Source organism: Tenrec ecaudatus, chromosome 1 (genome assembly GCF_050624435.1).
Source record: "Tenrec ecaudatus isolate mTenEca1 chromosome 1, mTenEca1.hap1, whole genome shotgun sequence".
Taxonomy (NCBI): domain Eukaryota; kingdom Metazoa; phylum Chordata; class Mammalia; order Afrosoricida; family Tenrecidae; genus Tenrec; species Tenrec ecaudatus.
This window is the reverse complement of record NC_134530.1, coordinates 399,240-460,187: the sequence shown is the minus strand read 5'-3', so window position 1 is coordinate 460,187 and position 60,948 is coordinate 399,240. Positions and strand designations below refer to the sequence as shown.

Below are 60,948 nucleotides of genomic sequence, written 5' to 3'. Positions count from 1 at the left end.
CACGGCCACCGAGTCCATGCCGACTCACGGCAACCCTATAGGACAGGTAAAACTGCCCCGTGGGTTTCCTGAGACCACCGTGACTCTTTTAAAAAAAATCATTCTATTAGGGGCTCATACAACTCTTAACACAATCCATACATACATCAATTGCATAAGACATATTTGTACATTCCTTGCCCTCATCCTCAAAGTATTTGCTCTCCACTTAAGCCCCTGGCATCAGCTCCTCATTTTCTCCCTCCCTCCCTGCTACCTCCTCCCTCATGAACCCTTGATAATGTATAAATTATTATTTTGTCATATCTTACACTGTCTGATGTCTCCCTTCACCCACTTTTCTGTTGTCCACCCCCCAGGGAGGAGGCTATATGTAGATCCTTGTAATCAGTTCCCCCTTTCCACCACCCCCTTCCCTCCACCCTCCCCATATCACCACTCTCAGCACTGGTCCTGAAGGGATCATCCTCCCTGGATTCCCCGTGTTTCCAATTCCTACCTGTACCAGTGTCCATCCTCTGGTCTAGCCAGATTTGTAAGGTAGAAATGGGATCATGATAGTGGGGTGGGGAGGAAGCATTTAGGAACTAGAGGAAAGTTGTATGTTTCATCCTTGCTACATCGCACCCTGACTGACTCATCTCCTCCCCGCAACCCTTCCATAAGGGGATGTCCAGTTGCCTACAGATGGGCTTTGGGTCCCCACTCCGCACTCCCCCTCATTCACAATGATAAGATTTTTTGTTCTGATGATGCCTGATACCTGGTCGCTTCGACACCTCGTGATCGCACAGGCTGGTGTGCTTCTTACCATCATGACTCTTATAGGAATGGAAAGCCTGCAGAACCACTTGTGGTTTTGAACTACCGACCTTGTGGATCACAGCCCAACACCAGGGCTCCTAGGGCAAAGGTTAGAAGGAAGAAATCAATCCCTAAATATCCTGCAGAAAGATAGGCGAGGCGCTGCCAGAGGCTAGGGATGAGCGTGGGGAGGTCCTGACTGTTTGGGGGCTGCCCAGCTCTCTAAAGAAATAGACTCCCTGCTTTGAGCTGGCCTCTGATAGTGGTGGCGTCCTTGCGCTTTGGACATGGATTGCAAGGACTTTCTTGGGAATCATCTTGGAGGGTAGGTGGGTGGGGCTTGAAAATTATAAAGAAAAAAGCCACTCTCGTGAAAAAAAACCAAGCAAACCAAAGGCAAGGGACTGTGGTAAAGCTGGCCCAGACCCGGTGAGCTCGGCCAGGCCAGCGGAGGGGCTGGAGGAAGAAGTTGGTGGGGAGCTTGTTAAGAGAGGGGGCTGAGCTTTGCTTCCTTGTGACCTACTGGGGTGAGCCGGGGAGGGCAGTGCGCTGGCGTGTGAGCAGAGACGCGCCCACCCCGAGTGACCAGGCCTGCCCCGAGTGACCAGGCCTGCCCCGAGTGACCAGGCCTGCCCCAAGTGACCAGGCCTGCCCCGAGTGACCAGGCCTGCCCGGAGTGACCAGGCCTGCCCCGAGTGACCAGGCCTGCCCCGAGTGACCAGGCCTGCCCCGAGTGACCAGGCCTGCCCCGAGTGACCAGGCCTGCTCCGAGTGACCAGGCCTGCCCCGAGTGACCAGGCCTGCCCCGAGTGACCAGGCCTGCTCCGAGTGACCAGGCCTGCTCCGGCTGAGGGTGCTCTTACAGTCACTGTCATGTTGCTTTCTCACCCTGCTGAGGCTGAGTGGACACCCTGGTATCCCCTGGAGGTGTCCAGAGGCCGAGAGCCCCACTCCGTGCAAGGTCCCACGGAGACATGGGGGCATCAGCCTAAGACCTCCACCCCCGGGGCCGACGGCTCCCACCTGTAAGCCCAGCTCCAAGCTCCCCCAGGCCCTGTTCACGTTCAGAAGGATGACTGAGCTGTGATCCTCCCCTGCACCTCAGCCTCCCAGGGGCAGGCATGCTGAGCTCAAAGCGGGAGGTGACCTTGGGGTCCAGGCCTTTGGAGGGGAAGCCCAGGTCTCCTTAGGTTCCTGCTGGTGAGGCCAAAATTATTCTTTTTTGAAAAAAATTTTTATTAAAAGATCATTGTGTTGGTGGCTCTGACAGCTCTTACGACCCACATGTCGATGGCATCAATGCTGCCGTCTTCTTTCCTAACGTTTACTTCCAATTTGAGCCCTTGGCGCCAGCTCCGCTTTTTTCCCTCCCACCCCCTCCCGCCATCGTGACCCCTTGATAAATTATAAGTATTTTCATATCTTACACGGACCGCTATCTCCCTTCCTCCACGTTTCTTGTTGCTTGTCCCCCAGGGCGTGTGTGTGTGTGTGTGTGTGTGTGTTTACGTGTCCATCCTTGTGATAGGTTCCCCCTTCCTCGAGGTCAAAATTCTTAAGCTTGTGACCCCAGGCGCCCTTATCTGAGCGCGCCTGGGCCAGCCGGCCACCACTGCATGCCTGACATTCCCTGTGGGCAACCGCCCTGCTTGATGTTAGGAGCCACGTCACACTTTACAGACCAGGAGACTGAGGCCCGGAGAGGTGGGCCCATGACACAGGCCACACAGCCAAGCGGGGAGCAGGATGTGAACCCATGGGGTGGCCGTGGACTTACAGAGAACCGTGCACCTACCTCAGCCCCTAACTCAGCTCTTGAGAGTATAATGGGCTACACGCCGGTCAGCTAGCCACAGGTCAGCAGTTCAAACCCACCAGGGGCCTCAGGGGAGAAGGAGGAGGCTGTGGGCTCCTGTAAAGATTTACAGCCTGGAAGACTCACAGGGCAGGTCTACCCTCAGCACAGGACCAACAGGACCACGTTGACATGAGTCAACAGGGGCCCCTGGCTGTGCATTTGTCTGTTTGGGGTGGGGGGAAGGCTTTCTCAAGGCGTGGTGGTGCAGTGGTGTGTGTATTGGCCTGCTGACCTCAGCCTTAGCAAACTATCAGCGGCTCCGTGGGAGAACGAGGAGGCTTTCTGCTCCTGGAAAGACGGAGACTCAGAAACTCAGGGAGCCGCACTGTGACCTGAGTTAGTTTTCTAATGCCCCCCTCCTTCCAGCACAGACCGAGCTCCGGAGGCCCAGTGCTGGGCTGCTAACCTCATGTTCCGACGTGCCAGCCCGCTGCTTGGGGGAAAGACAGGGCTTTCTACTCCTGTAAAGACCAGGGAGCACTTCTGACCCTGTCCTGTGGGGTCGCTGTGAGTCAGCATCCACCCCAGAGCAGTGAGTGTGGTCCTTTGGTTTTCAACCACTGGCAGGGGCTCTCCAGCCTTAGAACCGCCCTTCTGTGCCCCCAGAAACGCTATTCCCTCTTGGTCTGGCAAACTCCTATCCACCCGTCAAAACCCTAGCCCCAATGGCCCTGTAGTCCGAGAGGAGGTATCGGTGATTCTCGTGCCCCAGCTCCGCTATGTGAATTCCTGGGGAGGGACAGAGAGGTCCCAGCCCTCCACCGTCCCATTGGGCGGACGGGTAAACCGAGGCCCAGGAAGCAGGCGTGGGCCCGCAGTCCGTCGCGCGCGGTCTGCAGCCCTCGCCCCCGCGGCCAGGAGACTGACGGGCGCTGCGCCCCGCGGAGGTCGCGGCGCCCAGGGGCCCGGAAGCCGCAGGAATGGGCGCTGCGCGGCCTTATAAGGGCATTTGGACCGCGGGCCAATCCGCGGCGGGGGCGGGGGCGGGGGCGGGGCGCGGGGTCCCCGGCGCCGCCCGCCCGCCCGCCCGCCGGACCGTCCCGCCGTCCGCGCCCGCTCCCCGCAGCCTGCGCCCGGCCCTCCAGCATGAGCTCCTCGCAGTTCAACAAGGGGCCCTCCTACGGGCTGTCGGCCGAGGTCAAGAACAGGGTGAGTGGGGCGCGGGGGGGGGCAGTAGGTCCGAGAGGCGCGGGGAGCCGCCCCCTGTGCGCCCCGGGTGGTCAGGGGGTCCCCGGGAGGCTGCTCCAAGCCGCGGGGTGCCTGTGGTCTGGGATTTGGGGAGAGGACTCGCGCCTGAGCGGACTTGGTCAAGGACCCTCTCCCGCTGAAGCCCCCTGCCCGCTCCACACCCTGCCCTGGGTCCTTGGAAGGCAGCCCGCCTGAGGGTCTGGGGGCACCCCCAACAGGCCCCCTCAGCTACCTCGGGGCACACTTCTGCTTTTGAGGATGGGAGGGGCGGGGCCGGGTCTTTTGCGAAGGGTGTGTCCCCCCACCCACCACCCCAACCGGAATTTCCCGGTTTCACACCTGGGAGGCGGGGCGGTGGGAAGATGCCCACTGGAAAAGTTTGGGCCTGGGCAGCCTCTCCTTCATTCTCTTTGTGCCCAAAGAGGGGGTGTCTATAAATGTGCCCCTAAACATGGTGATTTTCCACCTGGACACACACGAAGGGGTAGGAGGTGGGACAGCGGCAGAAGCCATCATGGGCTGGCCCAGAGAGGGGCAGATAAGTAACTCCAGGTCCTGGGGCCCGCCCAGGACAGACTCTCTCAATCCCTCTACCCTTGCACAGCTTCCACCAGGCACCTGGGAATGTAGGCTGGCAGACAGAGCCTGCCTGGGCACGTGGAGTGTGCCAACCTGCCAGCCTGTGCCTGGCACCTGCACTGCCCCCACCCACCCTCCCCTACTAGGGCATGGGGCTGCAGCAGGCCAAGGAAAGGTCTGTGGGCTTCCCTAAGGTCCCTCCCCCACCCCAGAGTAACAGGGGGCTCATGCCCAAGTCTGTGCTTCTGTGTGTGTGTGTGCGTTGATAGGGCAGGGGAGATAGGGTGCACACCCCCACCCAGAATCGTCTTAGGGCCTCCATAAGCAGACAAAAAGGCTATTCTGGGGCCCAGAACCACACAGTGCCGGCATTGGCATCCATACCTGCCAGGGTCCAGCACCTAATGGGCACTGGTTCTCAGGCACTACTGTCCTGCACTGCCAGTCCCTATGTCCCCTGGGGAAGAGCAGGAAGTAGATGACGACATGACAGTTCCAGGGGCAGGGCAGCTTCCGAAAGCCACCGAGGCAAGTGGTAACCTGTTTGCCTGGGCTGAGGTCAGCCTCCTGGTCTGGAGAAGGGCCTTCCAACAGTGGGAAACCAGCTTCCTACGACTTTGAGCCATGCTCTGTCCACAGGGCCAGCTTCTCTGCCCACCCCAGGCCACAGTTTATCCCCTGCTGGGCAACATGGACAGGCCAGTATCCAGCATGCCTCCTGAGGTCGGCTGAGACATCCATGCTCTGTGTGTGTGTGTGTGAGAGAGAGAGTGTGTGTGTGTGTGTGTGTGTGTGTGTGAGTGTGTGTGTGTGTGTGTGTGTGTAGGGTGGACTAAACAGCCGGGCACAGCTGGTCCTGATTTAGCTGGGACCGCGGCTGCATTCCTGCCTGTTTGCGGTAAGCAGGAATGTGCTGAGGGCAGTCGCCCCGGCCAGGCAAAGGGAGGAAGTTGGCTGCAGTGGGTGGGACCAGGCCACGTGCCTCCACCAGGACCCCTGGCCCCTTGGCCTCCATGAGCCAGTGGGGACAGGGCCCAGCTGGACAAGCGGACAAAGCAAGCTACAGGCCCCCCAGGGCGTGGGAACCTGCAGGCTCAGGCCTAAGGGGATGGGCCAGAGGATCAGGTTTTGGGCTGGCCTCCACCCCTAGCCCTCCTGCCCTGGTTTCCCAGAGCTCCAGCCCCAGCTCTGGCCTGGATTCCAGGAGGACCTGCAGGAAGCAGAAGCAGACCTGCTTTGGGGGGGGGGTCTTATGCTAATGATTCCAAATGTAGGGAAACTGAGGTGGGGACGTGCCCCATCCCCATCCAGAGACTGGAGAGGAGCTGAGAGTGGGAATTGGCAGAGAGCCCTTACCCCGAGGGATCTGTGAGGAGCAGAGGACCCACCACCTTGTACCGCCCGCCCGGAGGACACCTACTTTTCCCCTTTCTGCCCCCCACATACCCACCTGTGTCTCCCAGACCCCGGGGCTTCCCCTCTGCCTTCATCGCCCTGGAAGGCCCTATCACAGGGAAAGGGGTGCCCAGGGAAAGTGGATCAGGCTCTGTGATGACAGAGCTTACAGAGGGACACTCGGGTAAGAAGGGGTGTCCATAATGAGCTCCCGCCCACATCGAGTCCATCTGGACTCGCAGTGACCCCACAGACCAGAGGACCATCACCCCTGTGGGTATCCGAGGCTGTGACTCTCATGGGACCCTGTGGCCGCCAGCACCCCTTTCAGGAACATGACACTCCTGGCCACCGAGTCGGTTCTGACTTGCCCACAGAATTGGCGGCAGGCATTCACAGCCGCCTGGAGAGGGAAGAAGCCCGTGTCTACCGCGGGTGGGTGATGGTCACAGTGTGTCTCACACACATGGGAGAGCAGCCTGCACTGCAGAGAGGACTGCCCTCGGGCTCGGAACCAGGGAAGCCAGCCTTGCCCGGCCCCAGGCAGGTGCTGGGCCAGGGTTGTCTTTGGGGCGATGAAAGTGTCCTGGCCTGAGAGGGACGGGGTGCAACATAGCGACATGCTGTGTCGGACCCTATCAGGGCTCAGTGCCCACAGGATCCCAAACCACAAGCAGGGGTCGGTATGCCCAGTGCAGGGGAGGCACGACCCTGCAAACTGGCACCCTTGGGAGAGGGTCTGAGCAACAGACAGAGAGCAGCATCTTGGTGCCCAGGAGCTGACTTCTCAGTCCCAGTGAGCAAGGGCTGGGGAGTCCCTGCTGGTAGGGACCTCCAGGACCCTCTGCCTGTTCTCTAGCCCTCGTCAGGAGCTCCAGGGGGCTCCTACTGGGTCTGACCTCTGCCCCCATGTCTGTGCCCCGTGTCTCAGCTCCTGTCCAAATACGACCCTCAGAAGGAGCTGGAACTACGCAGCTGGATCGAGGAGCTCACAGGCCTCTCGATAGGCCCCGACTTCCAGAAGGGCCTGAAGGACGGGGTCATCTTATGCACGTGAGTACCCGGTCCCTGACACATCTCCACCCCCGACCGTCCCATCAAGCCTCTCCGAAGTACGCTTGCTTTTCCCTCCGTGAGACTCACGCCGTTCTTGCTCAGCTTCATTTTTTCTTGCCCACCGCGTGGTCTGGCAGAGCTCACAAGAAGCATCCTTACCTGACCCCTTCCTTTCACGGGACAGTTTCCATCGTAGCAGGAGACCTTCCGCGTCACCTCACATTCAGCCGTTGTCCAAACATTACACTTTGGAAGCCCCTGCTGCCTTCGGTGTGCTTCTGCACATTTAGACTGCTGATGGAAACCCCCCGGTCACCTCCAGCTATCTGGGTTGCCACACATCCCACTTTTGCTTATGTGGTGGAGGAGAGAGGACGATACAGGAGGGGAGAGTGAGGCCTACCTGGGAAGGCATAGTTTGCCTGAGACCAGGATTTCTGGCTGTATTAATGGACGATCTCATTGTTCCCTACCCCGCTGTCTCTTCTCCCTCGCCCCGCTCCCCCAGACTCATGAATAAGCTGCAGCCAGGCTCGGTCTCTAAGATCAACCGCTCCATGCAGAACTGGCACCAGGTGAGGCCTAGTAGGTGGAGGGGGTGGGGTTGGAGCCCTACCTCCAGGTGAGAATCATGAGGTCCCCTAATGACCCTTCTCTTTCCGCCTCCCAGCTGGAAAACCTCTCCAACTTCATCAAGGCCATGGTCAGCTATGGCATGAATCCTGTGGACCTGTTTGAGGCAAACGACCTATTTGAGAGTGGGAACATGACCCAAGTGCAGGTGTCTCTTCTCGCCCTGGCAGGGAAGGTAAGGCCCACGGAGGGGCAGCAACCCACCCCAGGGCCATGCAGTAAGGCTGCTCTCGATTCACCATTGACGCTCATACATCATGTGTCTGAGCAGTGAAATGTGATGGGCACTTTGGACTCGGGGGTGGACTGGGTAGACACAGGCCACCCCTTCACCGGCTCACAGTCAGACAGAGGTAGCAGGCATCAAACAAAGCTTCTTGCTGTTGAAAGTAAATGCAGGACAAGACGGTCAAGTTCGACGACGCATTCAGGCACGCTTCAGGGACACTGACAAGATTCTGGGAATTGTGCCACCATTCCCCCCCTCCTTTCGCCAAGCCTCTTCGTCCCGTTAGCATGCATGCACTATGCTCCCGACCAGATCCCTCCCAGAGCTGGTCTTAGCCTGACCCCAGGTAGAGCCTCCCTCGAGGTGTACCGGGCTCAGGGCGAGCATCCTACACTCGCCAAACCAGCCCGAGTCTGGTCCCCAGAGGACTGCGCAGGTACTTTTAGGTCTAAGGTTGAAAGATAATGTCTAGGGAATAGTGGTGCGGTTTCACCGGCTCTGGGGTTCCCGAGTGAACCTGGCTCCCATGGAAATCTGGAAGTCCTGTGGCCCCAATTGTTAGGTGTAGAAGTAGGGAGACGTGCCTTAGAGAAGCGAGGAGGAGGACAGTGTGCTCAGAGCAGGATTGTTGAACAGCGACCGTCACGCTGAGCCCAAGTGGAAAAAGGAACAATGTGGGAGCAAGAGGGGAAAGCAAGTGTCAGCCTGGCAACCGGTTTGCCTGTTAGGGGAGTGGGGAAGAGGGCTGTGGAGGGGACCATGCTCCGAGCAGTGTTTGCAGATGCCCCTGCAGTTGCCACGTGGGACAGAGAAACCAGAGCAGAGTCTGGGCCCCAGATGACAAGACAGAGGTGGTGGTGGCTGCCCGAGGCAGGATGGCTGGGGGGTGGGGGGGGCGGGTGTCGTGGAGGGGAGATGGGATTCGGCAATAGAGAGACAGGGAAGTTGAGAGGGATTCAGGCTGTAAGGGCCCAGGGCTGGTCCTGCCTGCGGTGGGACAGGCTGGACACCACCTGGACATCAGCTCTCTGACCTGGAGAAAGCCCTCTAGAGGCGGGTGCTGGGTGGCGGTGCAGGGCCTGAGATCCTGGGGTTGCGTGCCGTGACGTGCATCAAGGGCCCCGTGATCCCCGGACATGCCCAGCTCCCATTGTCCACCCAGGCCAAGACCAAGGGGCTGCAGAGCGGCGTGGACATCGGCGTCAAGTACTCTGAGAAGCAGGAGCGGAACTTTGATGATGCCACCATGAAGGCGGGGCAGTGTGTCATCGGACTCCAGGTGGGTCTGCCCCTCCCATGCCCCAGGGCGGGGCTTCGGGCACAGCCAAGCCCTGGGCCCCCCAGGCCTGGCAGGGATGACCTAACTCCCCCGCTCCTCACAGATGGGTACCAACAAATGCGCCAGCCAGTCAGGTATGACAGCGTACGGCATGAGACGCCACCTGTATGACCCCAAGAACCACATCCTGCCGCCCATGGACCATTCCACCATCAGCCTGCAGATGGGGACCAACAAGTGCGCCAGCCAGGTGGGATATGCCCCGCCCATCATGCTGTGCCAGACCCGCCCGCCCATAGTCCCTGTCCCCTTACTGTGCCAGGCTCCTCCCCACACCCCTCCCCAGCCCACCAGACCACACTGGGCCACACTTATGCCCTGTGCCCCTATACCCCTCTGGGCCCCCATCCAACACGCCTTGCCAAACCCCTCAGTACCTTTCTCCACCATGCTCCCCCCACCCAGTATTGTCAGGCGGCCCAGGGACCCCAGCATCCTGTAGCTTTCCTCTGGAGTTGTCTGAGGTCCACTGTGCTATGTGCCCCCAGGGTTCTTGCTGCCCCTCTCTGTCCCCAGCCTCCCCCCTAATGAAATCGCAAAGCTCACCCAGCTCGGACACTTCTCAAGCCCCCAGTTCCCACTCTTTTTATGACCCTGCATGCGTCCACATTGTATCTCTGGACAGTCAGGTGCTGGGCAGCCCCGTGGGCACCTCTTGGCCCGGCAGGAAAGGGAGCTGAGCACAGATGCTGGCATGAGGGAGTGCATCCTGAGAATGCAGATGGAATCAGGAAAGAGGGGATCCAGGTGCGCTTGGGGTGCAGCGGGTTATGCGTTGGCCTGCCAGCCACGTGGTCAGCAGTTTGAACCCAGCAACCGCTCCATGAGAGAAAGATGAGGCTCTGTACTCCTGTGAACCCACACGACAGCTCTCTGTCCTGTAAGGTCTCAGTGAGTCAGCAGTGGTTCCCTTCCCTTTGGAGCAAGGCGGCACAGATGGTGAGCACTCCACTCCCACCTTTCCGTCTGCGGCTGAAGCCCAGCCTCAGGCTCAGTGGGCAAGGCCTTGTCACCTGAGTCCGTCTGTGCAAACCTGTCGCTGCCCTTTGCTTGGAGTTGGTTCTGACCGGCCCGCCCGCCATCCCAGAAGTGGCTTTAGGGATACGATACGATACGGGGTAGGGGTAAAACTCACCAAGTCTTCCAGTGTGTCTTCCCCACCCTCTGCTGGTGCTCAAACCCCCCTTCCCATTCCCAGCCACCAGGGCCCTTTCCTCAGGGACTGCAGCCCCCATCCTCAGGGTTGCAGGTGTCAGCGTCAACTCAGGGTTGACCAGCCAGGCTAGGCCAGGTGGTGGAGCTAGGAGATAGTATGGGGACTTGGGAGCCCCAGCTCCCTGCCCCACTGACGCCCTTTCTCCTCCCTCCTCCCTCTCCAGGTGGGCATGACAGCTCCAGGCACCCGGCGCCATATCTATGACACCAAGCTGGGAACCGACAAGTGTGACAACTCCTCCATGTCCCTGCAGATGGGTTATACGCAGGGGGCCACCCAGAGCGGCCAGGTCTTTGGTCTGGGCCGGCAGATCTATGACCCCAAGTACTGCCCACAAGGCCCTGTTGCCGATGGGGTCCCGGGCAAAGCAGGCGAATGCCCAGACCCGGGGGAAGCCTCCCACTTCCCCTCCTACTACCAGGAGGAGGCCGGCTATTGAGAAGGGCTGACGTCCATGTGGGTTTTGGGGGAGTTTGTGTGTTTTTGTCCTGTTTTCTGGGTGTTGGAGTGTTGCCACAGTCGAGGATCTGGGGGCAGTTGGGCTGGGGAGTGGGCATGTGTGTGGTTCCCCTCCCACCCGCGCCCCCTGCTCTGTGGCAAAAGAGTGGGCCACCAGGCAAAGGTCACAGGGGCTCTAGTGAGCCGCTGCTTCTGCCAGTCACAGGCTGCAGGTTTGACCCAAGAACCAGCTGCTTGTATGGGGGAAGGAGTGAGGAGAGGAACCCCCCTTTCCGGTTTCACCTCTTCCCCTCCCACTTCTCTGCCAACTGGCTTCCTGTGGTTTCTGTGACCACGGAAGCTTCAGGCAGGGTTTAAAGAAAGAAAAACATATTTTTCCCCCTTTCTCTTTCTCTCCCCAAGGGCTGGCAGAGGGAGAATGGGTGCTGGGTAATGGGATCCCTAGGGGAGGGCCAGGCCTTGGACCTGCAGTATTTTTGGCAGCCTCTAGAGCAGCTAAGATTCCCAGGAAGTCAGAAAGCTCCATTCCCTTGGCCCCACCCTCCCTTAGCCCTCCCATTTCAGTTCATCCCCCTTCCCCTAGCTGCACAGGGTCCCCCACAAGGAGATCCCCCTGGGACCAGCCCCCACCAGGAGCTCTGGAACCATGAAATAATGTGAAATTGCTGATTGTGGACCAAGTGACAATAAAAAACCTCTGTTTTTAAGACAAATCAGGTGGCTGGAGAGTTTGGGTGTGCTGGGGTTGGCTGGCAGGGGAAACGGGCCGGGTGGGGGGGGAGGGGGGCCGGAGCGGGTGTGTGTGTGTTTGGTCTGGGGTCCTCAGGGAGGACACTGGGACACAGGTGAGTGCATTCTGGAAGAGGAGGAAGCTGGGGCCTGAGGCCACTGGGTGAGAGGCCTATAAGCCCTCCCCCTCCAGGGTTAGAACCAGGAGGGAAGGGCAGCTCTGTCCCCACCACCCCATTACTGGGGATCTGCTGGGCCTGCCCACACCCATCCAGCCCCTTCCTGCTTCCCAGTACCCTCAGGGAACTTGGGGGGGGGGTCATGTTCCAGAGGGTGGGGTCTCAAGGTGACTCAGCACCCAATCTTAGTGATGGGGGGCAGGCCATTAGCTTCTGCAGGTGCCTGCCTCAGAGACCTTCGAATGAATATGAATGCAGAGGGACTGATTCCGGTGGGAAGAGCGAGTGGGGAGCTGCAATTTCACAGGTAGCTGTGCGCTGTGAGAAAGCAGCCCAGCTCTCAAGCTTGGTCCCTGTCTCTTGGGTCCCAAGGCTGGCTGGCAGCCATCCACTATGATGAAGCAGGCGAGCAGGGCTCCTTTAAGAAACCCGGCTCCGCGCAGCCCCCCAGTGGCCCCGCCTCTCCACTTAGCGCGCGCGACTCCGGTAGGGCTGGTAACTGAGTGGTAGGTGGGCTGGCCAATAGCCCTTGGGCGGGGCGGGGCCAGACGCAGCTAAGGGCGCCAGGTTGCGGAGGGCGCTCAGCTTCGGGGGCTCTGCGCCCGCTGGGGGCTCTTCTTAAAAGGGCCGCGGTCGCGGTCGCGGAAGGAAGGCGGCTAGAGCTAGGGGGCTGGTACGGTGAGAGGGACCCGGAGAGGGAGGAGCCCCGAGACTCGAGGGCGTGGAGGGTGGGGAGCAGGTTCCTGGGAATTAGAGCCTGTGGCCCAGAGCCCAGGCCCTCCCTCGCCCTTCCCCCTGCCCCCGGTTTGTGATGGGGGCCTGGAGAGCTGACCACCTGCCCTCTAGGGGAGGCAGGGCTATAGGCTCACAGGGGACGGCCTTTGCCCACGACCCCCTCCTGGCTGCCCGCAGCTTACAAAATGAGGCCGCTTTCCAGCTGCGAAGCCCCGTACGACGCGATGTGAAGAGGAGAACTGAGAAGTGGGGTCAGTCAGGGTCCTGGTCCCCGTCTCTATGGTCTGGGCCAGGCTCCCTTCGGCAACCCCGTGCCCTTCCGCAGCCTCCGTTTCCCCATCTGCACAAGGGAGGCTGGAGCGGGACCTCCGAGCTCCCGGTTCAGCGGCCTCCATAGCCGCCTTTCCCCTGAGCTGCTGAGCGCTGAACAAGAAGTACCTGGGGGCGGGAGTGGCCTCAGCTGTCACTTCTGGAAGATGGGTGACAGCCCAGCGCCTGCACCCGCGGGCTTAGCACAGCACCCCAGCGTTCCCGCCACAGGAGAGAAGGGGGAGGCGGAGAAGGGGAGGAGGGACCGAGAGGGCGGGGGAGACCTGGGAGTGGCCCCCACGGGGCGCTTGGGTGGAGCCCCCGGGAAGAAAGAGTTAAACCGAGACTCCGCCCCCCCGGGATTGGAGGGAGGGTCTTCCAGACCCCAGCCGGACAGTCTAGGAGTGACAGCGCTGTCAGCCAATCAAATGCGAGGATGGCGTCGGGCAGATCTCCCATTGGCCTATTCCATTGTAGGAGTTCTGTTAGCAGAGCCCCGCGAAGAACTCCCCGCAGTGGGCTGGAGGTGTGAGGCCCTCCTACCCCGTCCGCCTGCTCCCTGCCCAGCCCACCATGGCCTTCGGGACGCAGCTGATGCTGCTGCTTTGGAAGAATTTCACGTATCGCCGGAGACAGCCGGTACTGAGGCTGTGGGCAGGCAGGCGGGGCGCCCCAGTATCTACACCACCCGTCCTGTCCTCACACGCCCTCGACTCCACTGCCCTCTCAGATACACCTCCTCGTTGAGTTGCTGTGGCCCCTCTTCCTCTTCTTCATCCTCGTGGCCGTCCGCCGCTCCCACCCCCCGGTGGAACGTCATGAGTGTGAGACTCCCAGGGACAGTGTTGGGGCAGGGGGAGGCAAGGGACTCCCAGCTAGTGGCCCAGAGCTCACCCAAGGCACCCCAGACATGGTCTGGGAGTGAGCTCTTTGTCGCTGGAGGCCTGCCATCTGTGGGGAGCAGAGATCTCGCATTGGGGACTCAGAAACAGGGAGTGAGCAAGTGTCACATACCAGGCATCCCTGCAGGCCACTTCCCCAACAAGCCGCTGCCCTCCGCTGGCACTCTGCCCTGGCTCCAGGGCCTCATCTGCAGCATGAACAACACCTGCTCTGCGCAGCCCATGCCCGGGGAGGCGCCTGGGATCCTGAACAACTTCAACGATTCCCTGTGAGCAAGGCAGGAGAGAGAGGTGCCGGCCTGGGAGGGGGAGAGGGGTGGTGGTGCAGCTGTGCCCACCCAAGCCTGCGTTCGGCGGGCTCTCTGTCCCCAGGGTCTCCCGCCTCCTGGCTGAAGCCCGGGCTGTCCTGGGAGGGCCCAATGCCCACAGGGTGCTGGCCATCCTGAACAAACTGATTCCCACCCTTCGGGCTGCATGGACAGGTGAGAGGGCCCTGGGACCTCCACTTGCCTGGCTGTTAGATGGGTGGGAGGTGGAAGGAGGGTATCTGAGACCGAGGCTTGCTTCACACGGTGGTCTGGTGGGTTCTGCCCTCAGCTGGGCCCCAAAGAAGTGATCAGCCACCACAGGGACCCCTAACGACGCCAGCCAAGTTGGCCACCGAGCTGCTGGGGACCATATTCCCAGGGGTGAGACTGGCCTGGCCTGGGCAGCTGCTCCCATCCTGTGCCTCTGCTTCCAGCTTCCTTGTCCACCCTGCAGCGAGCACTGCTCCTCCTCCACCTGTCTGCCCCCGCCCCCCTTCCCCCATCGTGTCCAGGACCTTGGACTTCGTGCTGAGCCTCAGTCCACCCCCACACCCCCGCCCACACCCCGGACACACTGACCACTTAACTGAGCAGGGTGCATGGCCCTGAGCAAGCAGTCACCTTGATACTGTCACTTGTCTCTCTCTGAAGGGCCCCCTGGGGTCTTCACTGGGCCAAGCCCAGGAGGCCATGGATGGCTTTGGGGAGGCGGTCCAAGACCTGGCTCAGGAGGTAAGGAGCCTGCAGGGAGCACCCCGTGGACTCCCTGGAGGAGGTGTGATTCCCTTTGGGAGTTGGGTGGGGCGGCTGCCCTCACTACAATGTGGGACTGGACAGTCAGAGCAAGTATTGCTGGCCACTGTCTGGTGACCTCCCTGCAGCTCCTGGCACAACCCAGCCTGACCGAGCTGCAGGCACTGCTTCAGAGACCCCAAGAACCTGGGGGCCCCCTGATGCTGGTATCAGAAGCCCTGTGTGGTACACAAGGGCCCAGTGGCCCAGGGGTGCCATCCCTCAACTGGTACGAAGACAGCGACCTGAGAGACCTTGTGGGTCAGGAGCAGGAACCAGCCATGGTGGACAGTGGTCTGAGTGAGTGACCAGCCTGGGCTCCCCTTCTGGGCAGGGGGCCGCTGCGCTTGGGACCGAGCCTCACAACAAGATACCCCTGCTCCAGGCCCCGCCTGTACTGAGCTCATGGGGGTCCTGGACACCCACCCATTGTCCCGCCTACTGTGGAGACGCCTGAAGCCACTGGTTCTAGGGAAACTGCTGTTTACACCTGATACACCCTTCACAAGGCAGCTCATGGCTCAGGTGAGGGTGGCCCTGAGGCTGTGAGGGGCCCAGGTTGGGGTGTCCAGAGGATGGCCAGGGAATAGGGTTTCTAAGGAGGATTTTGCTGGACTTCAGGGAAAGCGGTCAGCAGGTGCAAAGACTCAGGCTGAGGTTGTGTCCCTCTCTGTGCAGGTGAATCGGACCTTTGAGGAGCTAGCTCTGCTGAGGGATATCCAAGAGGCATGGGGGGTGCTGGGACCCCAGATTGTCAGCTTCATGAATGACACTGCCAACATGGCCGTGCTGCAGGTAGGCCCGGGACAGAGGTTTCTCCCACGCCCAGCCCTGCTCCCAGGAAGATTTGGTCAAAGGGCAGGGGTCTTCTGGGCCAGGGGCAGTGGGGCCGGGACTAAGGTCCATAGTGGGTGTGAAGACCAGTGTCCACCCCCACTGTTCCCGCCCCCAGCGGCTCCTGCAGAACAGCGGGATGAGTCGGCTGGTACCCCAGAACCAGGAGCAGGCTGAGGCCCTGCAAGCCTTCCTGGACCCCAGCCAGGGCGGCTACAGCTGGCAGGAGGCCCACAACGATGTAGGGCATCTGGTGGGCATGCTGGGCCGTGTGATGGAGGTGAGGGGCTGCCCTGTCAGGATCCCGGTCAGCAGAGGGTGGAGGTGAACACGTCATGGGGACCTAGAGGGGGTGATGGGCCTATCCTGTAAGAGCCTGAGGCTTGGGGCAATGTTAAGGGATAGGGGTGGTCTGAGGGGGGAGGTTTTCAAGTCTGAGTGATTTGAAGTGCAGAGGTCCGTGAGGCTGAATGGTGAGGTGGGGAGGGGGCCCTCTGGGTCTGGGTGGTCTGAGGGGGAGAGCAGGGGGTAGGGAGCACAACTGGACAAATGAGGCCCACCCCTCGTTCCCCACCCCCCAGTGCGTTTCTCTGGACAAGCTGGAGTCAGTGCCCACGGAGGCCGCCCTGGTGGAGCGAGCCCTGCAGTTGTTGGCCGAGCGCCGCTTCTGGGCAGGTGTCGTCTTTCAGGGACACGAGGACCCCCTGGACCCCAGCCAGTACCCAGCCCCCGCTTCAGGGCCCGGTCACCTGCGCATCAAGATTCGCATGGACATCGATGATGTCATGACAACCAATAAAATCAGGGACAGGTGTGGGCTTGAGGGTGGTGGTCTGGTAGGTAGGGCCGGGGGGCTGGAAACATGGTGGGTGGAGCCGAGCTCAGACCAATTGGGGCCTGGGACTTAGGGTCTGCAGTACACTAGCCCTGAGTGAGAGGCTGTTGAGGGTGCACAGTGCGCTAACTGTAAAGTCTGCAGTTTGAAACCACCAGCCGTCCTGCGGAAGGAAGATGAGGTTCTCTACTTGCACGAAGAGAAACCCACAGGGGCAGTTCTGCCCTACCCTGTGGGGTCGCTATGCGAGGCCACTGCCAGGTTGGGGTTGGGAGCAGAGATTAGGTGAAAGGCGTTGGTGGGCGGAGCCAGCGTGTGACTGCGCCGTGGCATGGGCGGAGCTAAGGCTGTTTCTAGAGAGAGGCCCGTAACCCCTCCGTGCAGGCTCTTATCTGACATCCCATGCCCACCCCCAGGTTTTGGGACCCGGGCCCAGCCGCTGACCCAGTGACCGACCTGCGCTACGTGTGGGGCGGCTTCGTGTACCTGCAGGACCTGTTGGAGCACGCGGCCCTGCAGGCACTCAGCGGCGCTGCGCCCCGCGTGGCCTTCTACCTGCAGCAAATGCCCTATCCGTGCTTTGTGGACGACGCGTGAGCGCCCGTGTTGCCCCCCTGCCGGCAGACCCAGGGTCTGATGCCCGCTGCTGTCCCCCAGGGGTGGAGGTGGCCTCTCCGGCACTTCAATGCTTCCACACCGCGGTGCCTGCCCCGCTCCCCACCCCGCTGGTCACTTCTCACTCCCACCCCCCAGGTTCCTGCTCGTGCTGGGCCGGTCGCTGCCTCTCTTCCTGACGCTGGCCTGGATCTACTCAGTGGCGTTGACGGTGAAGGCCGTGGTGCGAGAGAAAGAGACTAGGCTGCGGGACACCATGCGGGCCATGGGGCTGAGCCGAGGCGTGCTCTGGCTTGGCTGGCTGCTCGGCTGCCTCGCGCCCTTCCTGCTCAGCGCTGCGCTGCTCGTGCTGGTGCTCAAGGTGGGTGCTTGTCTGCCGCCCGACCGTGGCTGGGCACACGAATGTGCGCGCGCGGCCAGGCCAGCCGGCCTCTGAGAGACCCCGTTCCTCCACAGCTCGGGGACATCCTCCCCTACAGCCACCCCGTCGTCCTCTTCCTGTTCCTGGCGACCTTTGCTGTGGCCACAGTGGCTCAGAGCTTCCTCCTGAGTACCTTCTTCTCCCACGCCAACCTGGCCGCTGCCTGTGGGGGCCTGGCCTACTTCACTCTCTACCTACCCTACGTGTTGTGCGTGGCCTGGCGGGACCAGCTGTCGGCAGGCGTCCGCGTGGCCGTGGTGAGGGCTGGCTGGCCAGGTGGGGGCGACCTGAAGCCCTCCACCCCCACTGACCCACCCAACCTGCCCACAGAGCCTTCTGTCACCCGTGGCCTTCGGCTTCGGTTGTGAGAACCTGGCGCTGCTGGAGGAGCAGGGCGAGGGCGCGCAGTGGTACAACCTGGCCTCCGGGCCAGCTGATGTCTTCAGCCTGGCCCAGGTCTCCAGCCTGCTTCTGCTCGACGCCATGCTCTACAGCCTGGCCACCTGGTATCTGGAGGCCGTGTGGCCAGGTGGGTGGCAGGGGATTGGCGCCTCCCAGAGCACACACATGGGATGCAGGGCGGAGCGCAGAGTCTGGGCCATTGGTGACTGAGTTAGCCCCCAGGGGGCCAGGCTTCGCGCTGGGTACATCTATGCAGGTGAGACGGTGTTTGGAGGCAGGGCATGGGATGAGGTGGGGCTTGGACCTTTTGATACCCAGAGACTAGGTGCCTAGGTAAGAGGGCGGGGCTTCCTGGTTACTCTGTTCTAGCTGTTCTCAAGGCGCCAATGGGCTTTTCTGACCACGTAGTGCCCTTCCCCAAGTGTATGGCCAGAAGTAGGCACCTCTGGGCTGAAAGATATGACTGTCCACCAACCCCACAGGCCAGTACGGGATCCCTGAACCCTGGAACTTCCCATTCCAAAAGAGCTACTGGTGTGGGTCCCCGCCAGACAGGGACACCGCCCCGACCTCCCCAGCCAAGGACCCGGATGGTGAGACCCAACAAGCCTTAGCTTCTCCTTCCCCATCTGGACACACTAGCCCTCCCCAAGAACCTCTCCTCTTACTCCTCTGGACACCCCAGGCCCTTGGGGCTCCCCAACTCCTAACCTCCCCAGCCCGTGCCGACCTGGCTGTACCATCCCCAAGTCTCTTGGGCACGCCCACCCCAGGGGCCCTGCTGCCCCCTAGCCTCCTTCCCTTCTGCCCTCAGTGCTGATGGAAGAGGTGCCACCCACCCTGCGGCCTGGAGTCTCCCTCTGTGGCTTGGAGAAGCGCTTCCCCGGCTGCCCGCAGCCTGCCCTGCGTGGTCTCAGCCTGGACTTCTACCAGGGACACATCACTGCCTTCCTGGGCCACAATGGGGCTGGCAAGACCACCACGCTGTGAGTGCCGGCTGCTCGGCCCTGGCCTCCCCACTACCCACTGCACGGTGGGCGCCCCTCCTCATAAACCCTGCCCTCCCTGCTCACTTGGGGCTGGGCAGGGGTAAACGAGGGCAGGTGCCCGCAGGTTCTTGTGACATCAGCTCCCCTCACCGGTAAAATGGGGCACTAACACCCAATTGGGCCAGGCCCACGTGGGGGCTTATCGGGGCCTAGGCTTCCCCTGATGTTCCTCTCCTACCAGGTCCATCCTGAGTGGGCTCTTCCCGCCCAGCGGCGGCTCCGCCTTCATCCTTGGCTACAATGTCCGGACCCAGATGGCAGTCATCCGGCCCCACCTAGGCATCTGCCCCCAGTACAACGTGCTCTTCGACCTGTGCGTGTGGGCGGAGGGGCATGCGCCTGTGGGGGAGGGCGTCTGCCCTGGCTGCCCACTGGCATCTGGTCCGTGTCCATGCCCGGCCACAGGCTCACGGTGGACGAGCACGTCTGGTTCTACGGGCGCCTGAAGGGTCTCAGTGCAGCCGCTGTGGGCCCAGAACAGGACCGGCTGCTGCGTGACGTGGGGCTCTTGCCCAAGCGCAGGACACAGACGCGCCACCTCTCCGGTACTTGGGGCTTTGGAGAGTGGGGCATGGCGGGGACCCCACTCCAAGGATGGAAGGGCGCCAGTGTGTGGTGGCCCAGCTGGAGGGCGGGTCTGAGGTGTCCACAGCTGGAGATGGAGTCCTGTTATACCTGCCTCTATCACGCCCAGAGCTGGAGACCTAAGACATCATTCCTCTCGGGCCTAAAGGGCTCCAACCCCACTGCCTGCTAGACCTCATCCTGTGCCCCTCCCCTCTGGGCTGATTCCTGCTGAACCCGCCCCGTCCATGCCCCTCTCCTTTGGTCGGGAGTCCCACTAAGCTCTGCCCCTGCCTGCCCCACCCACCCAGGAGGGATGCAGAGGAAGCTGTCTGTAGCCATAGCCTTCGTGGGGGGCTCCGACGTGGTTATCCTGGACGAGCCCACCGCCGGCGTGGACCCCGCTTCCCGCCGCAGCATTTGGGAATTATTGCTCCAATACCGTGAAGGTGAGGGCGCCCTGGACTCCCCCTGAGGGGGTCAGTGGGGTCTCTGGGGAGGGAGTGCCTTGCTGGAGTTTTGCAGGAGGAGAAGGGTGCTGTGTGGAGCAGGGACGCCCTGGTCCAGGGCACAACTGGTACTTGTGGTTGGTGCCCCGCCCAGGCCGCACGATCATCCTCTCCACCCACCACCTGGATGAGGCCGAGCTGCTGGGTGACCGGGTGGCCATGGTGGCCAGTGGCCGCTTGTGCTGCTGTGGCTCCCCACTCTTCCTCCGCCGCCAGCTGGGCTCTGGCTACTACCTGACGCTGGCCAAGACCCCAGCCCTGAGTGCTGGCAGGAAGGTGAGTGACTGAGTCGGCCCCCACCCTGTCCCTGCCCAGCCCGCAGACTTGTAGATGAAGTCCTTGTCCCCGCAGGGGCCCACTGATTTGGTGCACAGCGTGGACGCTGGCCAGGAGCAGGGCCAGAACAGAGTGGCCGGTGAGGACTGGGAAACCGGAAAGGTGGAGTGCTGGCATGGTGGTAACCCAGCCCACACCCCTGTCCCTGAGTTGAACCCAAATAATCTGTTCCCTTTAACCTAACCTAGCCTGCCTCTGACTTATAGGACTCCAATCCAGATCCCAGGCCCTCTTGGGCCCCCGAGCCTCTTCCCTAGGGAGGTGGAGATGGGAGGCCAAACCCCCCAATCTGCAGGGCCCTAATGTGCCCCTGCCTCTCAGATGCTGCCTATCTGCTGGCCCTGGTGCAGTGCCGGGTGCCCGGGGCCCAGCTGGTGGAGGAGTTGCCCCATGAGCTGGTGCTGTCCCTGCCCTACGAGGGTGCCCTGGACGGCAGCTTCGCTCAGCTCTTCCAGGAGTTGGATGGGCAGCTGGGGGAGCTCGGGCTCAGTGGCTACGGGATTTCGGACACCAGCCTGGAGGAGGTATGAGGGCTACACGGTCATTGCAGGAGGGAAGCTCGGAGGAGGTGTGGTGTGGTCAGAGTGGCTGCTTGGGCCATGTCGGAGGCCATGCGGGAGGTGAAGTAGAGTTTCGAGGAATGAATGGCAAAAACTGCCCAGGGAGGTGGTGGTTGGGGCAGGCTGGGGACCTCTGGGACCCAGTGTGTGTGAGGGGCTGACAGCCCCCAGCTCCCCCGATGTGAGTCCTTAGGCCCTGAGCCCCCTGCCTTCCCACCCATCCAATAGATCTTCCTGAAGGTGGTAGAAGACCAAGGCGTGGACGCTGACCCAGCAGGTGTGACTGCTGCTCCCGGGCCTGGCTCAGAACTGGACCTGAGCTGAGTTAGGCCAGCCCTGATATCTGACCCAAGACCCACAGGGCCCTACCCCGCACCCATGACCCCAGCCCTTGACCCTAGCCCCTGGCAGTAGACTCACCCTTGACTCCTGCTGCCCTGCAGACGGTACCCCTGGGCAGCACCCGGTGGGCCTGGTAGCCCCCCACAGGTCCTCGCGGGCCATGGTGCTGCCAGAAGAAACAGCCCTGGACAAACAGGAGCTGGGTGAGTCCCCACAGGGGCCCCGGGGCCTGGCCCAGACCCGGGTGTGAGCACCAACCGCCTGTCCCCCACAGCTGGACTGGCCCTGGAAACCCAGGCCCTGCAGAGTTCCAGCCTGGAGCCCACCGGCCCAGTCCAGGGCTGGCTGCTGACCTGCCAGCAGCTCCGGGCCCTACTCCTCAAGCGCTTCTTGTTGGCCCGCCGCAGCCGACGAGGCCTGTTTGCGCAGGTAAAGGGCCAGTGGCCAGTTCTCCCTGCTCGCCGGTTACCCGGTGCCCGATTCAGCTCCCTGTGTATGTTTCCCTCTGAACATGCCAACTAAGGGCACCGGGGAGCCACAGCTGGTTGAAGAGAGAGAGCAGGGGAGGCTGGGGGTATCTAGGAGCCATGGTGGCTGTAGAGACAGAGTGGGGTTTCAGTAGCTTATAGCTGATTGTAGCGTACAGGAAGGGTAGGGGTGTTGGCTGTAAAGGGGTAGAGTGGAAGAAGGGGTGCTGTGGTCAGCCTGGGGAGCAGGCAATGCTGATGGGCTGGTCCCCAGATCATCCTGCCCGCCCTCTTTGTGGGCCTGGCACTGGTGTTCAGCCTCATTGTGCCCCGCTTCCAAGACTACCCCCCGCTGCGGCTCAGTCCAGCCTTGTATGGAACCCAGGTGTCCTTCTTCAGGTGGGTGTGCAGGGCTGGGGCGGGGCTGGATCTGTGGCCACAGCTCTGACTTCTCCCCTAACCCCCACAGTGAGGACACCCCTGGAGACCCTGCACATGCCCGCCTGCTCGAATCCCTGCTGGAAGAGGCAGGGCTGGAGTGGCCCAACCCCCAGAACAGCTCCACCAGGTGAACCCCCACCTCCCCACACACACCTGAACCACCTGAACCAGGTCTGCCTGGCCCGGTTTCCCATTTGGGTTCTGGCTGGTGGGCATCAGAGAACACCTGCTGGGGAGCTGTTGTTCCAGAAGCTTGGGTGGCCACCACCCTGCCTACCTCTACGCTGCAGGACGCCCACCTGCACGCCAACCCCCACTTGCCTCTTCTCGGTACCTGCGGTGCCTGCGGACGTGGCTAGGGTCTTCACTGGCGGCAACTGGACTCCCGAGTCTCCCTCTCCTGATTGTCAGTGCAGCCAGCCCGGTGCCCGCCGGCTGCTACCCGACTGCCCGGCTGCAGCTGGGGGACTCCCCCCACCCCAGCTGGTGACAGGCTCGGGTGAGATAGTACAGAACCTGACTGGCCGCAACCTGTCGGACTTCCTGGTCAAGACCTACCCGCGCCTGGTGCGCCCAGGGTGAGCTGGGGGTGGACTGGTCATATCAGGGGCTAGCTGCTCAGTGGGCCCCACCTGGAGCTGCAGGTGGGGGCCCACCCAGGTTGCTCCTGATTCACACACCTCCCTTCAATTCTCTCTCTTCTCACATCTCTGTCCCTGCTGTCTCTCCCCATCTCCCTGTTTATGCCTCTGTGTCTCTCCCTCTCCTCATCTCTTCTTGTCCCTCCATCTCTGCCTCTGTTACCCCATCTCCATCTCTCTATGTCTGCCTCTGTTTCTATCATCTCTCCCTCTTCCCCATCTCTCTGCCTCTGTACATCTCTTCCATAGCCTGAAGAGCAAGAAATGGGTTAATGAAGTCAGGTGAGGATGGCCCTGATGAAGGAACTCCTGCCTGATTCCCATCCCAGCACCCCTTCCTGTTGTCTTGGTGTTTCTGTCCCCACCTTACCCTCCTGGGTCCTTAGATGACCCTTTGCTGCTGCCACGCAGGTATGGGGGCTTCTCACTGGGGGGCCGGGACCCAGACCTGCCCTCGGGGCAGGATGTGGGCCGCTCGCTGGAGGAATTGCGGGTGCTGCTGAACCCCCAACCTGGTGGGGCCTTGGACCGCATCCTGAACAACCTCACAGCTCGGGCATTGGGCCTCCATGTTCAGGACAGCCTCAAGGTGGGAGCTGGAGTGTGGGTGGAGCACCTCTGAGGCCCACCCTAAATCCCTGCCCTGACCCTGTGCCCTGCTGGCCCCGCCCCAGGTCTGGTTCAACAACAAAGGCTGGCATGCTATGGTGGCTTTTGTCAACCGAGCCAACAATGCAGTCCTACGTGCCAGCCTACCCTCAGGCCCCACTCAGCATGCCCACAGCATCACCACGATCAACCACCCCTTGAACCTCACCAAGGAGCAGCTGTCTGAGGCTGCCCTGTGAGTTATCTTTTCAAGGCTCACCCTACAGCCCCCAAAATCTTGTTCCATCATCTTCCATCCTCCAGCCTATCTCTCCTCGCTGTTGGCCCCACCACCCTCCTCCTTGAACAGCCTTGCCATCGCGCCCCCCGTCCCACTCCAAGGACTAGCCCACAGCTTTTTGTCCCACTAGGGACCCGCCCCCCCCTCTCCTTTGATCAGCTTATATGCACCCCTCAACTTCCCTTGCACCCTCACCTCCAGAATGGCTTCCTCAGTGGACGTCCTGGTCTCCATCTGCGTGGTGTTCGCCATGTCATTTGTCCCAGCCAGCTTCACCTTGGTCCTCATCGAGGAGCGTGTCACCCGAGCCAAACACCTGCAGCTCATGGGGGGCCTTCCTCCCACCTTTTACTGGCTTGGCAACTTTCTCTGGGACATGGTGCGGGGGCCGCGGGGGAGGGCAGGGGGTACAGCGCTATCCCTTTCAACCCCTCCTGCTCAGAATAGCCTGCGGGTGGGTCTTAGGGTTCTTGGAGACTTCATGCCTCCTTGTCCCCAAAGCAGGGAGGTCAGGGTGCGGCACCAAGCTGAAGGGGACAGTCGCCCATCTCCCCCCAACACACACCTGCCATCCCCCTGCAGTGTAACTACTTGGTGTCAGCGTGCATTGTGGTGCTCATCTTCCTGGCCTTCCAGCAGAAGGCCTATGTGGCCCCTGGCAACCTGCCTGCCCTCCTGCTGCTGCTGCTTCTATATGGGTGAGACGCTCAGCTCCTGGAGACCCACTCTCCCCACCCTTCTATTCCTGCCTTCCCTCAGGCTGGGAAGGGAGAAAAGACAGTTGCAGTGTCTCGAGAGAGGTGATGGAGGTCGAAGGTGGTTGAACACGGTTTATGAGCCGGTGATGGGCTGAAGTGACCTTAAAAGCTCAGCATGCCTCAATCCCAGTGGCTGGGAGAGGGAAACCCTGCAATCCTCTTGGGGCTGCTCAGCTGTGTCTGAGCAGTTGCCCTGTTGACTTCTGTTCCCCCACAGCTGGTCAATCACTCCTCTCATGTACCCAGCCTCCTTCTTCTTCTCCGTGCCCAGCACGGCCTATGTGGTGCTCACCTGCATCAACCTCTTCATTGGCATCAATGGCAGCATGGCCACCTTTGTGCTGGAGCTCTTCGCTGACCAGGTGGGGTGCCCGGATGCTGGGTCCCCGGCAGGACCTGTTCCCTGGCCCTGACCTACTTTCCCACTCCTATTTCCGAGCAGAAGCTGCAGGCGGTGAGCCGGGTCCTGAAGCGAGTCTTCCTCATCTTCCCGCACTTCTGCCTGGGTCGAGGGCTCATCGACATGGTGTGCAACCAGGCCATGGCAGACGCCTTTGAGCGCCTGGGTGAGAGCATCCCACCAGCTGAGCCAAGCCTTAGGCAGTGTCACCGAAGTAATTTGTAATGCAGTAGCCCCAGGAGTCTTATGTAGACCCCAGTTTGGATCTGACAGGGCAGCTACAAAAACTAATCTACGTTGGATCGCGTGACAAGAGGTCTAAGACCCTAAGGGAGGTCCTGATGCCATTAGTTTTGATGGCAGGCAGAACTCCATTGGGTGACCCCTCCAATCCCTAGCCCTCTCCTTTAAAAACCTAGCATGGCCTGGGTTTGGGACAGGACTGGAAGCCTCCCCAGGGCCCAGTTCCTCCTTCCTGACCCCACAGGAGACAGGCAGTTCCAGTCGCCCCTGCGCTGGGAGGTGGTCGGCAAGAACCTCCTGGCCATGGCAATGCAGGGGCCCCTCTTCCTCACCGTCACGATCCTGCTGCAGAATCGCCACCTTCTCCTTCCACAGTCAGTGGGGCCTGGCAGGGGGGAGGGGCAAGGCAGGGAGGAGGTGGTGGCAGCTGTGGGCCATTTTTTCCCTCGGTCCTTAGACCCAAACTGCGACCTCTGCCGCCTCTGGGGGAAGAAGACGAGGACGTGGCACGGGAGCGGGAGCGGGTGGAGCTCGGGGCTACGCAGGGGGACGTGCTGGTACTGAGGGACCTGACCAAGGTGGGTGCACCCAGAGGAGGGCTGTGGTGCTCTTTGGCAGCCCGCCTACACATCCCCAGGAATGTGCTCCCCTTATCCCCACCCCAGGTGTACCGTGGCCAGAAGATGCTGGCTGTCAACCGCCTGTGCCTGGGCATCCCTCCAGGGGAGGTAAGCCCAGTGAGCGGCTGCCCTACTGAATGCCTGTTAATCTTCACAAGCACCTACTGTGCACACATAGTTCTCTATCAACACCCCGGTGTGTGCTGACAGAGGCCCTGGATGCCAGTTGTGCCCTGATGTGGCTTTAGCCCTACTGTGTGCAGCAGGTGTGAGGAACCTTGCTCCCGGGTAGCAGCACATATTGGGCTCCTGAGGCGTGCACACTCCTGGGCTAGTAAGCCTTCTGAAGCACCTCCCATGTGCCAGCAGCTGCGCCTGCCCATGTGCCAGCAAACCTTTCTAAGCACACCTGAGCATGTGGACACCAACCTGTGTGGGGTGCCAGCTGGCACCGAGTGAGCCCCAGCTGCCCACAGCTGTCCCATGTGACTGCTTACAGCCCCTGACATGAACTACATTCAAATATCCAAACCCTGCCCCCTGTGTACGAATTTGCGTTTACTGACCACCTTCCAGTGTCCAGCCTCACTCTGTAAGCCTGTGACCAGTGCTCTTTGCTACATGTTTCTTTTTCTTTTTAAACATTTTATTAGGGGCTCATACAACTCTTATCACAATCCATACATATACATACATCAATTGTGTAAAGCACATCCGTACATTCTTTGCCCTAATCACTCTCAAAGCATTTGCTCTCCACTTAAGCCCTTTGCATCAGGTCCTTTTTTTTCCCCTCCCTCCCCGCTCCCCCCTCCCTCATGAGCCCTTGATAATCCACAGATTGTTATTTTGTCATATCTTGCCCTATCCGGAGTCTCCCTTCCCCCCCCCCCCTTCTCTGCCCTCCATCCCTCAGGGAGGAGGTCACATGTGGATCCTTGTAATCAGTTCCCCCTTTCCAAACCCACTTGCCCTCCACTCTCCCAGCATCGCCCCTCACACCCCTGGTCCTGAAGGTATCATCCACCCTGGATTCCCTGTGCCTCCAGCCCCCATATGCACCAGTGTACAACCTCTGCTCTATCCAGACTTGCAAGGTAGAATTCGGATCATGGTAGTTGGGTGGGTGGGTGGGGAAGCATTTAGGATCTGGGGGAAAGCTGTGTTCTTCATCGGTACTACATCGCACCCTGACTGACCCATCTCTTCTCCTAAACCCCTCAATGAGGGGATCGCTACATGTTTCTTGTATACCTGCAAAGCTGCCTGCATTGGGCTGCCTGTCCCCTGCCCTGGAGTCCTTTCAGGGACCCCCCTACCCAGCATCACAGGTGCACATGTGCCCAGGAAACACTGCCTCCCGGCCCAGTGTCTGTCAGGTAGACCAAACACATCCGACACGTGGCCACCATTGCTTGCCATCAAGTGACAGTGTTATGCCGCCCCAGGGGCCCCTGTTCAAGCAGGAAGGCAGACCCACACCGGGCAGTCAAGAGACGGTGGCTAGGCCGTGGGTCTGTCTCCACAGTGCTTTGGGCTGCTCGGGGTAAACGGAGCAGGGAAAACCACCACCTTTCGAATGGTGACTGCAGACCTGCTGCCCAGTGGTGGCGACGCCATCCTAGCGGGCCACAGGTAAGCGGGCTCAGCAGGAGGTCTTGAGACACCTACCTGCTCCAACCAGGCCCCCAAACCCATGTGCCCCCACTCAGCCGGTGTGGGCTCTAGCCGGTCCCTGAGCTCCCCTGTACCCTCCAGTGTGGTTCAGGATCCGTCCGCGGCACACCGCTGCATGGGCTACTGTCCACAGTCTGACGCTATCTTCGAGCTGCTGACTGGCCGCGAGCACCTGGAGCTGTTTGCGCGCCTGCGCGGCGTGCCCGAAGTGGAGGTTGCCCAGGTGAGATTGGCCCGGGTGGGGTGGGGGTGGGGTGGCAGCCCAGACCTGTCACCCGACCCCAAATCCAGCTCTCTACCAGCCCCTTCCCAGTCTGTCTCCACCGAGCCCACCCGGGAACCTGCCCTTCCCTCCCAGACCCCGCCTACTCACCCTTGACCGCGCCCTGTGTGCTCTCTGGCCCCACCCACAGAGCGCAAGTGCAGGCCTGGCACGCCTGGGTCTGGGGCGCTATGCGGATCGGCCTGCAGGCACCTATAGTGGCGGGAACAAGAGGAAGCTGGCAACAGCAGTGGCCTTGGTCGGGGACCCAGCTGTGGTCTTCCTGGTGGGTGGGGCCAGTGGCTGGCCTGGCCCTGGGAGGATTGGGGGGGGGGGTCCTGGTGGTGGTCCTGGGTAGGCTAGAGGCAGGTCTTGGCCCTGGCCTCCACCCCACCCCCATCTTGGGTGGGGCCGGACTTACAGTGCACCCCTCTCAGGACGAGCCCACCACGGGCATGGACCCCCGGGCCCGGCGTTTCCTGTGGGACAGCCTGCTGGCCGTGGTGCGGGCAGGCCGCTCCGTGGTGCTCACCTCGCACAGGTGCAGGTCCCACGCTGGGGCGGTGCGGTCCCGGAGGAAGGGCTCAGGCTGGACCACTGCAGGCCGTACACACAGGGAGACATGGGAGGGGAGGGGCGCGAGGAGGGGCAGCCCTGACCCAGGGTCCCGCCGGTTCCGGTCCGCCTTGTCCTGCAGCATGGAGGAGTGCGAGGCGCTCTGCACGCGCCTGGCCATCATGACCAACGGCAGGTTCCGCTGCCTGGGCAGCGCGCAGCACCTCAAGAGCAGGTGAGTGGGAGGGGCCCAGAGAGAATGCAGGAGCTGGGGTCAGCCGTGGGGGGGGGTGGGGATTAGCGACTGGCTGGGGTGCAGCGGCCTAACAGGTGGAGGGTGAGGCCAGGTGTAACGGGCGGGCGGACTCAAGGCTACCTCCCTGGCAGGTTCGGGGCCGGTCACACGCTGGTCCTGCGGGTGCCCGCAGCGCAGCCCGAGCCCGCCGCTGAGTTCGTGGCGGCGGCTTTCCCGGGGGCCCAGCTGCGGGAGGCGCATGGCGGGCTCCTGCGCTTCCAGCTGCCGCCAGATGGGCCCTGCGCCCTGGCGCGCGTCTTCAGCGAGCTGGCGGCCCACAGCGCCCAGCACGGCATAGAGGACTTCTCCGTGAGCCAGACCACGCTGGAGGAGGTGCCTGCGGGGCCTGGGGGTGTGGGGTGGTGGGCGCAGGGGCTGCAGGCCAGCAGGCTTACGGTCCCCCACTCCCCCTCCTGCCGTTGCCCACCGCTAGGTATTCCTGTACTTCTCCCAAGACCAAGGGACAGAGGAGGGCCAAGCGGACGCGAAGTGGGCATGCGTGGTCCAGGGCCAGGTGCCGGGGCCGGGCGGGCCGCGCGCGCCCGCCCCCGAAGGCATCAGCGGCTTCCTGCGCGACCCCCAGGTGGTGGAGACTGTGCTCTGAGCCCTGCCCGCTGGGTGGACTAGCTGGGGACCCCCCCCCCGTGCTGGGCGCTAGGCTGGGGGCCGTGGGCAATAAAGAAGCGAAGGTCTTACCGTGTGCGTGTCTGGTCACCGTCTGTACTGCGTGTGTGCGGTGTGTGGATGCCAAGGTGTCGGCCAGGTTGCTGGTCTGACGTCGTCGTGGGTCCCGCGGCCGCGCAGGCAACCGCCACGTCTGTGGCACTTCACCAAACCAGTGTATCTGCGCGCATGCGCCCACGTGAGCCTGAGGCTGGCCCTGCAGCACGTGGATCGCGAGCCCGTGAGTGGATGGCGCCCGAGCTTGGTCATTGGTGCCCCCCCTGCCCGCCCCGTACCTGGTGGCGCCCCTCCACCCCAGCCCTCCGCTTGGAGTGGCCAGTAGAAGCACTTCAATTGAGGGCCCTCTGGCTTAGCAGTGGGGGTCAGGCTTTGGCAGGACTGCTGGCTGCTTGCTCAGTGCTCCAAGGTCAGTTATGAAGGTTCGCGGGGAGGAGGGAGCTGAGAGAAGGGGGTACCAATTTGGTGACAAGCCCGGTGAGGATGGAGCCATTGTCACACAAGGCAGAGCGGCTAGGCAGCACTGACACTTGCGGGCACTCCAGACCTGGAGGGCTGGGCAGCCCCCGCCCTGAGCCGTCCAGGACGGTCAGCTGCTTGCCTAGATATCTGGGGGGCCATCTGCCAGCGTGGGCTCAGAAACGGATTACCTTGGGACAGTGCTAAAGCCCTCTGCAGGGCCACAGCCATCTTGGGGTTGCTGCAGGGGTCACCCCACGCGGGTGGTCTGGGTGTGTCCTGTGGTCTGTCGTGCCTAGGTCACTGGGTGGAACTCAGGGGTGCAGGAGAAAGAGGCCCCCCATTGTGACAGTCTCGGAAGCCCCCCGGGGGCAGTCGTTCCCTGTTCTAGAGGGTCGCTGTGAAGCTCAGCGGCAGGGAATCTGGTTTAGTTTTTGGGTGGGTGGGCTCTCAGGTTCGGGGAGGGGCCGAGGCTGGGGTCTGAGGCTGTGACGCTGACCACGGCCTCCTCCTGCGCTCCTGCTCGGTGTCCGTGGGGCTCTAGTCCCTGAGTCTTAGGGGAAGTCAGGGGAAGGAGGAAGTGGGGGCTGCGGTGGGGCGGGGCCGGGGCCAGGGAGGGCCCGGTGGGTGGGGCCTGACCGCACCTTCGCGCCTACTGTGTGGAGGAGCAGGCCGAGGTGGCCGAGGCGGAGGGAGTCGGAACAGGTCTGAGTCTTTCTGGGCCACTGGAGGCCTTTTCCTGGTGGGGGAGGGGGAGGCTGGGCCTGTCACGTGGGCCTGACAGCTGGGGTACCGGGTGGCCTGCAAAGATGTGGTCCCCTGGCCGCTGAGACCCCACCGCCGCCCCCAGCGGCCTCCCTCCAGCACCATGTTCTCCAGGAAGAAGCGAGACCTCATGAAGACTCCCTCCATCTCCAAGAAGACCCGGGCGGGGAGCCCCAGCCCGCAGGCCTTGGCGGTGAGTGGCCTGTATGTGTGTGTGTATGTGTGTGTGTGTGTTTGTGCGCGCGCGCGTGCGTGTGCATGTGCACGCAGAGACCCCCAGACCTGCGGGAGCAGGGCAGAACCGCTGGGGAACCCGGTGGCCATGCCATACTGGGCCTGCCTTCCATGGGGCCAGAGACAGTCTCCACAGGACTGGTCTGCAGGCGCCACCCTGGACGACAGGAAGGGACATCAGCACTGGCCAGGATAGGGCCTTTGGTGTCGCTACCAGGGTTAGGGCCTGGGCAGTGGGTGGGGCAGGTGCCAGGGAGGGGTCTTCTCAGGGAAATGGGGGGGTGGCAAACACCACTAGGACAATGGGGCTGTGAGGGGTGGCTGGGTGGCTTATAGAGCAGCTGGGTGTGCTATGGGATGGCTGGGGATGGGAGTGGGGAAGGGGTTCGAGAGGCTCAGGGTGTTGGGGGCCTGGGAGATACTTAGCATGTTGGGGCTCTCCATGGCCCTTGGAGGTCTGTAGGAATTGAGGATCCACGAGGCCTGGAAGTCATCTCTGGGACTTGGTGGGGGGGGGAAGACTGGGTCTTGGATGTGCCTAAGAGCCCTGGGCCATGTCCATGGGCCAGGGGTCTGTGTGGCCCTTAGTGTGAAAGAAACTTTAGCGGTGACATCACAGGGAAGTGGGTGCGTCTGTGGGACCTGAGAGGGCCCAGGGCCCCAGGCCTTCCCCACCCCCATCAGGAAGTGGGACAACTCCCTGCACCCTGCAGGCCCCGCCCCTTGCTGCGGCCTGGGCCGAGACCGTTGTTTGTGAAAGCGCTAAAGAAGAGGATGTTGGGTAATGAGGGAGGAGGGACGCTACATCAAATCTCAGCCCTGTGACCTCTGGCCTTTGACCCTAGCAGAGCCCCACTTTACTTATGGGGAAACTGAGGCAGTGTGGGCTAGGGTACCCCATCCCTGGCCCTTGCCCCATCCCCGCTCTGCCCACCCCAGGAGCAGCCCAGGAAAGACGGTGCCGATGCAGCCGGGACGGCTCTGGAGCCTCCAGCCGTGGCATGCAGTGCCAAGGCCGCAGGGACACTCAAACGGCCCACCAGCCTGAGCCGGCACGCCAGTGCTGCAGGCTTCCCGCTGTCTGGACCTGGCACCTGGACGCTGGGCCGGGGCCACCGCAGCCCACTGACAGCAATCAGCCCTGCGGACCTGAGCGCTGAGGGGACCTGCCTTGATGCCACTGACGACATCGCCTGCCTCCTGACTGAAGTAGCCCACTTTGCTGAGGCCCTGGAGAAGCTCAGAGAGTGCGTGCACCATGAAGGTGAGGCTGGCAGCCTGGGACCGGGGATTGGGGAGCAGCGAGGGAAGGGAGGTGGGGCCGGGCCGGGTGGAAGGCATGGGAGGAGGCTCAAAATGGGGTTACCAGGAGAGCTGTGTGGAAGAAGGCATTGCAGCAGAGGCTTTGAGGGGTGTGTAGGAGTTTGGTGGCAACAGGGTCGACTCACCAAAACCAAACTACACTCCCTGCCATCAAATCCGCTCCAACTCACAGGGACACTACAGCCCAGGGGTGGGCTTCTGAGACCGTCTCTGTACTAGAATAGAAAGCCTCAACTTTCTCCCGCTGAGCGGCTGGTGGATTGAAACACCAACCATGTGGTTAGAAGCCCTTGGAAATGATAGGGCCCATTTGGAACAGCAGCCGCTGACATGTGGAATGTGTGACGCCCAGGCGGGAAGTGTGGAGGGAGGGGCCGCAGCAATGGAATGAGGCCTGGGTCTGGGTCTGGGGTCTGGCGGCCAGAGACTCAGGAGGGACAAGAGGCAGCACTGCAGGAGAGCCACTAGGAGTGCGTTTGCCTCTGGTGAGGTTTTGGGCTTTCCACGCGGCTGCTGCCCACAGCCCAGCTTCCTGCTCAGTTATTTTCACCAGCTTCCTGTCTGTCCCTGGCAGCCCAGCGGGCACCACGGGCGGGCACGGCACCGTGGCTTCTGCTGGGCCCCTCATCCTCCCGGAAGTGTGTACCAGGCTGGGCCTAGCTCTCTGAGCCGCCCACCAGCTGACCATTCACCAGAGGAGGAAACAGAGGCCCCCAATGGGCCCCTGTCCCTGTTGCACTACAGCCTGTTGGGGGCTGTTCGGTGCCAGCAAGCGGCCTGGCCATGCAGGGAGACTCAGATCCCTGTGGTCCCGGGGGTGGGGCCAGCCCAGCCCAGCTTCCTGGGGAAACTTGCTAATCTCAGTTCTTTTTCTGTAGGAGCTTCCTTTGAGGCTGGCCTAAGTCTGCTGTGGGTGGGGGGCGGGAGGGGGGAGGGGCGTGCTAGGGCCCTTTGTGCCTGGGAGGTAGGGGGCACAGAGGAAGGGTCTGGTACCGGAAGACCCGGATCTCCTGTGAGCCTCCCCAAACCAAAAGAGCAGACATCGGGTGATGCTGACTCACAGTAGCGCTCCAGGAAGGGCAGAACCGCCCTGTGGTTTCCCAAGACGGACCAGCAACAGGCAGCCTCATCTCTCTCATGTCTGCCGGTGGGTTTGAACTGCTGGCCTTGTGGTCAGCAGCCCACCCCACCTGCTAACCCACTGCACCTGGCCCCCTTCTCTAGTTTTGGGTCCGGGAGTCTCCCTGGCTCTGAGCATCCAGCCCCAGTGTGCTTCTGGTCCTGTGTTTGTTGCGGCCGTTGCTGGGACTGGGTACCCGGGTGTGGGGGCGGGTCCATACCCCTTCCCTGTAGTGCTTCTCTGGGCCTCATTTTCCCCACCTGCCTTTGCTTTAGATATCTGGTGAGCCAACCAGGGGTTGGAGGCATGTCCTGAGCACCTGCGTGTGCAGTGTGGATGGAGGAGTCCTGAGTAGGGCCGGGGCTACTCCACTTGGGGTGGGGGGCTCCTGTAGACTGGTCACAGCCAGTTTGGCCTTGGCCAGGACCCAGAAACCCATCAGACCAGGTGGTAAGAATCTGCGGGACCATATACCCAGAGCCAGAGGTGAGGCAACAGTCTCCCAAGGCAGGGGGCTTGGTGCTGAGGTTGTGAGGGTCAGGGGAGGGCTGCTGGAGCTGGGGCCCTAGGGGGTCCCCGTGGTCAGTGCAGAGGAGGCACCGCCCCTGGTTTTAGGGCCCAGCCTTTAATTAAGCATCCTGCATAGACCAGAGGACTAGGTCTGCAGTTCAAACCTACCAGTGCGCCTTGGAAGAAATATATGAGGCTGTTAGCTTCAGCAAAAGTGGACAGCCTCAGGCTGTTGGGTTCTCAGTGGAGGCAGTGGGCGTGTGCGTGTGCATGTGTGTGTGTGTTTTGATAGGTGGCTTGGGGTCAGGGGCTCCAATGTGACAGAGGGGTCAGAGCTGCTTGCTTGGCTGCAGCCAGATCCCCAGTCTGTTCCCCCCCCCCCCCGCACCCATGCCTGTGTATGCAAGTGTGTGTATTTGTGTAAGGAAAACAGCCCTGGGCTCCCAGCCGGTTGTGACTGTAGACGGCATGTGATGGCACAGAGTCAAATTCCCCTCTCTCTCTGCCTCAGTTTCCTCATCTGTAAAGTGGGGGTGGGGTGAGTACTGCCTCGTGGGACACTATTAGGGCAGTGAGAAGACCTGGGGCGGGGGGAGCAGTACACAGCCTTGGACCCCCTGATCCAGGGGCAGGCAGGGCCAGGTGGACCGTGAGGAGGTGGGGCAGGGGCTGTAGGTGGAAGATCGAGCAGGAGTTGGTTTTCTGGCAGGTGGAGGCATTCTAACCAGGGGACTGGCAGCCCGGCCCTGCCTCAGTGTCCGCTCCCACTGTGTCCCCAGACCTCTTGGAGGCCCGCCGGCCGCTGGCTTTGGAGAACCTGGGCGAGGCCCTGCGGGTGATTCGGCAGGTCATCACCAGATACCCACTACTGAACACGGTGGAGACCCTCACAGCAGCCGGCAACCTCATCAACAAGGTCAAAGGTCAGCATCTATTTCTGAACTTGACCTAAGTCTGTGCAAAGCTCCCTGCTGTCTAGGCGACTCCAGCCCACAGTGGAGGACAGAGTCAGCCGCCCGGCAGGGCCCCCGGCTTTGGCCCTGGGGACAGGTGGCCGGGCGTGTCCTGAGTGGTGGCTGGTGGGCTCATGCCACCAAACTCTGTTCTCGGGTAAACACTTCACCCACTGTACCACCAAGGTGCCGCATCCACAGCGGTGTGAGGAGGCGCCCCGGAGGCACAGTGGATTAAGTGACCACCCACGGGCGCAAGCCCACCAGCCATGTCAGGGGAGCAAGGTGAGGCATGGGCTTCCTCCACAAAGAACCCAGCCTGGGTCCCCGCCCACTGCCCGGCTTGGTCCCACGGGACACCCTGGCTGGATTCAGCTCCACGGCCGAGATGGAGTAACAGCTACATGAGGATGCCCTTGCCAATCGACCACATCCACATGTCTGATGTAGTGACACAGGCCACCCTCACATTCACCTTTGCACCCACACTCAGAGCCCCCCAAGTTGAAGCCCTGCCCCTTCCTGGTCCTGTTTCTGAATGTGGTCTCAGCCTGTGTCTGCTACAGCTGTTTCCTGTTGGATCTGTGATTTTCCTTTACTATCATATCAGGGCTCGTCCACCCCGTGACATGCAGCAGGCGTGTTAACATGTGTCAGAACTCACCCACACGGTGACATGTACCAGGCGTGTTAACATGTGTCAGGGCTCGTCCACACGGTGACATGTACCAGTCGTGTTAACATGTGTCAGGGCTCGTCCACACGGTGACATGTACCAGACCCACATGGTGGCATGTACCACGCGTGTTAACATGTGTCAGGGCTCGTCCACACAGTGACATGTACCAGAACCACACGGTGACATGTACCAGGCGTGTTAACATGTGTCAAGGCTCATCCACACAGTGACATGTACCAGAACCACACGGTGGCATGTACCAGGCGTGTTAACATGTGTCAGGGCTCCCCCACACAGTGACATGTACCAGGCGTGTGTGAAAAGCAAGGCTCTGGAAGCTGAGGGAACCCAGTCGAGCTGTTTCAACGAAAGGAGGTCCTCCTCCGGCTCCTCGGGGCGAGAACCTGGCAGCGGCCCGGCCATGCCCCTTCCCCCGAAGGGTGGCCCAACAGCTTGTGGGAAGTCTCAGACCTCCACTAAAATCACATGTGAGCAACATTTTGCTGAAGATGATCACAGCAGTACATTGACGGGGAGCTGACAGAGGTTCGGGCCAGATTCAGGAGAGGATGTTGAACAAGAGCTATCATTGTTGCTGATGTCACATGGATCTTGGCTGAAAGCAGAGAAAGCTGCGTACTTGTGCTTCATTGACTCTGCCAGCACCTTCAGTTGTGTGAACCACGCTAAACTGGGGGTGGGGTCATCTTGAGAAGAATGGGTGTGCACAACTACTGCATTGTGCTGGTGCGGAACCTGTCTGTGCACCAGGGACCTGTGCGTGTGTGAATAGCACAAAGGAGACCGCACGGCTGACAGCCAGCACAGGTGTGTCTCATCAGCATCGCACCCTCTAACACTCGCTCAGTCTGCGTGCCGAGCAGGTAATTCCAGAAGCCGGACTCTGTGGAGGATGCAGCATCAGGGTTGGAGGAAGGCTCATGAGCTAACAACCTGCGATATGCAAATGACGCACCCTGGTCACTCGAGGGGAAGAGGAGCGGAAGCAGCCCTCAGTGTGGATGAGAACGGAATGTAAAGAAGACCCAAGTCAGCGGTTCTCAACGACCCTTTCACAGGGCTCGCCCGGTTCATCACAGTGACAAAATGACAGTGATGAAGTAGCAACGGAAATAGAGTTAAGGTTGGAGAGTTCCCACCACATGAGGAGCTGTCTGAAAGGGTGTCGGCATGAGGAAGGTGGAGAACTGCTGACCCGGACCAGGAGACGCTGAAACAAACGGCGAGACGGCTGACGTTGTCAGGGCTTCATTTTGCTTGGCTCCCGGGGAGCCGCCGTCTGGAGATCACAGCATGCATTGCACTGGGCAAATATGCCGCCAAGGACCTCTCTCAAGGGCGGAAGAGCAAGGATGTCACTTCAGGGTCCAGAGTGCACCCGGCCTGAGCCATCGTATTGTCCACCACCTCATAGGGCACGTTATCAGGAGAGACCTGTCCCCAGAGCTTGGTCGAGTGGGGAGGGAGTGAAAAAGAATAGGGCTGACAGGATGGCCGGGACAATGGGCTCAAACGTAGGAACAATTGTGAGGGTGGGGCAGCACCGTGCGGTGCTCATTCTGCCCTGAAAAGTGTCGCTGTGGATCAGGCCTGACTCACCGGCACTTACCACCACCACCCACATTTGGGCAAGCTGCCCGATGGGTATGGACAACCAATCACGAATTGATGCCTCTCAGTGATCGTTAGTACACAGTATTGTAATGACCGTGGGCTGCCAGGCAAGCGACCACGTCGCAGAGGAAGTACATCAGGAATGTTCTCCTGAAGCAACGATGGAGCCTCTCCATCTTGTGTGGGGGCATGTTGTCAGAAGGGCCCATCCCCGGACAAGGACATCATGCTTGGCACAAGGAGCCCATCAAGGAGAGGAAATGGCACTGACAGGGCAGCTGCCACAAAGGACAGCGCAGGACCGGGCAGTGCTGCTCTTTGCTGGACACGTGGTCGCTGTAAGTCGGAGCCCACCTGACAGGCCCTCACAACAATGAGGAAGCATGGCTTGCAGTTGCTTGTGTTTGTCCCACCCCAGAGCAATGTCTCCACGGACACCGTTTAAAAAGAAAAGATCAGGTAAAATCCAGGCTGGTTTTGAAGGATACACAGGAGTCCCGCAGGCAGACCTGCTCTCTGTGCATGCTCTGCAGCATTAAGGGTTCCCGGCAGCTAGCTACAGGGTGGCCACCTCCCAGAGGCCCGACCCCCCTCATCTCTGCCCCCAGGTTTCCATTATGAGTGCAACGAGGAGCTGGACAAGCAGGAGTTTGAGAAGGCCCTGGAGACCATCGCAGTGTCCTTCAGCAGTGTGTGAGTGGCCTGACAGCTAGCCGGGCTGGGAGAGTGTCCAGTGCGGCCATGTGACCCTGACCCCTCACCCACAGCGTGTCCGAGTTCCTCATGGGTGAAGTGGACACCAGCACGTTCTTGTCAGTGCCCCTGGGGGACCCGAGCCAGGTGAGCAGGGGTGGGCAGGAGGCTGCTTCTCCGTGAGCCATGTCCTGCTGGTGACCATCAACCCGGCCCACACGGGGCTGCCCTCACCTGCCTCCTCCCCTGCAGGCCATGGAGCACCTGTACTGCCAGGAGGGGGAGGGCCCACCTCCCAGCACCGAGGACTGCGAGCAGGGTGAGCACGTGCCGGGCAGTGGATGGGCTGAGGGCTGTGGGGCTGTGTGAGCTGAGCTTCAGAACAAGCTGGTGCGAGACTTGGAGGGCCGGCCTGAGGTTGAGGCAGGGAGGTGGGCGGGTGGCAGGGCCCAGGCTGAGAGGGGACCCCTGCAGGGTGCCCGGCCCCCGAGGAGGTGGACATGCTGCTGCAGCGCTGTGAGGGCGGGGTGGACGTGGCTCTGCAGTATGCCAAGAGCATGGCCAAGTACATGAAGGACGTGATCACCTACCTGGAGAAGCGCTCGGCACTCGGTAAGTGGTGGGCGGGTGAGGCGGAGAGGGTCCTAGGTCCTCTCCACCCCTACGCTGCCCCACCCACTCCAGTCCTGTCCACCCTGCTGCCCTGCCCCACATATCGCCACACCCTCACCCGCTCCCCTGCCCTGCCCCTCGAACGCCCTGTGTCCAGAGCTGGAGTTCTCTAAAGGGTTGCAGAAGCTGGTCCACCACTGCAGGCAGAGCATCACCCAGGAGGTGAGACGTGGGGCGTGGTTGTCCTCAGGGCGGCCAAGGAGGCAGAGGCGTCCCTGGTGACCGCCCTTTCCCTGCAGCCCCACATGCCCCTGCTGTCCATTTACTCGCTGGCACTGGAGCAGGACCTCGAGCTGGGCCACTGCATGGTGCAAGCAGCCGGCACCCTCCAGGCGCACACCTTCCTGCAGGTGGGCTGGGGAGCCGTCAGGGGCGGGGCCAGGCTGCAGTAGTGGGTGGGCTCAGGCAGTGGGCAGGGCCTGAGGGTGGGTGGAACCACTGGTGGGCGTGGAATTCCTTGGTGGGTGGGGCCCACTCACAGCCTCTCCTGCAGCCCCTGACCCAGAGGCGGCAGGAGCACGAGAGGCGCCGGAAGGAGATCAAGGAGGCTTGGCATCGTGCTCAGAGGAAGCTGGTACGCAGGACTCGCGGGACTTCCTGGTTTGGGGGGCCACACTGGGACACTTGCGGGGAGCAGATAGCAGCGGCAAGACTGGCCAGCTGCCGCTGAGGTGTACACTTAGCTGACTGGTGCCCATGACTCGTAACACCAGTTGCTGTGGGCTGTGCCGTTCCCGGCACCCGCAGAGCAGACGGAGGCAGTCCATGCTCAGTGAGTCTGTCTGTCCCAGCTGCCAGGTCCCATGGTCATGGGGGACCCTGGGCACCCCCCCTCCACCTTTAGAGGTTGGGTATTAGTTGTAACTGGTGGTGGGAAGAAGCTGGTGGCCAGCAGTCACTGTCAATAACAGAGCTGTCAGTCAAAGTTCAGGGTTCAGTCCAATCTTCCCTCCTCTGGGTCCCGGCTTTGGGCACGCTGAATGGCGTTGTGGAGCCTCTGTGCTTTTTCTGGGTCCTCTCTATGCCTGAGCCCCTCGCCATGTAGCTGTGGGCTATGGTGGATCACGCAGTCAGGCAAGCACAGCTCGCCCGTGCTTGCTCGCTCAGCTGCAGGGAGCAGGTGCCCTCCACAGCAGAGATCCTGCCCCTCGGGTGGTCAGCTGGAGTCTTTCTCCAGCCTCCTTTGACACCTGGCGGGCGGCCTGGTCAGTCAGTCAGCAGAGGAGTCAGGCTCACTCAGCTGATGAGTGAGGAAGGCCACGCCCACTGCCCAAGCTTCCCCTGCTTCTGGGGCATCACTACCCCCTCCTCACCCCGGGCCTCTGCTGCCCCGTGTGTCTGACTCAGGGCAGGCAGCCTGCTGTCCGCTAAGGGGGAAGTAGAGGGGCGAGTGGAGGTGGGTCTGGCTGACGCCTGAGGTCCCCCTGAGGGCCCCTCATGCTGGATCATGGGATTAGGGTTAGGTTAGGGAAGGGTCATTGGAGAGCAGAGGGTGATGGACAATGCACCACGGATGGCATCTGCCTGGCTGGGGGGTACAAGGGTGGGGAGTCCATCCAGGACAGGCTCGACCTCGGCCCCCCAGCAAGACGCAGAGGCCAACCTGCGGAAAGCAAAGCAGGGCTACGTGCAGCGCTGCGAGGACCATGACAAGGCCCGCGTGCTGGTGGCCAAGGCGGAGGAGGAGCAGGCAGGTGGCGGGCCTGGGTTGGGCAGCGCTGGATCCAAGAACCTGGACAAGCGTCGGCGACTGGAGGAGGAGGCCAAGAACAAGGTGAGAACACTGCACGGCCAGCCGGCTGGCCTGCCTGGCAGAGCCCCAGGCGGGCAGCCGCAGACACCTGATATCTGACCAGATAGGTGCCTGCCTCCTCTGTGTGGAGCTCAGGTCTGAAGCTGGACTGGGCTGGCCGCCCCCACAGAGTCCAGGCCACTGACCTGGGTGTCTGCAGGGGCCACCCTCCTAAACAGTTAGGTCCCCGGGGCCCCAGCATGTCTTTTGGGGGTCCTCAGACCTGCCTCTGTGCTCTCTGCTGTCCCCACTCGTCCAGGTGGAACCTGGGCTGCCTACAGCCCTGCCCTCCTGGGGGCTCTCACCTCAGCCCCACCCCACGTGCTCTCAGGAGGGCTGGCACGAGGGTCTTTTTGTTTGGGGGGGGGGTTGTTGCACACAATGCCTCCTTTCCCGGTTTCGCCTAACTATGGCTTGTCCACCCTGTGCGCCCGCAGGCGGAGGAGGCCATGGCTACCTACCGCACCTGCGTGGCCGACGCCAAGACGCAGAAGCAGGAGCTAGAGGACACCAAGGTGACAGCGCTGCGGCAGCTGCAGGAGGTGGTACGGCAGAGCGACCAGATCATAAAGTCGGTGGGTGCCTGGTGCCGGGGGTCCTCGTCTGACTCCGCCCATGACCACACCAAGCCCCCCACTTCCGTCTGAGCTCAGACTTGCCCCACCCCCACCACGAACCACGCCTCTCCCACCCCCAGGTCACCGTCTCCTACTACGAGCTGCTGCAGGCGCAAGCGGCCCCGCTGCCCGTCAACTTCCACATGCTGTGTGAGAGCAGCAAGCTGTACGACCCAGGCCAGCAGTATGCCTCCCACGTGCGCCAGCTGCAGCGCGGCGAAGAGCCCGACGTGCACTACGACTTCGAGCCGCACGTCCCGGCCAGCTCCTGGTACCATGCACTGAACTGGTCCAAATGCAGGGTGTGGGCGGAGCCCTCCGACAGCTCAAAGGCAGAGGCCTTCCTGGGCCCGCGGTCATGTCTGTTCTGTCCAGTCTGGCGGCGTCATGTGGCGTCCTCTCTCTAGTCGCTCTGTCTGAGTCTCTTCTTGTGACTAGTCGTGGGTTAGGGTCCACCCTATCTGCCAAGACCCCTCTTCCACACAGTGGCACCTCCCCAGGCACTGGGGCCAGGACTCCAGCATATCTTTTTGGGAGAACGTGATTCTTGCCAAGGGGCGGGTGTGAGGGTGCAACACTCTCACGGCCTCCCCCTTGGTGCACCCCCAGGTCCCCTGTGATGCGTGTTCGCAAGGGCAGCTTCAATGTTGAAATGGTAGGGACAGAAGCTGGCAGCCGCCTGGAAGCAGGTGAACTGGAGGAGGGGGTGCTGGCCAAGGAACGGCGTGGTAAGTGTGGGGCGGACTAGAGGGGCGTGACTGCGGGAGACCTACGATGGCCCACCTATTCATGGAGAGACATTTACCCATAGGTGGGCGCAGTCACCAGGTGCACAAGTCCTGGCCCATCTCTGTCTCTGATGCAGACAGCAGCCTGGATGTCTCAGGTGAGAGGTGTTAGAGGGAGGACAGTCAGGGACACAGGGTGGGGGCGCAGGGGGCCAGCATGCAGAAGGTGCCCCGGGGGCTCCAGAGGTCTGATGCTTGTGTTCTGCGCAGGGGACTTGAAGAAATTCGAGCGGACGTCGTCCAGCGGCACTATGTCATCCAACGAGGAGCTGGACCAGGAGGCCGGCCTGGGAGCGTCAGCCTTCGAGCAGGGTGGGAGACTGGCCAGGCCAGGGGTGATGTGGAGGGGTGGGTGATCATCTCGCCTTGGGAAGATGCCCCAAAGCCAGGCAGTGCTAAAGGCTCACCCCCACCCCAACCCCAGGCGACCTCGCCAGCATGACCCCCCAGCTACCTGTGGCTGTGCCCAGTGGTCCCTTCCGCAAAGTGGGGCTGTCCAAGGCAGCCCGGACCCACCACCTGCGCAAACTGCGCACGCCCGCCAAGTGCCGTGAATGCAACAGCTACGTGTACTTCCAGGGCGCCGAGTGTGAGAAGGTAGGAGCAAGAGCAGAGGGACCCTGATTGGGGGTGGGGGTAGGCGGTGATGATGAGAGGGCTTCCAGAAGAGGGGGCGCGGCCTTGCTGGGGCCGTGATGTCAGAACGTTCACCCCACCCTCCTGGCCCTCCCCAGTGCTGTCTGGCCTGCCACAGGAAGTGCCTGGAGACTTTGGCCATCCAGTGCGGAGGCAAGAAACTACAGGGCCGGCTGCAGCTCTTCGGCCAGGACTTCGGTCCCGCGGCTCGCAGCACCCCGGACGGCGTGCCCTTCGTGGTCAAGAAGTGTGTGGGCGAGATTGAGCGCCGTGCGATGCGCACCAAGGTGACTGCTTGGCAGGGGCTCAGAAGGCAGGCCTGGGAAGGGGACGAGGCACAGGGGTCGGGAGCCAGGGCGCAGGCTGACTGACAGAGCCCACACCCAGGGCATCTACCGAGTCAACGGGGTGAAGACACGCGTGGAGAAGCTGTGTCAAGCATTTGAAAACGGCCAGGAGCTGGTGGAGCTGTCGCAGGCCTCACCCCATGACATCAGCAACGTGCTCAAGCTCTACCTGCGCCAGGTGAGGTGCGGGGCCGGGGCCAGCCATGCCGTGGTGGGTGGGGTGGAGCCTCATGGAGAGGTCCCTGAGCCTCCCGCCTTCCACAGCTGCCAGAGCCACTGCTGTGTTTCCGCCTGTACCATGGGCTCGTGGGGCTGGCCAAGGACAGCCTGAAGGCCGAGGCCGAGGCCAAGGCGGCGGCAAGGGGCAGGCCGGCGGGGGGCGAGAGTGCTATGGCGGCGACCGTGGCCATGGCAGGCCGGCTGCGGGAGCTGCTGCAGGACCTGCCGCAGGAGAACAGGGCCACACTGCAGTACCTGCTGCGCCACCTGCGCAGGTGAGGGGCGGGCGGCGGGCTGAGATCCCAGGAACCACACTGCAGTACCTGATTCGCGGCCCGTGTGGGTAAGTGGTGCCCCGCCCCTGCTCAGCCCACTGCCCACCCCCAGGATCGTGCAGGTGGAACAAGACAATAAGATGACCCCGGGGAACCTGGGCATCGTGTTTGGGCCCACACTGCTGCGGCCGCGGCCCACGGAGGCCACTGTGTCCCTGTCCTCCCTTGTGGACTACCCCCACCAGGCACGGGTTGTGGAGACCCTCATCGCACACTATGGACTGGTCTTTGAGGACGAGCCTGAGGTGGCGCCCAGCTCCCAGGTGGGCAGCGGACCCAGGGCTGCATCGAGGCTGGGCAGGAACTGGAGGGAGCCGTAGGGGTGGAGGGTTCTGAGCACTGGCCCAGGCCATGGGAACCCCAACCAAGGCTGCCTCGCTCAGGCCTGGCCAGACTGGCCATCTTGCTGGGCCTACCTGCTGGACTTGTTTCCAACTGGAGTGTCCTGGGACAGAGGGCTCCTAGCTAGCTAGATGGGTGGGCAGTGGAGCCGCAGGCCACCAGCCCCAGCTGACCCCATATACCCGCAGGATGCGGCGGCCACTCAGTGGACAGAGGCAGTGGGGCAAGTGCCGTTCCTGGAGGTGGGCGAGGTGGCAGCTGAGCCCTTGCAGGAGCCCCCAGGTGAGTCCTCTTCCATTGTCAACTGCACTCCTATTCCGTCTGCTCTTCTGTCAAGGCAGTCTGTCTTACCTGTCCGCCTGACTCTGGTCCTCTCGGACTTCCCCAGGGTCCCACCTGCTTTCCAATGACTCGGACTCGGAGCTGGAGGAGCCCACGGACCCGCTGTCATCAGGGGGCGCCGAGGCTCTGCAGCGCCTGAGCTTCCTGGAGCAGGCGCATGAGGCCAGCCAGGAGGGTGTGCACAGTGGCAGCGAAGACGAGCTGCTTCTGACACAAAATACCAACCAGTCCAACAACACCAGGGGGCTGCGTGCTGGGTCCCCGCTGGGAGAGGCAGCCTGAGCTCACCGTGCTGGGTAGAGGACTGGACTGGCTCAGCAGCTGTCACAGCTATGTTCCCACACAGTGGCTGCAAGGGCCTGACGGGCGTGGACGCAGAGTTTAGCTTTGGACACTGGCTTCTGGACTGTTCCCCAAACCTGCTTTGGCCCCTGGGCTGCTGTCCCTGCATGTCTGCTGGAAGGAGCTGCCCAGCAGGTTGGGCTGCACCAATAAAGCTTTGAGCTGAGCTTTCCTTTGCTGCCTGGGGGAGGGGGGGTGGGGGGGCGGGCAGAAGGATGGCTCTCGTCCCTGTCCTCACAGGGCCCCACTCCCAGGCTGTGAAGACACTTGGCCTCAGAGGGATGCCTCAAGCAGACCTCACCTTCGCTGCCCAGGGCACAGAGGCCAGTTCTTGCCCTGGGCCAATCAGGAGTAGAGGACCCATGAGTGGGGTCCCTGCAGGTCCTAGGCATCAGATCAATAGTGCACACTATTGTGAGGGAGGGGCCAGCCTCTCCACAGATCACTAGGAACCGCACACGGGTGAAAGCCCGAGGGTCAGGGTAGCCAGTCAGTGGCTCTTCTGGGGCTCTCTCTGAGAGCAGTTACCAGAAGGGACGGGCAACCCAGGGTGCTGGTGGTTATGTGAGTGAAGTCTTGGGCTCCCCATTGAGACAGGCCCCGGGGACAAGTCCAGCACAGCTCAGTCAATAACCACATCACAAAGAGCACCCAGCCCTCCGCGGGGCCAGGTGGGCAGGACAGCACCCTCACAGACCCAGCTCAAACGTCCAGCCAGGCAAACGCAGGGCAGGGCTGCTGGGGCCCTGTGTGAGACCAAGTGCACAGGACTGACCGTGGCTACCTCTGGGGGCCCCTCCGGTGAGATCTAACAGGACTGGAAAACCAAACTGCAGTGAAACGCATCTGCAGCCGGTGCTCAGGACCCCTCACAGAGTGGGACAAGCAGCCCTGCCCCACCCACTGCAGGCTGTACACACAGGGTGGCTGCCATGCTGGAAGGTCCCTGTGGGAAGGCCTGGCACATCTGCAAGGGTCAGGATGAGCAGTAGGCGCTGGGCCCTGACACCCCACCCCCACAGACACAGCTGTCTAATTAAACGTTTATTATCACTAGCCATGTTCTGCCTCGATCAGCCACACGCTGCTCCACTTGGTCTCTCCTGACACCCAAAGCTGGGCCCGGCCTGCTCTTCCCGGTCAGCAACCAGTGAGGCTCCAAGAACCCACCTGCCCCCGGTGGCCAGAGCTACAGTCATTGTCCTGGGTGATGTCCGAGGGCGCTAGTCCCATAGTCCATGTCTCCAGGGATGGCAGGGAGCTGACACCCTAGGCAGAACGCCCACAATGGCAAGCAGTGGCCTGGGTACAGAGCAGAGCACGTGGGGACTGGTACCACTGAGCAGGGTCCCGGCAGGGGGCAGCATCCAGGGAGCAATTTCTGCCACACAAGCAAGGCCTCATGCGCGGGTTTGACTACTGCACCAGCCGGTAGGTGATGTACCTGCCTGCTGTCTCACTGGGCCGAATGATCTTCACCACCTGCGGAGGCGAGGCACAGTCAGTGCGGGGGGGGCTTCAGAGCACAACGGGCAGCAGCCCTATGACCAGGCTCCAGCCCCCAAGAGAAGGTCCTCACCTGGCCCCGCTTTATCCCAAAGTAGCGCGCCACAGGGTCTCCAGCCTGGATCCGGGGCAGCTGGTTCTCACGGAGCTTACTGGGATGGGTGTCAGGGAAAAGTCACTTGGGATGAGGGTGGGCAGTGGTCGGCAGTCAGACAGGCAAGGAGAGAGGGCAGGACAGGGAGGGGAGAGGCAGTGCTAGGGTCACAGAAAGGATACTATCGGGCCAGCAACTCTGTCACCTCCTCCTTGGTCATGACCACATGCTCCGGCACCAGCTGCACAGAGCAGGATGTCACCATGAGTCACACTCAGGCAGCCGGCCCAGGGCCGCATGCCGAGAACCTGAGTGGGACTCTTCACACAGGTCCCAGCCCCCACCCGCCCCTCACCTCATGCTCCGTGATGTTGATGAGCAGCTCCTGCTGTAGGAACTGCTCCAGGATGTACTTGGGGGCCATGTCCACCAGCGACTGTGGGGGGACAGAGTGCTCACTCTGGGGTATCTCATCCAACCAGGGACTGGGGGAGGGGGGCGCAGCACTGGCTCAGGGAGCACATCCCAGCCCCTGACACCCCGTAAACAGATATCCCCATGATCCAGGACTCCCGGAAAGAGGCAACAGGTAGGCCTTGCCCTAGAAAAAGGGGCTGCGAGGCAGTGGGACTGTTCTGTGGCCCCAGGGGCACACCCCTGCCCAAGGCCCCCATAACCAACAGGGTGGGGTGCCCTGGAGACTCCCAAGGGCCTGGTGCACCCACCTGCTTGGCGGAGGGCGTCATGCCCTGCTGCACGACAATGAGGGCGCGCGTGATGTTCTCCTCCTGCATGCGCTGGCAGTACACTTTGATGGTCTTGATGCCCACCTTGGGCTCCTCTGGGGGAGACAGGAGGGGCTGAGGCCCCGGACAGCAGTGCCCCGGGTCTGGCACATGGCCCCGCAGCACGACAGAGAGATCCACCAGGCAGCCCGGGTCACTGACAAGCGGGGACGGCTCTTTGTTTGTCTAAGGCTCAACCTAGTGTGAGCAGCTCCTTTCCATGCACACAAAAGAACTCCTTGCTGACCCATGATGAGAGCACTCAGTGAGTGGATTTGGGGTCACTAGGACGAGTGTAGGTCAGACCTTGGGAACCCAAGACCACCTAAGCAAGCAAGACACTGGGACAGGCAGCTGGACAGCCAGGGTCTCCCAGCGCACTCCAGTCCTCCACAGCCTAGGACGACCAGAAACGCCAACAGCGCCATGCCAGAGAGCAAGCAGGGCGCGTCACTCGCAGCAGAAACATGACAGTGGTACGTGAGCCAGCAATGCCAGGCCTGGCCCAAGTCCAACCCATCGACTTGATGCTGACGTACTGAAGGACAGGGTGGAACTCCCCCTGTGCATTTCCCAGACTGGAACTGTTTATGGGAACACAGGCCCATCCTTCTCTGACAGAGCCACTAGTGGTCTTGCAGTTAGCAGCCCGATGCATAACCACTAGGTCCCTGTGACACAGCCCAGGGGGCTTGAAATGGGTCACCGGCACTCAGGGCAGCGTCAGTCTCTGCAGCCAGAGGACGGAAGTTGCCTAAGGGCCACCAAGGGCTGCACAAACAGAAGCTATAGCCCATGGCCACACAGAGAAAAGCAGGCCTGTCGCTTGACACAGGGGGCAAGGGTGGGAACCATTGGGCTGAGCGACACCTGACAGTGGCAAGAGGAATTTATAGGGTCCCTCCTGGCCCTGTTCACATCTACCTGACTCCCCAGCTCTGTATGCAATGAAAACGGGTGGGGAGGGGGAACGCAGAGATAAAATGACCACTCTCTAGACCAGGGGTCCTGAAACTATGGCCCGCGGGCCACATGTCACCCATTAAGGATATTTATCCGGCCCACCAGGTGTTTTTGCCCCATTTTGATTTTTACTTCAAAATAAGATGTATGCACAGGAATTCCATAGTTTGTTTTTTTTTTAAAAAAAACTATAGTCCGGCCCTTCAACAGGTCTGAGGGACAGTGAACTGTCCCCCTGTTTAAAAAGTTTGAGGACCCCTACTCTAGACAAAGCAAGAAAGAGCAGAGTCCTACTGAGGCCGAGCAAGGGCAGGAAGGCAGGGAAGGAACCCCTGACTGGGAAGCAACGAGGACTAACATGGGCCACCACTTGGCTCTGTTGAGTGACACCACTGGATCGTAGGCCAGGCCTCACTCCTGACACCCCACCCTCATCCCAGGGCCATGGAGCTGGGAGCCCTGGGGCAAACCTCACCAGGGAAGAAGACGAACATCTGGTCGGTGGGGTCGTCATTGTGGGCCACCAATACTGTGAGATCCGTGCGGCGAGGTCGCCCTTCACTCGGCTTATCCCCAAACTGGGCTTTGAACTCCTCCAGCGTCTGGTCTAGCTCGTCCTGCGTGACCAGGTAGCCCCGGTCATGACACAGCTGCAGGGAGAAGGGCCCGAGCACAGACCAGGGACACAATGAGACTGACCAGGAGGGTCCAGGGAGGCCAGTGACGCAGGATGACAAGGTGAAATGTCCAAGCCCCTCCCTCTAATCCCACTGCTACCACTGGGCAGGGCCAGTGTGAGCCCCTCCCTACTGAGAACAAGCTATCTTCCTGCCTCCACTCTGAGCTAGCCCAGAACTCCATGAACTCCCCTATAGCTTCATGCTTCCCCCCTCCCTCCAAGACCACACTGGGGTCTCTCCCTGTCCCCAGAGAGCTCTCACAGGAGGCTGGAGCTGGACCCCTCTCTCCTCCACCAGGGAGTCTCACCCCCAGGCCTGGGCAGGTTTTCTCTGCCATCCAGTGACCAGGGTTCCTTTGGGGTGCGGGCACTGGCTCTGCAGTTAGTCCCTGTGTAATCTCAGTGGGTACAGGATGGCCTGGCAGCACAGGAGTGAGTGGAGGTCATCTGCTCTGAGCAGCCCCTCACTGGCCATGGGAACCCGGTGACCAGGGCCGAAGCTGACCCCCTTTCCCCCTTATGTGAAGACTTCCTGTTGGGTCGGCAGCTAACCGGTACCAGGACACCCCCCAGCGCGTCCGCGGGCTCTACACCACAGCTGAGGACCCCAGCCGCCACGGGGGGTGGGAGGCAGGAGTGACGTCGGTTGTAGACCCCGGTGTGGGCGCGAGGTGCAACTGGGAGCAGAGAACCGGGTGGTGGTGTGGGGAGAGCTCCCGAGCCTGGCCTCCGGTTCTCATACGGGGCCTTTTCTCGAGCCGTCCACGAGCCCGGCTCTCCGCGGGAAGACGGGGCTACAGCTAGGCCTCCGCCCGCCCGGCCCCTTGGAGCCCCCCGCTTCGGCGCGCTCTCGGAGTAGGCGCCGCGGAGAACTGGGGGCTCGGGGCTTCCTGCCCCCCTCCACCATCTCCGCCCCGCGTCCCGCTGCCGCCGCCGGCACGGAGGGAGGGGAAGACGCCACGCCTGCCGCTGTCGCCGACCGCCCCCTCTACGCAGGGCGCCCCGCGTCCCCCACCTGCATGATGGTCTTGCGGATCTTCCACAGCCGGTAAGTCTCCTCCTCGTCGTCCATGGCGGTGTGTTGCCTCGCGACCGATGCACTGCGCCTGCGTCAGTCAGGACCCAGGCGGAAGGCGCCTGCGCCGGGCTCCTCCCCTGGACTGGGCTGTCCTCGGCGAACGCCTGAAGGCAGCGACCTTGGGGCCGGCAGCGCCGAGGGCAGCCCCAGACGTGCGGTGGGCGGTGCTCGGAAGCGTGTGACGTCACCGCCCCGCGCAATCTCGGCCGGTCTCGCGAGTGCGCCCGGGAGTTTCCGCTAACGCCCTGCCGGGGTGCCGCGAGCTCAGAATCTCAGGCGGCGGAGGTCGGGTGCGGGCGGCGACACCAATCCCGCGGCGGGATCCGGGATCGGGCGACGCCCAGAGCCGGTCACGCAGCTAGTAAGGGCCCCTTGAAGGTGCGCCCCAAAGCACACAGGGCCCTCCCAGCGCGCGGCGCCGGGGCTGCATAATGGGAACAACGAGTGGGGTGGACTCGGTTTCACGGCCTGTGTAATGGGAACGATGAGCGGCCCCGCCTTGGAGGCGAAGTAGAGGCTCTGCGGGAGGTCTGCTCAGGAGAGGTTGCCACCGCCTGCCCACTGCCATTGACCCCCAGATCCAGCTCAGAAAGGAGGCTCCCCGCACCGGAGTCCACTGGTGGCACATGGGTCAAGCATCTGGCCGAAGACCAAAAGATCACTGCAACCCCACCCTGGTCAAGAGGAGATCAAGTGATAAAACAGTACCTTTCATCCGAACTACATCAGTGGCCATAATGGAGCTTAGCTAAGGCTATTCCCAAGGTGTAAGGAAGGGATAATTCAACCAAGACGCAGCATAGCACCTACGAATCATACACCATTCCTCTAGTTTCTGAATACTTCTGTTAGATTCCTCAGGTGGGAAAAACCTAGGTCCTTGGCTTCCCAGGAGAAAGAATTCACGCCAAAGTTTGTTTGTGATCCAAGTGAGTTTTTATAAAGGATAGAAGTAGTTTCATGTTTTACAGTTTAGAACAGGGAAGTATGAAGTGGTGGAAGAAGGGGGAACGTGACGGTGAGGCAGGAGGAGGCAAAAGGAAACACAGCTAAGCTCTAGGGACCAAAGCTATAGATAAAGGTATTAACAGGTGTATAATTATGTAAATACATTAATCCATAAAAATAGAGGCATTGGCCTACGTATGTATATTTATAAGGCAACACACTGAGGCTGCAGATGGGCCTTGGGCCTCAGCTCATACTACCCCTCAATACAAGAACACTTTGTTCTAACAAAATGGCATTTTGTGATACTCACACGTGCCCCACTCCTGCTCTCCCCACCACGATTGCTGAAGAAAAAATAAGTGCATAAGCAGATGTGGTAAAGACTGAGGATGGTGCATGGCTATTAAAAGATATAGCCTCTGTGGTCTTAAAGTCTTTCAGTCATCCAACAGTGAAGCAACAAGCCCATGTGGAAGAAGCACACCAGCCGATGTGATCATGAGGTGTCATCGGGACCAGGCAACAGGCATCAGAAGTTTCATAACAAAAACTAGTTGGTGAGAATGAGGGGGTTGGAGTGGAGACCCAAAGCTCATCTGTGGACAATGAAACACCTTCCCACAGAGGGGTCACAGGGAGGTGATGAGTTAATTGGGGCAGTAGAGCCCCTATGGATCACATAATATACCACTGACCCCTTGAGGCCTCCTCACCCCCACTAAACCCCAGTGCTGCTTCCCACTCTGGACTAGACGGGAACATGTACATAGGTAGAGGCAAGAGATAAAACTCAGGACACATGGAACCCAGGAACAGGAATGGGAATAGCGATACCAAAAGGGTAGGGGGAAGCAGGGGGAGAGGTCAGGCACCAGTTGGGGGCATTAGGAAGACCCTGACCTGCCATTATTGGACCCAGACAGCTAGCTTCAAAAGGGCTCCCTGGGTCTCAGGCAAACAAGCCCCGAAGCTACAGCGGCAGCTACTGCTCCATCCCTTCCTGATTACCGCTTAAAAACTGCCTCTCCATCACAGATAGACTCAACTTCTCACGCCCCCAGCTTGAGGCCCAGGAGCTCAGGGCTCCATCTCTCTCTCTCCTCTTCCCTCCCTCCTAGGCAGCGGGCAGCCACTTCACCAGCTCCTCGCTGGAATCTGTGAATCTCACCCTGGAGCACAGAATAAACTTCTTCTTCTCTGGCCTCAGTTTATCTTCGTGGGGAGCCTAAGTGGGGAGGAAGGGGGTACCGATCACAATGATTTGCATATAGCCACACACCCCATCCAGGGGGAAGAACAATGGAAACCAAAGGGGAAGGGACACAAGGAGTTGGTGTGAGATTTATGAAAATAATAACAGTCTACAATCTATCAAGGGGTCACAAGGGTCGGGGGGAGAAGGGAGGGAAAAGAAAAGCTGATCCCAAGGGCTCAATAGAGAGTAAATGTCTAGAAATGAATGATGGCAATATATGTGCTAATATGTCTGATACAATTGATGTATGGATTGTAACAATTTTAAGAGCCCCCAATAAAATGATATAAAAAAAAAAAAGAAGACATGGGGCACGCTCAGGGCACTTCACACCCACATGTGGAAACCGGAGGCTGGAGAAACAGTCGGAGCAGCTGGGAAAGAGGGAGGTACACTCCTGATTCCAGCTTCTTTGGTGATCAGTGGTACTGGTTGACCCCATGGGATGAATGAAGCCCCTCTGGCCTAGATTGGGGCCCTCCCAAATGTACTGGCTTCCTGTCTCAAAGGCCTGAATTTGTGCATGCCCTCTAGCTTTTATCAGCTTCCAGAGAACACACATTGGCACAGATAAGAGCTCTGGACACAAGGAACTCAGGACAGACAAACCCCTCAGGAAGAGTAATGGGAGTATCCATACCCTGAGGGAAGGGGGTGCTCAGGGAGGGGGAAGGGTGAGAAAGGGGGAAACCAGCACAAGATGGGATATATAGCCCCCCAAAGGGATGAATAACAGAAATGTGGGTGGAGGGAGACAATGGATAGTGTAAGATATGAAATAACAATAACAATGCATCATTGATCAAGGATACATGAGGGAGGAAGGGGGAAAGGAGCTTATAGCAAGGGCTCAAGTAGAAAATGTTTTGGAAATGATGATAGGAACATATGTACAGGTATGCTTGATACAACTGATATATGGAATGTTGTAAGAGCCCCAATAAAATGATTTAAACAAAAAACAAGGCTATTCCAGTCTTTCACTGAGGCAGAGGAGCTTGACTGGGGCTTAGTGCATATGTGGGCGCTGCAAACAGGCTTTGGCTTCCTCTGTGTCTGTAGCCTTCTGTGAAGCAGGTGTTCACAATTTGAGCTTTGATGCTATTTCCTCCTTTGGGTTTGGAGGATAATATTTACAATCCTTGGGTCACAGGGGCTGGTGTGCTTCTTCCATGTGGACTCAGTTGACGCCTCTCAAGATGGCAGCGTGTTTGAAGACAAGCCTTTAACCACAGACACGTTCAGAAGTTCTTTCTGATAGCCAGGTCCCATCTAGCTTCTGCAGCACCCTTTGCTGTAGCACCATGTCTTCAGTGGTCGCTTCCTGAGGGTGAGCATCAAGCAGAGCCGTCTCATGAGAAGTAATTGTTCACATCTCTAGATGGTTTATAGGTGTCTCCAGGTCACCTTAGCTTAGAGACATCAGCGTCATTTTATGATAGAGAACATTACCAATCCTGGGCATACGACCATTCGATTGAAAGCGCCATTCATTCAGCCAGTCCCTGGAGAAGGACGTCATGCTTCGGAAAGGGGAGGGGCAGTGAGACAGAGGAGGCCCTCGAGGACAAGGATGGACACAGTGGCTGCAACATTGGGCTCGAGCCTGGGAACAGTTGTGAGGGTGGCTCAGGGCCAGGCAGTGTTTCGTTGCCATGTGCAGAGTCACTATGATTGGGGCCAACCTGATGGCATGTGGGGTACCAGCCCCACAATCAAATGGGTCCAAGGGGTGGTTGTATAATTGAGGGGTAAAATTAAAACATGCAAGTGCCCACCTCCTAGACCAGTGATTCTCAACCTTCCTAATGCTACCACCTAGCAGTTCCTCATGTGGCGGTGACCCCCACCTATAACATCATTTTCCTTGCTACTTCATAACTGTCATTTTGCTACTGTTATGAATCATCATGTAAATATCTGATATGCAGGCCGTATTTTCATTGTTGCAAATTGAACATCATTAAAGTGTGGGGTCCTGGTTTACGACTGCCGGCACCAGCACCATGGCAGGCTGTATAAAACCAAAGTCTGGGGCAGGCCTAAGTTTCAGTTTCAGGTTCCTGGTCACTGAGACAACTCTGTCCCATGAGACATCGCCTGTTCCAGACTGACCAATGGGATGCAGCGCCTGAGTACAACCTAACCAGTGAAATTCAAGCAACAACCTGCCACCGATGGACCAGTCGAGGAGGCATGCGCGAAACTGCTCACCAACTACAGCTGGACAATGCTGGCACCAGAAGTTTTCTCCAATGAATTTGAAGAACAACAACACTGGACTGTCCCCTGCCCCTTGCCCCATAAAAGCCCAGCCAACAAAGAACCCGGGCCGATCCCCTTTGGACGCTGGGTCCCCGCTGTGCCGGTCAGCGGAGGGAGGAAGCCCTAGCTCGAGCTAGCGAATAAACTCCTTTTGCCATTTTTGCATCTCAACTGGTCGTGATTATTCTGTGCGTCCAAGGTGAGCTCGCCTTCCTTTCCCGAATCTAACATTTGGGGGCTCGTCCTGGATCTAGGATTGAGAGCACGGGCCCTGCTGTGGACGCACGGACTGACCTTGAGGTAGGAGTTTTCTAAAATTCTGTCCGGACAGGTTTCTGGGTGGCGTCGTTAATTGAGACCAGAATATGACCAAGGCGGATACTCCAGAGCAGTCACTGGTCGGGTTCAGAGTGGGAGACGTCCTCCTGTTAGAGTCCGGACCTGGGTTCCGACAGACTGGGTCTGCTCAGATGGAGAGGCCTTAGACGCCTCGGAGAGTCTGCAGACACTGTGTGACCGTCCTCTGTTTTGTCTGTGTCGCAACTTTTTTGTGTCGCTTGTCTTGTCTTTAATCATATATTTTTCCACAGCTTTGGGAGGCTCTTCAAGCACCCCATGGTCCCTATTGGTGGACAATTTTAAGGAAGTTAAAACTAGGGCAAATAACCTTTCTGTGGAAATTAAAAGGGAAAACTAATTATTTTCTGTCGTTCAGAGTGGCCAACGTTCGGAGTTGGATGGCTGAGTGAGGGAACCTTTAAATCTACTGATCATCCAGAAAGTGAAAGATGTTGTCTTCTGACCCGGATGAGAAGGCCATCCTGACCAAATACCTTATATCCTGGTGTGGCAAGATTTGGCACTGAATCCCCCTAATTGGATAAAAATTTTCAGACCCAGGTCTTGGTTACTAACAAAGTTCACCCAAAAGTTTTTCAGGCTGAGGCAGAGTCACCGCCTGAGGATGCAGAAGAGACCTGGCAAGTGCCACCCCCTTAAAACCCCAGCCCCCTCCCACTGGAAATTTCCCCCCCTACACCTAACTCTTCCCTGGCGCTCCCACCTTCACCTGGTTCCCTTTCCCCTGGTTCTCCCCCTCACAGTTCCCCCCCTCCCTATTCAAACTCCTGCAGGGCCTGCCACTCTTTCCGACACCAGTTGGGCAGGGATTTGGAACCCTCCCAGTCCCAACCCAGCATCTTGCTCTACCCAGGCTCTGCCGCTGCGGGCAGTTGACCCCATGCGGGACAACGGGGAGCAGGCCCTCCAATATTGGCCCTTGTCCACTAGTGACTTATATAACTGGAAGTCTCAGAATGCTAAGTTTTCTGAGAACCCTGAGGATCTTATTAACCTCTTAGACTCTGTTCTGTTCACGCATCAGCCCACCTGGGATGACTGCCAGCAGCTTCTCCGTGTTCTCTTCAACACAGAAGAGAGAGAGCGAATCCAACAGGAGGCTATGAGGCTGGTACCGGGTGAAGATGGGCAGCCCACAATAAACCCTAGGGCGATCACCCGGGCATTTCCCCGGGAAAGACTCGCATGGGACTTCAATGAACCGGAAGGTAGGGAGAGGCTCTGAGTTTATCGCCAGGCTCTCATGGCTGGTCTCTGAGCAGCAGCAAGGAAGCCGACTAATTTGGCCAAGGTAGGTGATGTGAGGCAAGGTCCCCAAGAAAGTCCAGCTGCATTTTTAGAATGCATCATGGAAGCTTTCAGACTATATACACCCATGGACCCCTCGTCTGAGGAGAGTAGGGCTGCAATGATGCTGGCTTTTATTAATCAAGCCGCACCAGAGATTAAAGGAAAAGTACAGAGGGTAGAGAGACTGGGGGAAAGACTTTGAAGGACCTGTTGGAGGTGGCAGAAAAGGTGGACAACAATAGAGAGACCCAGAAGAGAGGAAGGGAAGGCAGCAAATGGAAGATCGGAGGTTTCAAGCAGGTGAAACACAGAAGGTAGTCAGGGAAGTAGCTAAAGTAAGGGTGGCAGCGGGAAGAGGCCGAGAGCGCGCCCGGGGCCCAGGGAAGGGGTGGGTGCAGGGTCAAGCTTGACCAGGACCAGTGTGCCTACTGTAAGAATCGAGGTCATTGGGCGTGTGACTGTCCAGAGAAAACGAATCAAAAAGGAGGGCTGATTCAGAAAGGGGAGGTTTGGTGCTGGGATTGTCATGAAGGGGGGCACTGGGATGACCAGAGTCCCCAGAAGAAAACGATGTTAGAAAGTGGAAAGAGGGACAAGGAAGTGATAAGAAACAATAGGCCCATCTTTTATGCAGGAACCAAAGAAGACAGTGACTAGGAGGACGGGGTTTGGAACCCCTCCCCGAACCCAGGGTAACTTTATTGGTGGAGGGGAAACCGGTTGATTTCTTAGTCGACACGGGCAGAACACTCGGTCCTCACCCACAATAAAGGAAAACTGTCGTCTCCTACCAGCTGGGTGCAAGGTGCCACGGGGACCAACTGTTACCGATGGACCTCAGTGTGGGTCGGGTGAGTCACTCGTTCATGCTCATCCCCGAGTGCCCGACACCCCTGCTGGGAAGAGACATTTTAACCAAGTTAAATGCTCAAATATACTTTGAAAATGGACAGATCCGCTTGACGGACTCAAAAGGGCAAATTTTGACTACTCCTCACCACCGACCAGGACAAATATCAGTCCTTACAGTAAATCTGGCCGATGAATACAGACTATTCCAACCTAAACCAGGCCCCTCGTGGGCCAACATCAGTCAATGGTTAAAGGACTTTCCAGAAGCATGGGCTGAGACTGGAACACCTGGATGGGCTCGACACAGGCCCCCCATTTTTATTGAACTCAAAACTGGGGCAGAGCCAGTCCGAGTCAAACAATATCCCATGCCTCTGGTGGCAAAAGAAGGAATTGCCCCTGCCATACAGGAAATGCTAGAAAAAGGTATCCTGCCCAAATGCAAGTCCGCCTGGAATACACCGCTCTTCCCTGTCAAGAAGCCTGGTGGGCAGGGATATCGCCCGGTGCAGGACCTGCGCGAGGTCAATAAGTGTGTAGTCGATATACACCCTACGGTGCCCAATCCCTACACGCTGTTGTGCTCACTGCCTCCTACTCATGTATGGTACACAGTGCTTGATCTAAAAGATGCTTTCTTTAATCTTGCCGTGGCTCCCAAAAGCCAGAAATCTTCGCCTTCGAGTGGACAGATGAACACAGGGGGTTCCATGGACAGTTAACCTGGCAAAGGCTCCCTCAGGGTTTCAAAAACGTGCCAATTCTGTTCAACGAGGATCTGAGTGAGTACTGAGCTCAACATCCTTCCCTGGCGCTACTGCAACACGTGGATGACCTACTCCTGGCAGTCCCCACCCAGTCTCCGTGTCTGGCAGGGACGTGAGCTCTATTGCAGACTTTGGGGTCATTGGGGTATCGGGCATCGGCTAAAAAGGTCCAGATTTGCCAGAGGGAAGTCACCTACCTGGGATGCAAGTTAAAGGATGGACGGCGGTGGCTAGCCGCAGCTGTGAAACAAACCACACTAAGCATACCCCTCCTAAAGGGCCCCGGCAGGTGAGAGAGTGTCTGGGCTCAGTGGGCTATTGCAGGTTGTGGACACCAGGGTTTGCAGAAATCACCCGGCCCCTCTACAAGGGAAGTAAGGAATCCAAACAATGGGAATGGAGCATAGCCATGGATCGAGCCTTTAAAACTTTAAAAAGGGCCATGCTGGAGCCACCTGCCCTCGCGTTGCCAGACCCATCCAAGCTGTTTGCTTTGTTTGTGGATGAAGCAAAAGGAGTTGCTAAAGGAGTCCTAACTCAACTGCTTGGCCCTGGAGAAGGCCGGTGGCCTATCTGTCAAAGAAACTAGACCCCGTTTCAGCCAGATGGCCAGCTTGCCTGCGGATTATTGCTGCAGCTTCCATTGCTAGTGAGAGACGCAGACAAGCTCACTCTGGGGCAGGACCTGGTTATCTATACCACTCATGCTATAGAGGGAGTTTTAAAACAACCCCCAGGGAAGTGGATTTCAAATAACTGTTATTAAATGCACCTCCAGTAACTCTTTTCTCTCCTACTGTTTTAAATCCTGCCACTTTGTTGCCAGGCGGGGCAGGTGGAACATGACTGCGCCGAAATTCTGGCAGAAATCCACCCGCCCAGAAAAGACCTGACCGACCGGCCCCTCCCCAACGGTGAACTAGTGTGGTTCACAGATGGCAGCGGTTTCACGCAGAGTGGTGAAAGGTATGCTGGGGCAGCAGTTGTTACTGCGGAAGGACAAGCGGTGTGGGCCGACCGTCTGCCCACAGGGACTTCTGCCCAGAAGGCTGGCCTAATCCCGCTAACAAAAGCCCTGCAGCTGGCCAAGGGTCAAAGGCTGACGGTCGTTACGGACAGTAGGTATGCTTTTGGAACTGTGTATATTACAGGAACTTTGTATAAAGAAAGAGGATTCATAACCGCTGAAGGAAAAGAAATAAAAAATGAGTGAAGCGTTACAGCTACTGGAGGCCGTGGCACTGCCAACGGCTGTGGCAGTGGTGCACACGCCCGGACATCAGAAGGGCAACTCCATGGACGCTGAGGACAATCATGCCGCGGACAAGGAGGCGAGAAAGGCTGTGGTCCAAGAAGAGGAAGGAGATAGACATGAAGAGCCAGGTGGACAGGTATGCCTTGTTCAATTCTCTCTTCCAGGAATGGGGTCCATTCCAAGTGTGCCCGGCTACAAAGCTGAAGAAGAACTGTGGGCCAAACCAAAGCTGCACGCCCTCACTGGAGAGGGCTCACCGTGGCTAACGGCCCAGGACAGTCGTATCCTCCCCGCTGAGGTGGGACGAGAGATGCTGTACAATTTACACCGTGCCACTCATTTGGGAAAAAGGAAGATGCTGCAATTGTTGCCAACTGCCAAACTACAATTCAAAGGCCAAGGACTGACTGCAGAACAGCTGGTGAGTCAATGCCGTGTCTGCCAAGAAATGAAAGGAGGCAAAATTATAAATATGCATCAAGGGGTTAGAGAAAGAGGTAAGCAACCTGGGCTACACTGGGAGGTGGATTTCACTGAGATCAAGCCAGGCAAATATGGTTACAAGTACTTGTTAGTCTTCATTGATACTTTTTCAGGTTGGGTAGAGGCCTTCCCAACTAAAAGAGAGACAGCCCTGATAGTAGCAAAGAAGGTGTTAGAAGAAATAGTTCCAAGATATGGAATACCTCAAACAATTGGATCTGATAATGGACCCGCTTTTGTAAGCAAGGTCGTTCAAAATTTGGCCAGAGCCTTGGGGACAAATTGGAAACTGCATTGTGCATACAATCCACAAAGCTCGGCTCAAGTAGAAGGCAAATGTTTTGAGAATGATGATGGCAACAAATGTACATATGTTCTTGACATGATGGATGTATGTGTGGATTGTGATGGGAATTGTATGAGCCCCCAATAAAATGATATTTAAAAATCCACAAAGCTCTGAGCAAGTAGAAAGGATGAACAGAACTTTAAAGGAGACTCTGACCAAATTAGCCTCCGAGACTGGCAAAAACTGGGAGACTCTCCTGCCGTTTGCTATATTCCGTGTGCGGAATTCCCCCTACTCGCTTGGATTAACGCCTTTTGAGATAGTGTATGGTAAACCACCCCCCATTATCCCTAGAGCAGTCAGCCCACCCTATGCAGGGCCTGCTGAGATATTGGAGGCTATGCAAGCCTTGCAGAGGGTACAGGCCAATGTTTGGCCCACTGTTCAGGCCGTTTACCAAAATGCCATGGAGCAGGCCAATGAAGCTAGAAGTCAACATCAGTGTTTGCCTGGGGACTGGGTTTGGGTTCGAAGGTTCTGTAGCAAGAATCTGGAAACCAAATGGAAGGGGCCTTATCAGGTTGTTTTATCTTCTCCCACAGCCTTAAAAGCAGACGGGGTGGCAGCTTGGATTCACCACTCACATGTACGACCCGCCAGTGAGCACGAACGGAAGCAACAGCAAAACCAGTGGAAGACATCATCCCACCCAGAGAACCCGCTAAAGACCAAATCGACTCGAGTGACCACCTGAACATTGCCAGGCCCAGGATGAGAACCCCAAGGACATGGGTAATGGCCGTTATGAACAAGGTGATGGCCGACTCGAATCCCCACACACCGTGTTTCCTTACATGGGAAATCACCAATTTGGAAACCCACGAAGTTTATAATTAGACCTCAAAAACAGCTCCTCCTAATACATGGTGGTCAGACCTCCATTTCAACTCAGAACAACTCCCCGGAGACCTACGCGGAATGACTGCCTACGGTGGCGGAGGTTTCGGGAGGGTAGGAGGCGGAGGGCAAACCTGGCTAGAGGAAAAGCAGATATCCATGAGCCGAAACGGGTTTTATGCATGTCCAGGGTTTAGGACCGGGAAAATGAGGCGTGAATGTGGGGGAATCGAGTCTCTTTATTGTGCAGCTTGGAAATGTGTCACCACCAACGATGGGGAATGGAAATGGCAGGTAAAATCTCTTTTCATTGAAACGTCTTATGTCGGACCGTGTTCACGGACCAAGTAGGCTCCTAGCTGTAACCTGATACATGTAACATTCACAGAGGAGGGAAAGAGGGACAGATGATGGGTCTCAGGACTCTCGTGGGGAATGTATCTTTACCTGCGCCGCCCGATCGTAGGTATGGTGATACAAAGTGAACTTAAGGTTTCCCTATTTCAAAAGCTGTGGGCCCCAATCCAGTGCTAAAGGAAAATGTATCCAAACCAAAACCCAGCCAGCTAGCTATATCCCCAACCTCCACGGCCCCCCGGGGATCCGCCCATAAACCACTGACACGCACCAGTCAAGTACCAGTGCCCCCTATGGAGTATGATGACGGCGGCATTTGAAACCCTAAATCACACCAGCCCCGATGCTACTGAGTCTTGTTGTCTGTGGTATGATATCTGACCCCCGTTCTATGAGGCAGTAGGAATAGCTGCCCCTTTCTACTGGTTAAACGCAGAGGTCCCGGGTCCTTCAGATGGGATCATGAAGGCCCAGGACTGACACTCCAGGCAGTCACTGGAAATGGAACGTGCATAGGCAAGGTGCTGTCTAGCCACGTTCAGTTCTGCGCTATCTTCTTCCCTTCTGTGAATACAAAGGGTGGAATAAAGTGGATAGTTCTGGAGCTCAATGGGTGGTGGGTGTGCTCTAAAACCGGACTGACTCCATGTTTTAGCCTACCTGTCTTAATGAATCAATAGAGTTCTGCATCATGCTGCTAATATTCCCCAAAGTTGTTTACCACCAGGAAAGAGTAATGTATGACGCATGGACAAGGGGTGTGGAGAATACCAAGATGACCAGGGAGAGGCGGGAACCCTTCACGGCAGTAACCCCGGCTACTCTTTTTGGCCTTAGGAGCAGGAACCGGCATCTCATCCTTGGCAGTACAGCACCGGGGATTTAATAGTTTGAGGGCAGCCATAGATGAAGA

The 60,948-nt window shown here is 59.6% G+C and overlaps 4 protein-coding genes across 4 annotated transcripts; 3 read left to right on the top strand and 1 right to left on the bottom strand.

The window, feature by feature from the left end:
* Window positions 1-3,681: 3,681 nt before the first annotated feature.
* Window positions 3,682-11,469, top strand: CNN2 (calponin 2). Its single transcript, XM_075543797.1, has 7 exons — window positions 3,682-3,811; window positions 6,756-6,877; window positions 7,389-7,455; window positions 7,551-7,688; window positions 8,905-9,021; window positions 9,125-9,271; window positions 10,461-11,469. Exons 1-7 carry the CDS (start codon window positions 3,749-3,751, stop codon window positions 10,734-10,736), a joined length of 930 nt encoding a protein of 309 aa, XP_075399912.1. The 5' UTR covers window positions 3,682-3,748; the 3' UTR covers window positions 10,737-11,469.
* Window positions 11,470-11,806: 337 nt separating this feature from the next.
* On the top strand, window positions 11,807-29,029 carry ABCA7 (ATP binding cassette subfamily A member 7). The gene is given in 48 exon segments (XM_075535122.1): window positions 11,807-11,831; window positions 12,037-12,150; window positions 13,186-13,347; window positions 13,439-13,489; window positions 13,738-13,879; window positions 13,983-14,092; window positions 14,208-14,299; window positions 14,570-14,650; window positions 14,800-15,010; window positions 15,096-15,235; window positions 15,389-15,505; window positions 15,663-15,824; window positions 16,126-16,355; window positions 16,796-16,972; window positions 17,133-17,355; window positions 17,451-17,672; window positions 17,746-17,944; window positions 18,300-18,410; window positions 18,632-18,803; window positions 19,048-19,179; window positions 19,272-19,411; window positions 19,742-19,879; window positions 20,034-20,215; window positions 20,291-20,354; window positions 20,597-20,799; window positions 21,064-21,112; window positions 21,279-21,380; window positions 21,452-21,606; window positions 21,919-22,043; window positions 22,114-22,212; window positions 22,376-22,663; window positions 22,976-23,008; window positions 23,138-23,315; window positions 23,401-23,570; window positions 23,817-23,994; window positions 24,198-24,313; window positions 24,591-24,735; window positions 24,816-24,954; window positions 25,258-25,390; window positions 25,474-25,594; window positions 25,682-25,744; window positions 27,165-27,271; window positions 27,395-27,536; window positions 27,727-27,861; window positions 28,013-28,116; window positions 28,273-28,365; window positions 28,518-28,758; window positions 28,859-29,029. Coding segments are annotated over 48 exon segments (6,687 nt in total).
* A 1,404-nt stretch (window positions 29,030-30,433) lies between these two features.
* On the top strand, window positions 30,434-43,983 carry ARHGAP45 (Rho GTPase activating protein 45). The gene is made up of 23 exons (XM_075535109.1): window positions 30,434-30,523; window positions 31,504-31,828; window positions 34,297-34,440; window positions 37,393-37,477; window positions 37,552-37,624; window positions 37,730-37,796; window positions 37,952-38,089; window positions 38,247-38,311; window positions 38,389-38,499; window positions 38,643-38,723; window positions 39,735-39,923; window positions 40,379-40,516; window positions 40,639-40,829; window positions 41,168-41,286; window positions 41,370-41,444; window positions 41,557-41,658; window positions 41,771-41,943; window positions 42,081-42,269; window positions 42,370-42,507; window positions 42,594-42,823; window positions 42,936-43,146; window positions 43,414-43,507; window positions 43,614-43,983. Exons 1-23 carry the CDS (start codon window positions 30,434-30,436, stop codon window positions 43,847-43,849), a joined length of 3,264 nt encoding a protein of 1,087 aa, XP_075391224.1. The 3' UTR covers window positions 43,850-43,983.
* Window positions 43,984-44,940: 957 nt separating this feature from the next.
* POLR2E (RNA polymerase II, I and III subunit E) lies at window positions 44,941-49,093 on the bottom strand. The gene is made up of 7 exons (XM_075543785.1): window positions 48,952-49,093; window positions 47,733-47,907; window positions 46,235-46,350; window positions 45,865-45,945; window positions 45,692-45,750; window positions 45,489-45,567; window positions 44,941-45,391 (listed from the first exon to the last, which is right to left on the bottom strand). Exons 1-7 carry the CDS (start codon window positions 49,006-49,008, stop codon window positions 45,326-45,328), a joined length of 633 nt encoding a protein of 210 aa, XP_075399900.1. The 5' UTR covers window positions 49,009-49,093; the 3' UTR covers window positions 44,941-45,325.
* Between the last annotated feature and the right edge of the window lie 11,855 nt (window positions 49,094-60,948).

Excerpts from the sequence above, each read along its gene's own strand:
- CNN2 (XM_075543797.1), top strand. The coding sequence starts at position 3,749 with ATGAGCTCCTCGCAGTTCAACAAGGGGCCCTCCTACGGGCTGTCGGCC. Across the intron at positions 9,022-9,124 it reads AGTGTGTCATCGGACTCCAG|ATGGGTACCAACAAATGCGC; the intron begins GTGGGTCTGCCC and ends CGCTCCTCACAG. Across the intron at positions 9,272-10,460 it reads CCAACAAGTGCGCCAGCCAG|GTGGGCATGACAGCTCCAGG; the intron begins GTGGGATATGCC and ends CTCCCTCTCCAG.
- ARHGAP45 (XM_075535109.1), top strand. The coding sequence starts at position 30,434 with ATGTTCTCCAGGAAGAAGCGAGACCTCATGAAGACTCCCTCCATCTCC. Across the intron at positions 37,625-37,729 it reads CCCTGGGGGACCCGAGCCAG|GCCATGGAGCACCTGTACTG; the intron begins GTGAGCAGGGGT and ends CCTCCCCTGCAG. Across the intron at positions 39,924-40,378 it reads AGGAGGAGGCCAAGAACAAG|GCGGAGGAGGCCATGGCTAC; the intron begins GTGAGAACACTG and ends GTGCGCCCGCAG.
- POLR2E (XM_075543785.1), bottom strand. The coding sequence starts at position 49,008 with ATGGACGACGAGGAGGAGACTTACCGGCTGTGGAAGATCCGCAAGACC. Across the intron at positions 45,946-46,234 it reads TGACGCCCTCCGCCAAGCAG|TCGCTGGTGGACATGGCCCC; the intron begins GTGGGTGCACCA and ends GTCCCCCCACAG. Across the intron at positions 45,392-45,488 it reads TTGGGATAAAGCGGGGCCAG|GTGGTGAAGATCATTCGGCC; the intron begins GTGAGGACCTTC and ends TCGCCTCCGCAG.